Source organism: Zingiber officinale, chromosome 11B, assembly GCF_018446385.1.
Source record: "Zingiber officinale cultivar Zhangliang chromosome 11B, Zo_v1.1, whole genome shotgun sequence".
Taxonomy (NCBI): domain Eukaryota; kingdom Viridiplantae; phylum Streptophyta; class Magnoliopsida; order Zingiberales; family Zingiberaceae; genus Zingiber; species Zingiber officinale.
Window position 1 is genome coordinate 87,605,857 of NC_056007.1, and position 69,689 is coordinate 87,675,545.

Genomic DNA, 69,689 nt, shown 5'->3' on the forward strand with positions numbered 1-69,689 from the left:
TATTTAATTAATTTATGAATTTTATTTAATTGTAGTTATTTTTAAAATGATCAAATATATTTGTTGTCAAAAAGAAGAAGTACCACTTTATTTATTACTAATAATTTTTGAAATAAAATATTATAATTAAATGTATTATAAAATAATTTATTTTTTAATTATTTTGAAAGGGGTAAATATGTAATATTGTTTTATCATTAATTATTGGTTCAGAAAAAAATAGATTTAATTTTTTAAATATGTTCTTGAACTGAAAATCTCAATCATAACCTTTCCAATTGATCCTGTCTGAAATCTGAGTCAAACGAATCGACGGGTGAAGTGGATGGCATGTTGATCGAATCGCGACATTCCGGAGAGGGTGTGATGAGATGACTTCTATGTTGACCAAGTCGTCAAAAGTCCTCTGGTCAACACTACCTACAGCTAGCGACCTGGTCGCCCCGACCCTGGTACCCAAATACTCGAGGAAGATCCAACGAGTATATAAGTAACAGACTAAGACGTATAATAATGAAATGAATGTAGAGTGGGTACGAAGAACGTACCCTGGCCTAGGGCGTGCCCTCGGGTGGATAGGTGAGTTGGTCGGGACACTGTTCGAGTTGTCGCGACCCGGAAGAGCAGATGACTTTGAGCATGATGAAGAGCTGGATCTGAAAGCACCTAGGCGAGCGCGACCTGGATCCAAAAGACGACGTGTAGGTCGGGACCTAGTAGTAGCACGCATACCGGGATAAGATATCAGCACGTAGGTCGGGAGATGATAGCGGCACGCAACCCGAGATGTGACAACGACACGCAAGCCGGGATGTGACAACGACACGCAGGGTGGGTGACAACGGCACGCAGGGCGGGTGACAACGACACACAGGGCGGGTGACAACGGCACGTGAATCGGGATGTGACAACAACACGAAGGCCGAAATATGACAACGACACACGGGCAAGAATATCACAACGACACGCAAGCTATGATAAAACATCGGCTCGAAGGCCGGAACATAGCAATGGTCGGATATGCGCTAGAGGCGGAGACAATGGTTGTAGGGCCGCCAGAGTTGTTGTAGCGACATCGAAGGTTGTTGTAGGGGTGTTGGAGAAGACAGATAGCGGAGACAGGAAGAGGGGCAGCGATGGTGGCACTGTGAGGCCGACGAAAGTCATGGGTAAGCCGGTAGTTGCTGCTGGAGGTGACGGCCGGAAGGGATGAAGCCTGCACGAAGTACCACAGGGGGTCCATGGCAGCAGTGGGTTGTTGACCTGAGGCGACGATGAGGCCTAACCGCTACTGCTCGCAGCGCTGGTGACAACAGTGAGGGTTGCGAGGCAGCGATGGTCGAAGCCGATAAACGTGCTACCGCGAGCGCATTCAACGACATCAACATCACTATGTGTGGGCGTAGGCACCGGCAAGGGTGATGGTGTGCATGAGAAGAGCTGACGAATGACCAACGACGGTGCTGGCCGTGGGAAGACAGGAGGAGGAGAGGGATGGCGTCGACATGTAGAAGGGAGGAGGTGACGACCGACGTCATTGGCGTGGGGGAAAGAAGGAGGTGACAGTGGTGGGAAGGTGGTGATGGCCTCAGAGGTGGTGCTGTGGTGGTGGCGACGCCTCAAACGCCGAAGAAAGAAGAGAGGTGGCGTCCGTGTTGTCGGCGTGGAGAGGGAAGCGACGGCGGCCATGACATCAAGAGGAGAAGGAAGAGGAGAGGTGGTGGTCGGCGTCCTCGTGAAGGTGGCGGCGAGAGAGGGAGAAGAACTCCCCTCTTTGTTCCTGTTTGTGGCGGAAGGCCAAACACGAAGCCCCCCCCCCCTCCCCTTTCACACATGAAAAGTGCCCTAAAAAGGACTGCTACAGAAAAAAAAATCAAAATGCCCTCCTTCTCCCTCCTAATTCCCCCTCTAACCTTAAGCCTTATCCATATCACAAGCCTCCCCTTCAAGTCTAGTCGAAGGAGGCGCAAGTCTGACTGACTAGATCCAGCCAGAGAAAAAGTAAAATCCATCCTAAATGCAGAGTTCGATCCCTGGGCTTGCCGTATAACATCAAACAAATAACAACGAACGACAAGCACCTGGCAGAGCGACGAGTGAGATGCGAACAATGAGCGCCTAGTAGAGCGACGAGTGAGATGCGAATAATGAGTGCCAGGTAGAGCGACGAGTGAGATGACAATCGATGAGCGACAAGTGAGATGCGAAAGATGAGTGTCGGGCAAAGCGACGAGTGAGATGCCGAGTGAGATGCGAACGATGAGCGCTGGGCAAAGCGACGAGTGATATGCGAATGATGAGCGACGAGTGAGATGCGAATGATGAGCGACGAGTGAGATGCGAACGATGAGCACTGGGCAGAGCGACAAAATGAGGTGTGAGCGATGAATGAGGTGAATGTCGACCGGGCCATAGGGAGAATGTTGAGCGAGTCGAAAGACGACAAGCAAAGGGTTCCGAGGGCACGACCAAAAAAATGTCGACCGAGGGACACTAAATCGCAATCAGAAAAAATGTCGACTGAGCGATAGTAAATCATGATCGGACAATAGAGAGAATGATGGACGAGCAAAGCCATGGGCGCGACCGAGAAAAATGCCAACCGAGCGACAACAGATTACAACCGGACAATGGAGAGAATGATGGACGAGCAGAGTCGTGGGCACGATCGAGAAAAATACCAACCAAGCGACCAGGGATAATGCCGATCTGGTGGAATGACAACTAGTGAGTGAAGCCAAGTGCACGATCGATAAAATATCAAACGAAAAATCAGGAGAATGTCGATCGGATAGAGAGATGCTAGGCTAGCTGTGCCGAGTGTGTGACCGAGCGACAACAAACCATGACCGAGCGACCAAAAAGTGTTGACCAGGAAATAAAGAGAATGTTGAACGGGTGGAAAGACGATGGCGAGCAGTGTTAAGCGTGCGACCGAGAAAATATCGACCGAGCGATAGTAACCGGGATCGGGCACTTGAAAAATGTCGACCGGGCAATAGGGAGAATGTCGAGCGAGTGGAAAGAGGATTGGAGAGCGGTGTTAAGCGCTCGATCGAGAAAATGTCGGGTAACCGAATAGGGAGAATGTCGAGCGGGTGGAAAGACGATGGACAAGCGGTGTTAAGCGCGCGACCGAGAAAATATCGACCGAACGACAATAACCAGGATCGGGCAACTGAAAAATATTGACTGGGCAATAGGGAGAATACCGAGCGGGTGGAAAGACAATGGGCGAGCAGTGTTAAGCGCGTGATCGAGATAATGTTAACCGAGCGACAGTAACCGGGATCGGGCACCTGAAAAATATCGACAGGGCAATAGGGAGAATGCCGAGCGGGTCGAGCCAAGAGGTCAATGACGAATAGAAGCGAATCCCATGAGCAGAGCGAGCATAAAGCTTATGAAGTCGATGGCGAACGAGAGCAGAGCCCTTGAGCCGAGTAGTGAGTGAGACGCAAGTGTCAAGCAATGCGATGAGTGAGATAAGTGTCGGCAGAGCAGTGAGTGAGCGGTGAGTGTCGACCGAGCAACAACGATGAGCGAAACATGAATAGTGAGTGCCAGGCAGAGCAGAGAGTGAGCGGTGAGTGCCGACCGAGGAACAACGATGAGCGAAACGCGAATGGTGAGTGTCGGGCAAAGCGGCGAGTAAAACGATCCCTTGACTAGGGAGTAAACTTGACCAACTAGTAGTTGGCCGCAAGAGCCCGACCGAGAAGTCATTGGTCGTGAGAGAAATCTCACTTATAACTCGCACTGGGGCGAGAGTCTGGAAGCGTGAGAGCATTCTCACTTATAACTCGTACTGGGGCGAGAGTCTAGAGGCGTGAGAGGATGCTCACTTATAACTCGCACTGGGGCAAGAGACTGGAATCCAGACTGAGAGGTCATTGGTCGTGAGAGCAAGCTCACTTATAACTCGCGCTGGGCCAAGAGTCTGGAGGCGTGAGAGCATACTCACTTATAACTCGCGCTAGGACGAGAGTCTGGAGGCGTGAGAGCATGCTCACTTATAACTCGCACTGGGGCGAGAATCTGGAGGCGTGAGAGCATGCTCACTTATAACTCGCACTGGGCGAGAATCTGGAGGCGTGAGAGCATGCTCACTTATAACTCGCACTGGGGCGAGAATCTGGAGGCGTGAAAGCATGTTCACTTACAACTCGTACTGGGGCGAGAGTCTGGAGCCCGACCGGGAGGTCGTTGGTCACAAGAGCATGCTCGCTTATAACTCACGCTGGGGCGAGAGTCTGGAGCCCGACAGAGAGGTCATTGGTCGCGAGAGCATGCTCGCTCTGAACTCGCACTGAGGCGAGTGTCTGGAGCTTGACCGGGAGGTCTTTGGCAATACTCCGGCCCAAGACTGGTGGCGATACTCTGGTCTGAGATCGGTGGCGATACTCCAGTCCGAGACCGATGACGATATTCTAGTCCGAAACCAGTGGCGATACTCTGGTCAGAAACTAGTGACAATACTCCGATCCGAGACCGATGGTGATAGCTCAACCCCAAACGGGGGAGATAAGAGAATTGATAGGCTGGTCTGAGACCAGTGAAGACCGCTCGACCCCGAACGGGAGAGATAAGAGATTCGATAGATTGGTCCGAGACCAGTGAAGATCACTCGACCCCGAACGGGGGAGGTTAAGCCCTGGAGTCCATAGAAGCGGAGCCTATAGCAATATGAGGGAGCAGAGCCTTTGTCATACCTGATCGCAAAGTGGTGTCGACCATCCGAGGATCTGTCTCGGTCCACTCAACTCCCAAATACCCGTGGAGCGAGGGGAGAAGATAATAATCTGAGTCATGACCGTCAAAGGGAGAGAATCCCATGGCAATATAAGGGAGCAGAGTCCGTATCAGTAGAAGGAAGCAGAGCACCGTGGGTAAAGGAAGCGGGGTCTATAGACGTAAGAGGATGCAAAATATGTGTAGGATGCAGAGCATATAGTAGTAGTAGAATGCAGCGCCTATAGCAGTAAGAGGATGCAAAGCCCCATGGTAAAGGGTGCAGAGCCTGTAGCAGTAAGAGGATGCAGAGTCCCTTGGTGAAGGGTGCAAAACCTGTAACACACCTGATCGGGAAGCTGGGCCCCTAGTCCCTGATCGGAGAGTAAGGCCCCTAGCCTGTAATCAAAGAGCGAGATCCCTAGATCCTGATCGGGAAGTTGTACTGCGAGTCACTGATCGGGAAGTTGTATCCCTAGTGTCTGATTGGGGAGTTATGCTCCTAATGTCTGATCGGGGAGCTGGGCCCCTAGTGTCCGATCAAAAATCGAAGGCCCTAGTCTTTAATCAAAGAACTAGGATCTTACTCTCTTATCAAGGAGCTATAGTTGACCCTATAACCATAAAAAGGGAGCAGAGCTCGTAACGTACCTGATTGAGAAGTCGTGCCAACCGGCTGAGGGTTTGTCTCAGTCCCTTGACTCCCGAATACCAATAGAGTCAGGAAAAAATATAATGAAAAAACTAATCTGTTGGCCAGTTGAAGCTCCAACTCAATCCCTCGACTCCCGAATACCTGTGGAGTGAGGGTAGTAGATAATATGTTCGTCAGGATCCTTCGGGATTGTGATAATGGAGGAGAACCTCCCGACGTCGTCCATCTTCACGTTCCAGAATAAGTGGAGAAGATTTTCACAAACGACACCAAATTGATCCTGCCCAGAATCTGAGTCAGACGGACCGACGGGTGAGGTGGATGGAATGCTGATCGAATCACGACGTTCCGAAGGGGGGTGTGCTGAGATGCCTTCTATGTTGACCAAGTCGTTAGAAGTCCTCTAGTCAACTCTACATGCAGCCAACGATCGGGTCACCCCAGTCCCTGGTAACCCGATGCTCGAGGCAGATCCAACGAGTATATAAGTAACAGACTAAGACATATAATAATGAAAACTGTAGAGTGGGTATGAAGAACATACCTTGGCCCAGGGGGGTGCCCTCGGGTGGATAGGTGAGCTAGTCGGGACGTTGCTCGAGTTGTCGTGACCCGGAAGAGCAGATGACTTGAGCATGAAGAAGAGCTGGATCTGAAAGCACCTAGGTGAGTGTGACCTGGATCCAAAAGACGACGTGCAAGTCGGGACTTAGCAGCAGCACGCATACCGAGATAAGATATTGACATGCGGGTCGAGAGAATGTGACAACGACACACAGGCCGGGATGTGACAATGGCACATGGGCCGGGATGCGACAATGGCATGCAGGCCATAATGTGACAACAGCACGCGGGCAAAAAGATCACAATGGCACGCAAGCTAAGATAAAACATCGGCTCGAAGGCCGGAATATAGCAATGGTCAGATATGCGCTGGAGGCGGAGACAACGGTTGTAAGGCTGCCGGAGTTGGCTGTAGCGACATCGAAGGTTGCTGTAGGGGTGTCAGAGAAGACAGACTGTGGAGATAGGAAGAGGGGCAGCGACGGTGGCGCTGTAAGGCCGACGGAAGTCATGGGTAAGCCGATAGTTGCTGTTGGAGGTGACGGCCGGAAGGGGCGAAGCCTGTGCGAAGCACCACAGGGGGTCCATGGCAGCAGTTAGTCGTTGGCCTGAGGCGAAGATGAGGTCTGGCCACTACTACTCGCAGCGCCAGTGGCAACAGTGAGGGCTACGAGGCAATGATGGTCGGAGGCAATAAACGTGCTACCGTAGGCGCGTGCAACTACAACAACATCACTGTGTGTGGGCGTCGGCACCGGCAAGGGAGACGATGTGCGTGAGAGGAGCTGACGGATGACCAGCGGCGGTGCTGGCCGCGGGAAGAGAGGAGGAGGAGAGGGATGGCGTCGGCGTGTAGAAGGGAGGAGGTGGCGACCGACGTCGTTGGCGTGGGGGAAAGAAGGTGGTGACTGTGGTCGGCGGCCGTCGCTCGGTGGTGATGGCGAGAGAGACGAAGAAGGTTGGTGGTGGCGGTGCCTCAAACGCTGAAGAAAGAAGAAAGGGTGCGTCAGTGTCGTCAGCGTGGAGAGGGAAGCGACGGCGGCCATGACATCAAGAGGAGAAGGAAGAGGAGAGGTGGTGGCCAGCGTCCTCGCTAAGGTGGCGGCAAGAGAGGGAGAAGAACTCCCCTCTTCGTTCATGTTTGCGGCGGAAGCCCAAACACGAATCCCCCCTCTTTCACGCATGAACAGTGCCATAAAAAGTGTTGCTATAGTAAAATGACCAAAATGCCCTCCTTCTCCCTCCTAATTCCCCCTCTACCCTTAAGCCATATCCATATCACCAATCATTCAAAAAAAAACTTTTTTATTGAGATTTTTTTATTTTACAAACCTTTGATAAATCTTACATTATCAACTCGGTTACTCTATATGTCTCATGTCTTTTTAGGATTCCACTGAGTGGTAATTGTTAGATTATATATATTTATTTGTTTATAGCTTTTAGGGTAATTTAGTCCTTTTTTCCTTTTCTATTTAAGATTTTGGGTTTTTTTTAACTTAACTATGTAAAGATTTATATTTTGTATTTCTGACTATGAATTTTGGATTCAATACTATGGCTAATTTTTTTCTTTTCTTAATTTCTTCATGGTATCAAAACAATTCTCCTTCCCAAATTTAATTTTTTCTATCACCCCTTGTTATTGCTTCCTATTGCCACTGTCGTCTCCTACTACGGCTGTTGATATTGGCGCCAACATCTTTTTCTATCGATTTTGGTGTCGACGCCTTGTGCTATTGATTTTGGCATCGATGTTTTTTTCTGCTGATTTAAGTATCGACGCTTTATATTGCCGATTTCGGCACCAACGCTCTTTTCTACCGATTTCAGTACCGACGCCTTGTGTTGTCGATTTCAATACTGACGTCCTTTTCTACCGATTTCGTCACTGACGCCCTGTGCTGCCGATTTCTATGCCGCCATCTTTTTCTGCCTTAAATTCTTCGTATGACTACGGGTTGTCCTGACACCAGTTTTTACAGATCGTACATATGTGTATCCTTATAGTTTAGTTATTTTGAACATTATTTGTTCTATCATCATGCTTAATCGTACAGATGCTTCATAGAAATATAATCCGCATATGTTAGAGCAGTTTCAACAGTTTCTTGCTTCACATCCCTCTGCCATGTCACCTTCCTCTCATATAGGTTTGTCATCATCTAGTATTTCAGGTATATCTTTATCCTTGTTGATTTTGGATTCTGGTGCCTCCCATCATATGTCATCTAATTTATCATCTTTTGTTTCTTTTTCTCCCAGTTTATCTATATCTATTGTGACTGCTGATGGTACTCCTATGTCATTAGTAGGTGTTGGTTCAATTGTTGCATCTTATTTATCTCTTACTAATGTTTATTATATTTCGAGTCTTACTTTAAATTTTATTTCTATTAGTCAATTTTGTGAATCTAGATACCTAGTCTCTTTTTCATTATCCAATTGTTATATTCAGGACCCGTAATCTCAAAGATTGATTGAGACAAGCTATAAGCAAGGAGGACTCCATGTTTTAGATCAATACAAAGTATTAGAAGTTGTAGCTTCGAGTGTGGATTTATCATCTTTCCATCTAAGTCGTTCATTTTCTGATTTTTATTTGTGACACTATCGTTTAGGTCATGTTTCAACATTTCGTTTATGTTTTTTAGCTTCTACAGGAGTATTAGGACCTTTAAAAAGTTTTGATATTTCTTATTATAGTGGTTGTAAACTGGCCAAATTTTCTACCTTATTATTTTCTAAAAGTCTTTCTTTTTCTTCTATTCCATTTAGTCTTATCCATTCTAATGTGTGGGGACTCTCTTCTATTTCTACAAAAGGGGGGGGGGGGGGTCAAAGTATTATGTTTCGTTTATTGATGATTGTATTCGTTACTCTTGGGTCTATCTTATGAAACACGGGTCTAATTATCTTATAATTTTCAACAACTTTGGAACTCTTGTGAAAACTTAACATACTAGTGTTATAAAGTATTTTCGTTATGATTTGGAGGGTGAATACACTTCAAATCATTTTTCACATTTACTTGATTTTGATAATACTATTCATCAAACCTCGTGCACAGATACTCCTAAATAGAATGGCGTGACTAAAAGGCCCATTTATTTTTATTGTTTGTCAGTGTTCTTAGTGTTTTTTGAAGGGAAGTAATCCTTAATGCTACTCACATGATTAATAGAATTTCAACCTCACACAATTCAGGCTTGTCACCTTTTAAAAAATTATATGGGCATGCTAATGTCTATTCCTCTTTGCGTGTTTTTTGTTGTACTTGTTTCATCTTTCGTCCACATATAGAGCATAATAAGTTAGCCTCTTGGTCTACTCTTTCTGTCTTTCTGGGTTATGGTGTTAGTCAAAAAGGATATTGTTGTTTTATCTCATTAGTAAAAAATTATATGTCTCTCGTCATATTGTGTTTCTTGAGCATATTACATTCTTTTCTATTCTAACTAGTTCACATAATATGACAAAGTCAGATCTGCTTTATATTAATCATTTCAATACCGATACTAAGGAAGATTCACCCACAACTCCTATTGGTAGCTCAACTGAATCTGGTACTTTGGTTCCCGAGATATCCGCTCCACATGTTCCTCTTTCTGCCACTACCAATCATCTCCTAAGGTTGCAGATGATCCTGTTGGTGCAATTTGCACTAATAATCTAACTCAGATTTTGATGAATGATAATTGGATTAAAATTAGAGTATTTTGTGGTCTAATTACTTTACCAAGTATGCAGGAGTTGACAGGTGATGTGGTGATAAAGGGGGGTCTACTAAGTACTGGTCAAACAACGGAGATAGAGGCCAATGTAGAGGTCAAAGTTAAGGAGGTTAACACCAGAGAACCGACAAGCACGCCTTAAAGGGGTCCGAGCGGGTCTCTATTGCAATGACCGATCGGGAATGAGGCTCTCGACCGGCAATGATATGGCTAGAGTGGGTCTCTACTGCAACGGCCAATTGGGAATGAGACGCCCGACCGACCATGATCTAGTCCAATCAGAAGGCCCGTGCAGCCAAGATCATTGGACGCTCATCATGGAGCAGAGGAGCATTAGGACGACGGGGCATTAGCCCGTCAGGCGAACACAAGCTCTCAGGTCGCGTTACCCCATGGAAAAGCGACCCAATCAAGCTGAGTGGGGAGTACTCGGCCCAGCGGCTATCCCGCTCGGCCGACCAAAGGGACCACTGACATATCTCTCAATATCCTTTTGGGAGATAGTGTCGCTGACACCAAGCATGGATAACAGGCAGATCGTACTGTAGAAGCTTCCACTGTCTCATTAGAGGTTTGCACGCCCCGTTAAGGCAAGGTATCAGAGACGCTTTATTGACATGTCCTTTCATAGGACAAGTATGGAAATGTGCAGGCATCTTGGGATGTGTGCCCACACATTTCTACGACTCCATATACCTATGGACGCATGCTCGCATATCACATCAACTCTATTATAAAGGGGGTCCAACCATCAGAGGAGGTACGCGTGCACACCTATTCTACTATTTAGAGCTCTCGTCTACTGTTCATGTTCCGCTTTACTGCTGCCAGTGACTGCCTTGAGCATCGGAGGGCCAATGTCGAGGACCCCTTTCCCGGCCTAGCATTGATGTTTTTGTCCCTGCAGATCAAGCGTAGTCTTCGCATAGTCCATCAAGGAGTCACATCCCTCGCTAGTCATTTTCACCAAGTTTGGACAGGATCAACAGGTCTGAAGGACCTAACAATATGCTAAAATCCAGCTAGGTCCACGAGGCCCGATATCTGGTGCAAAGTCTAGATAGGTCTGCGGGACCCTATATCTAGCAGGAAGTCCAGTTAGGTCCCCGGGACTTAACTGACTGAAGTCCAGTTGGGTCCGCGGGACTTGACAACTGGTGAAAAGACTTGGTAGGTCAAAGACAAGTCAAGAGACTGCAATTGGTAAGTGGAGGTAAGCAACTGGAGAAGAGATCTAGTGAGAACACATTCCCCGTTGAGGAAACTGTAGGCGTCTGTCCAACTTAGGTTCATTTGAAAAACCTAAGTTGAGATCTTGACTAGATCTTGGTCTCAGGGAGATAGAATCTAATTACTACTATTATCTTACTATATTATGCTAAACTTGTTTTGCGGGATAAACATATTTTTTGTTGTTTGGACTAACTCCCTTTTGCAGGAAAAAAAGTTGCTAAAAAAAAGAGAGTCTGGGCACCCAGAGCTAGTCCGGGCTCCCGGACCACCCGCCCTGACCTGGCCAGGCACTCGGGCGGTCCAGGCGTCCGGACCAAAAATTTCATCCCAAAGCTGAGTTGGACCACAATGACTGATTGAACTCACGTCAATGGTCCAAGCGCCTAGAGGGGGTTTGGGCACCTAGAGGGGGGTCCGGGAGCCCGAAAGTGGATAAACTTGACGGATCAAGTTTCGACGAGAGATCGTCATGTCAACAACGGTCTAAGCGCCCAAAGGGGTTCCAGGCGCCTGAAATGAGAATATATAAAAGCCTTCGACCAGCAGCTTCACAACAACTTTTTCTATAACTTTCATTCCTACGCATTGCTCTAGAAAAGCTCCTACGACGCTGTAATGCTCCTCCGATAACCAGCGAACAAGATTTATTTATTTCTCTATTATTGGTAACATTTTCTTATATTTATGTACTTAAATTTTGTAATCATTCGAACTATTAGTGGATTGCCCAACAAAAGCACTTGACGAGTGCAGACCTTGGAATAGGAGTTATCGAAGCCTCCGAACCAAGTAAAAAACTACTTGTGTTAGCGCTTGATTTCTCTTTCTGATCCTTTCTTTCTTGTTTTTATTTTCACTCCGTAACTTGTTTTTAATCGAGATTTGTGATGAAGGCTATTCACCCCGCCCTAACATCTTTCCTATCCAACAGATCATTTTCTCCATCGTCGTCAATCCACTCGTGTTCGTAAATCTACTAAACTACCGGATTTTCCTTACTTTTATTATTCTCGTTCTTTTGCTTCTACTAAACAATCCACTCATATTTTGTTGCATCTTTTCATTGTCTTTCTGAGCATGTATCCTATAGAGAAATTGTTGTAACCCACTTTGACAGAGTGTTATAGCTGAGGAACAAACTACTTTGCATCAGACTTAAACATGGGATTTGGTACCGTTGCCACCAGAAAAATATACTATTGATTCTTGTTGGGTATATAAGATCAAAACTAAATATGATGGATCTATCAAATAATACAAAGGTCATCTCGTTGCTAAAAGTTATTCTCAGGAGTATGACATGAATTATGAGGAAACGTTTGCTCCCGTTACAAAAATGATGACTATTTGTACTCTGGTTGATGTTGCTTCTGTTTGTCGATGGAGAATATCTTAAATGGATGTCAAGAATGCATTTCTAAATAGTAATCTTCATGAAGAAATTTATATGACACCTCCTCTTGGTATTTCACATCAACTTGGTGAAGTTTACAAGCTTCGTAAAGTGCTTTATGGTCTCAAACAAGCATCTTGTACTTAGTTTGAGAAGTTTTCAACAATGATTACTTCGCTTGGTTTTCATCTTAGTAATCATGATTCAACATTGTTTGTCATATGAACGAGTATATGTTGTATGCTTTTATCATTATATGTTGATAGCATGATTATTACTGGTAATAATTATAATGGAATTGCTTTCTTAAAGTTTAAGTTGGTTCATTATTTTGCTATAAAAGGCTTGGGTATACTACACTATTTTCTAGGCATTGAGGTCATTTATTCCCAAAAAGGTTATCTTTTATCCCAATTAAAATATATATATGATTTGTTTGAGCGTACTCATTTTATCGACAATAGAGTCGTTAATACTCCTATTGAGACTAATGTTTAATATTCTCCATTTAATGACTCACCTTTGGCGGATCCTAGTTTGTACAGAATTATTATTTGAAGCTTATTTATCTCACCGTGACTCGTCTAGATATTATATATGTTGTTCATGTGGTTAGTTAATTTGTCGCTGCATCAACTACAGTTCATTGGGCTGATGTTTTTTGTATTCTCAGGTATCTTCGGGACACTCAATTTCAAAGCATTTTATTTCCTTCTACTTCATCTCTGGAGCTGCATGCATACTATGATATTGATTGGGCTGATGATCCTACGAATAACAAATCTACCACTAGCTTCTGCATTTTTCTTGGTGATTCTCTCATTTTTTTTGGAAGAGTAAAAAATAAGATGTTATTTCTAGATCTTCCACAGAAGTTAAGTATATGTCATAACTTCAATTACTTATGAGATAGTTTGGTTACATTGATTGCTTGCGGATATAAGTATCTCTCTTCATCAACCTATTCTATTATATTGTGATAATTAAAGTACTATTCAAATTACACGCAATTCAGTTTTTCATGAGCGGACGAAATATATTGAATTAATTATCACATTACTCGTCATCATCTTCAGATTGACACCATCACAATACGTTTTGTTTCTTCAAATCTACAAATTACTTATATATTTATCAAGACACATTCTACTTCATGTTTTCATTTTTTATCTGACAAACTCTCAATATTTTTAATTGTAGCATCGTGAATTTAAAGGGGATGTTAAATTATATATATTTATTTATTTATAATTTTTAAAATAATCTAATTTTTGTTATTTAGGGTTTAAAATATTTTAACTTACCTATATAAAAATTTATATTTCGTATTTTGCCTATATAGTCTAGATTTAATAATATAGCTTTTTACTTTTCTTACTTTATACAGGGATCACGAGGAAGACGCGTTCAAACTTCAAAGGGCCTGCTTTTCCACTTCCTATTCTCGAAGAAGCAACTGGAATAAAAATTGAATCAGTGATCCCCACTCACAAAATTTATTTAAGTAATCGGCATGGATTAATTAGTCAAAAAAGCGACATGTATTTGGGCGACATCTATCAATTCAGATGAAACCTTAATTCGTAGCATTTAAGTCGATCATTAATTGTGATTTGTCCAACCTGAAAGAGACGCTGTTGGATCCGAGACATGGCGTGGAATTTTGTTAGCTTAGGCCTAGATATTTCTACGAAATTAATGAGAAATTTCTTCATACTCGTGCAACGAGAGAAACCTTGGAAAACAATAACGAGGTGTAGATTAAACACGACGACAAATTGCAGAAACAAACCGAGCGAAATCAAGAACTTGTTCATCAGCTGGGTTCCTAATTGGCGTGACGATGCCTTTGAGTGTGACTGATGCCTTGCCATGCTTCAGCGACTTCTTCTCTGTGCGTATTTACTTCTCATGCACAGTGGTCTGGCTCGAAACAAGCTTGATGGGTTAATTTGCTCAGGGGGTTTGCTTGCCATGGAAGATAATTAAAGTTGTCGATGGGAGAAGATGGCGCATGGCAGGAAGAAGTCGTAGACCTGTCTTTATAAAATGCACGGACCGAGCAAACGGTCCTAGTGGGTCGTGAACGTTGCCATTTGCTTCCCTCTGCAGAGCTCAAAGACCCCATTTTTTTTTATCTCCCTGCTCTCTCTCTCTCTCTCTTCCCTTCTCCCCTGTTTCTTGCCATCGAGCAGTACTGGGTTTTGAGTTGGACCGTCGATGGGGAGAGCGCCGTGCTGCGACAAGGCCAACGTGAAGAGAGGGCCGTGGTCGCCGGATGAGGACGTGGTTCTCCGGAGTTACATGGAGAAGCAAGGCACCGGTGGCAACTGGATTGCTCTGCCGCAGAAAGCAGGTTTTGATCATAATTAATTTCTTCCTCCTGACCTTCGCTTGTTTTCGGAGTTTTCTCTGCTTTGCATTCGTGTCAAAATCCTGTCTTCTACTGAAAAGGACGAGAAATCATGGTTTCTGTCGAACAAAATTTGGTTCTGGTGGGTTTAATTGTCGGAATTTACTCTCAAAAACCTGTTTTTTTTGTTAATTATTTATTTCAGGACTCAATCGCTGCGGGAAGAGCTGCCGTTTGAGATGGCTCAACTATCTCAGGCCTGACATCAAGCACGGCGGGTTCACAGAGGAAGAAGACAACATCATTTGCTCTCTTTACAGAAAACTAGGCAGCAGGTGGATGAACCAAACCATCTCCCAACAGTTTAATTGCCGATCGATCTCTCTACTAATTAATCTATCTTAAATCTTGAAATTAGGTGGTCGATCATCGCCGGCCATCTCCACGGAAGAACAGACAACGACGTGAAGAACTACTGGAACACCAAGCTGAAAAAGAAGCTGATCATGTCAAGTAACAACGAGGCCGTGAAGAATCCGCCGTCTGCAACTCCACCGCCTGCTTTGCCCCACGCTGTCGCCGTCAGACCGGAGTCCAAGAACAACTACACCGCGGGTCCCATCTCCAAGCTGTATTCACCACCATTGCCCTCCGATCACTTCAGCTCCATGATTAACGATCAAGAAGGCTCCGTGTCTTCGTCCACCATCACAGCCGACGACGGCGGCGGCAGGGCCGTCGAGGAAGATATGCTGCTGTCGGAGTTTGACTTGGGATTTCTGAGTGAGCTGCTGGGTGGTTACGGGGACGACGAGAAGCTGGGGGAGATGCCGCCTCCTCTTGTTTGGACGCCTTCAGAGTTCAGATATTCTTAGCAACGGCGTGAGCTCCTGTTGAAGCTCAATTAATTAACAGAGTAGTTCTTGATTATATCAGTGTACATGTCTGGTTTTTTTTTTTCTTAATTAAATTTGAGGTTGTATATGGGAGAACCTCTGTGGTAGAATGATCAATTAATTGAGAAATATAGTCAGTCCCAATATCTCATCTCCATTTTAAAATATCTACATAAAATTCTTTACCACCAACAGTGCAGTAAATTAAGCACAACATGTACAGAGGAGTTGAGTTGAGCCACAAACTGGGCCTTCAAAATCTCATTCGTCCATCCTGTTCCTCATATATATAATCCAATAACTCTTGACTATTTTGTGGATTTATCTATTGGGCAATGAAATGTGCGTGACTTTAAAGTCGATGGTCAGCAAGATCGACTGGTTGGCGAGGGGGTGTCATGAGAGTTGCATGGGTGGTGAAATGGCCTTGTTCTCAATAAATTCAAAGGCGATGGTAGATAAACTCATAAGAGGACAAGAAATGGCCATGGAGGAATCTTCCTTACTCGTATGTTTTCTTTATTGATTCCCTTGTTCCTTCCACACTCTTTTTTTTTTTTCCTTTCAGCAATGTTGACATTGGAACGCACCGATCGTTTATAATTTTTTACAATTTTTTTTTGGATCTGGAGATTATTTTTTGGCCATGGAAATGGCCAAGGATCAGCTTCGAGGAAGTTTCGCCAAGACTAACTAGAAGCCGTTTACTCATATGAATGATAGAGAATATATATATATATATATATATATATAATCTTTTCCCAAATGAGAAATTGAATGGACAATAGATCTCATCCATCTTTGTTTTGGTGGGAATCGCTTATACATCGTTTTAAATTCCAAGTCACCCTTTCTCATTTATGAATTCTAACAAAATAGCAGGCCGCCCGTAGTGATCAAAACTAAAATCCTAGCCGCCCTCGTGAGCATTAAAACTCAACCTTAAATTCCAATATAGAACTCGTGATCATCAATCTTGGGAAACAAATTTGGTTGAGCAATTTAGAATGCCCAATCGGGCTAGATGGGTGAGTTGCACAAGCTGAATAGATGGGTCGAATAGGCTAGACATGTTAGGCGTCGATCAAACAGGTGAGTTGTTTGAATAGTCGAGCCAAATTGATGGTCAAACAAATGGCAACTGAGTAGGTTTTTGCTAGTTGAATTGGACGACGCAAGAAGAAGTATTCTGTAATTCCAAGCTCTCCTTAGATCTGCAACAGATGCTTTAGATCTTGCCAACTCAAAAGTTCAGTTGTCACTTCCATTATAATCTCTACATCCGTACCTAATTAACACACTTCTGGACGGAAAATTGAGCCAGCTTTCAAACAACGTACTGCCGGATAGACTGACAAAAAACACCTTGAACCTTCTTATGATAAGTTTACCTTGCCACTGGAGCATAGGTTGGCGGTGGTTCGACTTCAAAAGCACCAGTCTGGCTTATTTGAGTTATAGAGCCCCTAGAACAAGCACACTCTAATTCCAAAATCTCCATCACAACACGAGTCATAGTTGGCCTCTGATGGTAATCTTGTTGTGTGCATCTATATGCTAGATCAGTAGCCATCCAAATGGAATTTACATCATACCCCATTCCTAAATTTCTATCAACGATGTTCTCTATATTCTCTCGGGAAAGTCTTTGGCATACCCACTGAACTAAAATAATAGGTGTTTGTCATAGTTTGCACCTTAGGAGGTTGGCCTGTGACCGACTCTAGGGTAATCACTCCAAAGCTATAGACATCACTCTTCTCACTGAGTTGGTCGGAAGAAGAACCTGAGAGCATTAGCATAACAGACTTGGCTTCCATCTTGCTACATCTTGCTACAAACAGTAGAAAATTATTGAAGCAATGGAAACAACACTAAGCAAATGGGAATGTACACCAGCAACTGCAGTGATCTGAACAGTCGTCTTATTGGGTTATATCATAATGAAAACAGTTTTGGAAGAAGTGAATTATTTTAGGTCAACCTTTGATAATAACTGAAATTCGCATAAAAGAGAATTATCTGGTGATCAAAAGCAGAGAGTAAGTTCCTTTCAATTCTGCAGTATAGGTATATAAATAGGCCAAAAGAAAATGAAAAGAGGAGCAATAATCTTACTGTGGATCAAGATACCCAGGGGTACCAACCACCGCAGATACATCAGGTATATGAGTATGGTTGTCCAGATTGAAAGGCATTGACAACCCGAAGTCTGCTACTTTGGCCTCTAGAATTTCACTCAGCAGGATATTTGAACTCATCACGTCTCTATGGATGAGTGATGGGTTGCATGCAGTGTGCAAATACTCCAGTCCTGCATATTGTTAAGCTCAAGATATTGGGCAGCTCCAATTGCAGCTCCAATTGCAATGTTAGGACGATGCGCCCAACTGTCATTACTATGAATGTACCTATTTAAGACAATTAGATTAAAATTTTACTTGACTACTGAAATATGGGCCATATTTATGTTATTGTATCCCCAAAGAGTTGGCACCGACATGGCTTAATGATGATAATAAACAATTATTTGATTAAACTAAATATAGATGTATCAATTAACCAAACATACATCAGGCCAATTTTGTGTCACTGTATTCCCAAATAGTTGGTGTAACATGGTTTGATGACGATTATGATGATAAACAATTACTTGAATTGGAATGGATAGCAAAACACCATGACAATTAAGTTTTGCTTGACAAGACACGACTATGTAAAATTAAACAAAACAAAGTGCAACATATTTCTCTCTCCAAAGTAAACCAGAAGAAATGTGTGATTCAAACCTGTAAGATGATCTTGTACGGTTCCTTGTGGCATGTACTCATAGATAAGTGCCAGATTATCCCCCTCCATGCAGTAGCCAAGCAAAGAAACAAGATTCTTATGATGAATCCTTGTCAAGTTTTGAGCCTGTTACAGTATCACAGTAAATGAAAATTAAGGGGAACGACATTAACTCTTGAGGATACAGAAATAGACAATAGCTAGAAATAAGGAAGATCCATAACATATGGACAGAAGTTTAGTTAAATATAAGATCCATATGCAAATTATTAATAGGCCAAAAAGAAATCTAGACTCTGGACCAGCCTTTTTTGTGTTTAATATCCCTCACAGTCCGTACTGTCCATTGGAAATATAGCATAAGCTTCTGACAACTAATAAGAGCAGCACTGCTAATAAGAACTCAACTACTAAAGCATTAACTAGAGTTGGACTGGTTTACCTCAGCACGAAACTGTTTCATGCCTTGTGAAGATGATTGAGATAGTATCTTGACGGCAACTTCAACATTGTTTTAGTATCATTTTCGTTCCTAGGTTGCAGAGTATTGGGGTAGCTGGTTCTATTTGATCCTTTAAATACAAGGGCAAAAAGTTATGCTGCTAGTGATTGCCCATTGTATCCAAATTGAAAAAGAAATGTCATCAATACACAATCATAATTTACCAAACACTTACCTTGTTTTCTTCTCACCATACATACTATGAATGTCCCCACAACGAGAAGTAAAACCACTGAACCATCACAAATAATTGCAATAATAGCAACACTTGAAAGCTTCTTCTTTTCTACTCCACTTGACGTTCCGCCAGGACAAAGATTTGGATTGCCTCCATGATTAAGCATCAATTATGTATTAGTATATTTTTGAACAAAAGTAAGGCACCTAAGTATTGTAACAATACCCAGTATAGAAAAGAGTGCAAAACATAACTCACATATATATATTTATAGTCAAACCTGAGACATTTAGGTTCACCTTCACAAGACATGAACTTTCGTAAATAATGTTTAAATGGGAATCTCATACATGAGGCTCCCATGCCAATTTGAATATTGTCAATCTTCTCAATGCTTAGTTGAGATTTGTTCATTCAAGTCCTTCCAAAAACTTTTCACAAAAGGCTAAACATTAGATGAATCTTACTTTTTTTCCTTCTATTTTAACTTTTCATCTAACTATCTAGGTTATGTGGCAGCAGATTCATGTGCTGATATACGTTTTAATATTGCTGGCATTTAGGTTCACCTTCACAAGACATGAACTTTCGTAAATAATGTTTAAATGGGAATCTCATACATGAGGCTCCCATGCCAATTTGAATATTGTCAATCTTCTCAATGCTTAGTTGAGATTTGTTCATTCAAGTCCTTCCAAAAAATTTTCACAAAAGGCTAAACATTAGATGAATCTTACTTTTTTTCCTTCTATTTTAACTTTTCATCTAACTATCTAGGTTATGTGGCAGCAGATTCATGTGCTGATATACGTTTTAATATTGTTGATAACCCCATTACTACTCAGGTAAGCTGAACACATCAACTAGCAACACGGTGATGTGTGCTACTCAAATTGTTCACGCACTTCCACAGCTCATTTCAGGTAGTAAAACTTTGAAGCCTTAGCAACCACTTTCTTAAACTTAGAATGCTAACAGAAGACTTCTTTAACAGCTAGGAGAAAGCATCATGAATGTCAATCAATACAGAGACACAAATTGGGGATTGTTCCAGTAAGATTGTTGCCTCTCAAATTTCTGCAAGATGTCAAAACACAAGTTATGCATTATTTCACAAATCACAAGTTGTACTATCCTTACAGGATCGGAGAGATGACAATGCTCCTAGAGCATCCGGTATTTCTCTTGTTAGGTTGTTGCAAGACAAGTCATTGAAATGGAAAGTCGATAAACAATTAAAATAACAATGAAAGATAATAAAACCAGTCATAAAAACGTTAAATTCTCCACAGGAAAATATCAAGATAAACCATACAAGGGTATGTGGAACAACTAAAATGAACAACATAAATAACTTCACAAACCATAAAAATAAAAAGACCCTTTGTACCCTTCTACCTCATCAAGATTGTGAAGAATAAGTTAGACCAAACCAATCAAATCAATTAGCTTAAATCATAACTTTCAAAATAATGGATGATCTTCAATATTCTAGTACAACAAATGGGTTCCATGTACCTTAAATTGGATATGAAAAGTATTCCTCAATATTACAACACAAAAACTCAATGCCTAAGCGAGTTTGAATTATAAGATAGAAGTTTTTCTTGCACAACTTCCTAAACAATGTCACAAGAAATCCTTTAAACAGAACAATTATAATCAACATAGTGTATATCAAATTGTTAAATCAACAAATCTAGAAGCTTCTTACTATTTCTAGATGGTTACATTCATCCTCGAAACTTCTACTTCAAATAAAAAATGATATGAAGACTAAGCATTACAATCTGCCAACATGGCAAAAGAAGAGGATATAGAACCGGACAATGCACTTGAAGATAAATTCCTGCAGAAAATAATGATATGCAGTTAATATTTCTGAGACATGCTTTCACATTATTGTATTTAATTAGCCATGTTTAAATTAAAACTCACATGGGTATGATCCTTGATGAATTGGTTCTATAGCTACACATGGGTCACCGATTAATTAGACCCTACATATGCTGGTAGTGCCCCAACGTGACTCGGGGGGTCAATGGGGCCCACCCAACTTGAGTCACTTTAGGGCACTGCCTGTATAGGCAGGATCGAACTAACCTGGGTCACCCGACCAACTTTTCTTCAACTTATATTGTTCCTTGATGGCGTTGATGGACTCCACGGAGTTCCACATGATCAAATACCAAATGCTGAATTACTATAGAAAACAATATAACCATTGTTCAACAAAATAATTAGAAAATAAATTTTAGGGAATCACATAGCCTTTGTTTAACAAAATAATCAGAAAATAAATTTCAAAAAACTAAAGCAATTTACAGCACATGAAATGCCTTGGGATGGAGCATCACAAAAGGTACAAAGTATGACCATTCATATTTTCACTTGTTTGTTAGTTCAACAGTTTTTCTTAGAATTATTTTGGATTTGTATATTATCTTCACCATGAACATTGAGGTTAACTTAGTATAAGGGTTTATATTCTCATGAAGTTAATTCTCAAAAAAGAAAAGAAATTATGTTTAGATGTTTACTGGTCAAATGCTCTAAATTTATCTCTAACTTCGGTACCTGATGAGATTGTGAGATCTTACTTAATAAAGGATAAAAATATCTCTAATAAGAAACTAACTACAAATTTAGTAAGTTAAATTTGTAACTTTGTCATGCAAAGTCAAATATAAATGGCAAAACATAATGTAATTATCCAAAAATATGAGATTGTTGAGAAACTCATCACTTAGGTCACATATATGCTGCAAAACTTTGATTTCCGACTTCAAAATCCATTCAAATAGAAATAAGTGTTAGTTTAATGCCAAATGTTACCAATTAACTGGGATAGATGGTCTTAGATAAACTATGTCCAAAAGTTATAAACCGGTATGAATGCCATAGGACTTACTAAATTAAATACTAAATGTCTTAATCATGTCATCAAACTGCATCGAGATCACATAAACAACCATTTTTCCCATGTAAAATAAGCATACCCCCCTCACTAAGTAGGATAGTGGCCAAAAGAGAGTCATAACAATGTGCAACATGGAACAGGAGCATGGTAGGACTTATCATGCACAAGGAACTAGAAAGTGCATCATCATATTCATACCATCGGTGGTGATCTCTTTCCACGAGTCGGAGACCACAGTTAGCCAAATGCGGTCGTAGGCATCATCTGGGTATCTGTTCCATATCAAAATGAAACAAAGTATTCAATCAATGAAATCTATTCCTGATTTGATGAATCTAGGAACACGTGAGAAAACCTCAACCTCAAATGATCAAATCTCACCTTAGGAATGATGCATCATTAGACAGGATAGAGATAGCTTTTGAAATAAGATCAGAGTGACCATTCCATTATTTTAAAATAAATCAGGAAGTAAATTGACTAACAAAAAAACCAGATTCAAGATCTCCAACTAGCAAATTGTCATAGATGGCGTAATGGCATGATCATGGTCATTTCGAACAAAGATCTACAATCATGTAATGTTCTAAAGCAGAGAAGTAAGAACAGAGACGGTAATAACATCAAACACCTCGCCTGCAACCTAGTTACCAGCTACCGTTTATTGTCCTCTGTTACAGAGGGAGCTTGAGTAGAACTCCAACTAAGAATCCCCTTATCGATAATCGTCAATTTTGACTAAGAATGTTTGAAACTGGTGGCGATGGGGATGACAACAAACAAGACGAGGATGAGAAGGAAGATGATGGCGATGCAGAGCCACTTGCGGCTGCTCCTCTGGTACTCCTTGGCGGACTTGAGCTCCTTGGTGCCGTCCTTCACGTAGTGAGCGGCGCTGGCGACGTGATGCTCAATGTCATCCATCTGCTCTCCCTGCGTCTCCACTATCACCGCCATGTCCAGGAAAACCTGGTGGAGCTCCAGCAGGCTCCGCTCCACCTCCTTCGCGGCGTCGTGCCGGTCCTGGATTTCCTGCACCGCCGCCGCCACGATCCCACGCCCCTGCTCCAGCATCGCCTTCCTCATCATCCCCTCGCTGTCCCCGTCGGAAATAATCCTCTCGATCACCTCCTCCGACGCCGCCTCGCCCGTCAGGGTGAAGTAGCGCCGCTCCACGGTCTCCCGGTACTCCGCCATCATCCTCTGCCGCAGCGCCTGGAACTCCATCATCATCTCCTTGAGCTTCTTCCGAAGCCCGTTGGTGACGGCGGTTCGGGTCCGGTCAACCGGCGTGCCCTCCCGGCAGCCTGACAGACGCCGGTTCGCGGCGTTCGAACGATCCATGGACTCGAGGCGGCCGCGGATGTCGCGGGCCGTCTTGAGAACCTGGACGATGTCGGCGTTGATCCGGTCTCGGAGGCGGCGGAGGGCCTCCGGCTTGTGACTCGACTTGCTCTCCTCGTTGGCGGCCTGGAGACGCGCAAGGAGATCGCGGACGGACGCCATCTCCTCCTTCACAAGCTCCGCCTCCTCAAAGAACTGGAGTAGGTGGCCGTCCGCGCCGGCAGCCGCCATCTCGATGGCCACTTCGACCTCCTCGCCGCCCGATTCGAGGTCCTTTAGGACCTCCTTCTTGAGATCTGCATAGCTGTAGAAGGATTTGGTGATGAGGTTGTTCATCTTTCTTTCTCTCCCTGCCTTTTTGCTACTGAATCTCTTCTTGTTTCTGATGCAATGAGAGAGGGGAGGAACGGAGAGAAGAGTTAAAGGAGAGAAGCGCAACGGTCATGAGACAGACGACCTTCCCAACGACTATACGTTTGAAATGGTCATCTCGCCGAACCGTTGCAAACTTTCGCACCCCCTGACACTCCCCCCTCCCGGCCCCACCCCAAATAAAATGTTTTATTTACGTTTATACTCTTTTATTGGTTTAGTTTTGTTTTTTTATTGATTTTATTTTTTAACTAATTTTTTTATTTTTTATCAATTTTATTTTTTTAATAATTATTTATGATATGTGTTATAATCTTTATTTATTGTTTAGTCTTAAAATTTAAGAATTATTATTTATAAAAAATTAAAAATATAGATGAAAATAATATATATATATATATATTCAAATAAAAAAAACTAATAATAAGTTAGCCTCCTAGGGTAACCGGCATAACCTCATATGCTCATTATATTCTTACAAATACGTTATAATTAGAGATTGAACCGTAAATGTCTAAATGACAATTGAATATCCTACAATGACATCATAGTCTCGGGGACATATAATAATATAAAAAAAATATATGAAAATATATAAAGATAAAAATTTTAATCAATATTTCCCTTATTACTTTGTATGATAAATGAACATGTGTTGTATAATGAATTTCATATGTGTAAAAATTATAAAAAAATTGATGAAACAAATAATAAATAAAATTAAATAAAAAATAGATTTAAATAAGTAATAAATAAAATTGGAAGGAAAAAAAAAAAGTAAAGGAGCTCACATAACTTGTTATATTGAAGAAAGAAAGGTATAAAGGATATTTAAAAGGAAGAGAAAAGAGGTGCTGTTAAGGGAGGGGAGAAGTAATTTGTCGAATTATGTTCGTTCAATATAAAATCATAATCATGTTGATCATGTCTGAGCGCTGAGTCGATGAATATTGGGGGCGTGGCACTCTTCGCTATCTTCGACTGGTGATGTGGATCTTCGATAAACCTGCTGATCTGGCGGTAAGAATGGGGGGCCCACCTTCTGAAGGGTCCCAACCTAAGGACGGATGGAAGGCTGGCCAAGCGGGTAATGGTCCGAGCGGAGCTAGAGATAACCCATCCATGGGCTTGGGTTTCCGACGCCAAGGCAAGAAGATCGAAGGGCCGAGCGGAAGTCCGCTCGGCTGGGACCGAAGGGCCGAGCGGAAGTCCGCTCGGCTGGGACCGAAGGGCCGATCGGGTGGTCCGTTCGGCCAGGATAGGGGCGAGGGTACAAAGGTGGCCGAGCGGCCTATGCGCTCGGCTCGGGTTATGGGATATCAGCAGAAGCATGTCTGATGATTAGGCCGTACACAAGATCACACGATGGAGGATCTTGCCGTCACATCATGGGAAGGTTGATACAGTAGCAGTATGGCCTCATAGACGTCTTCCTGACAGATCCATATCTGGGCATGACCCTTCTGACAGACCCATACCTGGGCATGGTCAAAGGCGGGTGGTTGCTTTGACTGGCGCGCCCAGGCTTCTTCGAGAGGTCTATATAAGGTCTCCATTTCTTCACTCGAGGTAGACAAATCTTCATCTTGAGGCCACCTATTCGTTATTCCTCGCCTGACTTGAGCGTCGGAGGGCCGTCGCCGGGACACCCCTCCCGGCTCGGTTTTCCTGCAGGTTCGCCGGAGCGCTCAAGGATCCAGCAGGGAGCGTCACGTGCCCAGTGTCCGTTGACTCCTGGTTCGGACAGGATCAAATTGGCGCCGTCTGTGGGAACGCTCCTGCATCCGAACGGGAACAATGGATGAGGCTGGACGACAACACACGAGAACGCTCTCCATAAAGAAGCCCGACGCTCTAATCAAGGCAAGAGCAGCTAAGCTCATGAAGCAACAGAAAGAGAATGTGCAAGCCGAGCGGCTGAGCAGCAAGCGGCATCAGCCTCCAAGGGCTGAGCGGAAGCATCGACAGCCACAGCCCCATTTCCCTCAAAAGCAGATACTTCGTCTCCCGAATTCAACTTATAGCAAACCCCTCTTCTGGAACTTCAAAAGCGGGAGTTTGATGTCAAGCGATGAATTGACCACATAGGAGGAAGATGGATAGACGGGTCGGCAAGCGGATGAGGAGGGAATGGGACTTGGATCAACCAGTAAGCGCACATTATCTCCCGCCTTTCCAGGGCAGGGTGAAAGGTGCGCCAATATAATATATGCTGTATATTTTCTGTTTGGCTGTATATTCGAAATGTAGGAAGCAAAATGTTAAAGAACGCAATTGGCATTATCGGCCGAGCGGCCTATCTTCATGGTGTATAATATTCGAGCCGAGCGCTCGAGGAACGAAGGCCCCGCGCCGTTCGGCCGGAGGTAAATTGGTCGAGCCAAGCGCTCGAGGAACGAAGGCCCCGCGCCGTTCGACCGGAGGTAAATTGGTCGAGCCAAGCGCTCGAAGAACGAAGGCCCCGCGCCGTTCGACCGGAGGTAAATTGGTCGAGCCAAGCGCTCGAGGAACGAAGGCCCCGCGCCGTTCGGCCGGAGGTAAATTGGTCGAGCCAAGCGCTCGAAGAACGAAGGCCCCGCGCCGTTCGGCCGAAGGTAAATTGGTCGAGCCAAGCGCTCGAGGAACGAAGGCCCCGAGCCACTCGGCCGGAGGTAAATGGGTCGGGCCAAGCGCTCTAAAATTGAAGGCCCCGTACCATTCGGACGGAGGTATATTATCCTAGCCCAGATGCTCGACGAAGCAGACCCTGAGCCATTCGGCCAAGAGTACGTTATCCGAGCTGGTTGAAAGGAACCAAAAGTGATAAAAAGGAGGGCAAAAAGCTTCGCCGAACGGAAGCGTCAAAATTAGCCAGAGTCGTCTAGCCCAGACGTTAAACCGTAGAGCCGCACCGACCGGCTATAAAAACCGAGCGGAAAACCGACGAGCACCGTCGTTAAAAATCGAGAGTCGCGCCGATCGGCTATAAACATCCGTGCCGACGAGCACCGTCGTTAAAAATCGAGAGCCGCGCCGATCGGCTATAAACATCCGCGCCGACGAGCACCGTCGTTAAAAATCGAGAGCCGCGCCGATCGGCTATAAACGTCCGCGCCGACGAGTACCGTCGTTAAAAATCGAGAGCCGCGCCGATTGGCTATAAACGTCCGCGCCGACGAGCACCGTCGTTAAAAATCGAGAGTCGCGCCGATCGGCTATAAACATCCGCGCCTACGAGCACCGTCGTTAAAAATCGAGAGCCGCGCCGATCGGCTATAAACATCCGCGCCTACGAGCACCGTCGTTAAAAATCGAGAGCCGCGCCGATCGGCTATAAACATCCGTGCCGACGAGCACCGTCGTTAAAAATCGAGAGCCGCGCCGATCGGCTATAAACATCCGCGCCGACGAGCACCGTTGTTAAAAATCGAGAGCCGCACCGACGAGCACCGTCGTTAAAAATCGAGAGCCGCGCCGACGAGCACCGTCGTTAAAAATCGAGAGCCGCGCCGATCGGCTATAAATATACCGAGCGGAAGAACGAATATCAGAGTAAGAAACCGCGGAAACTACAAATATTAAAACATTCAGGCCCGATTGGGGGTTGGTCCTTCGATGCTCGGCATTTGTTGACTTCACGTAGGCAGGATACTATGCAGCTTGAAGAGGACGACCACCGAAGGCAAGTGATCCGGCGGTAAGAATGGGGGACCCACTTCCTGAAGGGTCTCAGCTTGAGGACCGATGAAGGGCTGACTAAGCGGTTAATGGCCGCGCCGAGCAGCCAAGTAGGTCCGAGCGGAGCTAGAGATAACCCATCCATGGGCTTGGGTTTCCGACGCCAAGGCAGGATGATCGAAGGGCCGAGCGGGAGTCCGCTCGGCTGGGGCCAAAGGGCCGAGCGGGTTGTCCGTTCGGCCCAGATAAGGGCGAGGGTACAAAGGTGGCCGAGCGGCCTATGCGCTCGGCTCGGAATATGGGACATCAGCATAAGCATGTCTGATGATTAGGCCGTACACAAGATCGCACGATGGAGGATCTTGCCGTCACATCATGGAAAGGTTGATACAGTAGCAGTATGGCCTCATGGACGTCCTTCTGACAGACCCATACCTGGGCATGGTCAAAGGCAGGTGGTTGCTTTGACTGGCGCGCCCAGGCTTCTTCGAGGGGTCTATATAAGGCCTCCATTCCTTCACCGGAGGTATGAAAAAGTCTTCATCTTGAGGCCACCCTTTTTGTTATTCCTCGCCTGACTTGAGCGTCGGAGGGCCGTAGCCGGGACACCCCTCCCGGCTCGGTTTTGCTGCAGGTTCGCCGGAGCACTCAAGGATCCAGCAGGGAGCGCCACGTGCCCAGTGTCCGTTGACTCCTGGTTCGGACAGGATCACCTGCAAAGAAGCTGAGCCGGGAAGGGTTTCCCGGCGACGACCCTTCGACTCTCAGGTCAGGTAACGAAGAGAAAAGAAAGAAACAAAGTAACACTACTGTGGCTACAGTACTCAAGATTGCATATCTCCGTCGAAGCTTGGGGTCCTTATATAGGCTCCCGGGGAGGCGCGGGCACGTTTCTCGATGCGTGAACGCTTCCCCAAACATATCTCAAACGAGTGTGTCAGAAAAGCATGTCTGACATCATTCCACCATTGTCCGAGCATATCCCTGACGTGACGCTAGAAACTTCCACCGTACGATACTCTGTCCGGTCCGACCGCCAAGCATGCTGGTTGTCGGCTACAGGCGTCTCGAGGATGATGTTACCAGCTGTCTCATTCGTCCGTTTGCGTCTCTTGTCTGTTCTCGAGCCTGGCGTCTCTGCCGCTCGGCGCTTCCAGTGCCCGGGCATGCTCGGCCTCAGTTGTGCCTTATAACCCCCACCTCAACCGAGCGGCCCTACCGCTCGGCACGAGAGTTCCTTGGCCTTAAACATCGAAAACCCGACCCTTAGTCGGGCTATATTCCGTCCGGCTGGGAGACCCCCAGGTTGGCCGGCCATTCACCTGGTATTCCACTCGGACGGCTCTTAAAGTTGATATTCAACTTTTAACTTCCACGTGTTATTGACCCCTACTCATACAGTTCCCCTATATCCTTACAACCGAATCACATGTCATCGACCGATTTTACTAATATCCATCCATACAGAAATAACATCAACATAAACGCATCATCACTAAACAACTAACAGTGTGGAACAAACAGTATGTGAAGATGTACCATAAAATTTCGTATTCCAGAAGGTTGGATTAATCTTTATCAAATAACAATAGTATTTTATTATTAGTATTTTAATAATAAAAATAAAAAACAGTTGTATATATACAGGCACCCTTTTGATAATTTATGCTTACCAAAATAAAACTACAATAAGTAGACAGAATAGTTCTATACTATTCTAAACATTTGCTGCAGACCCATGATGTGCTGCTGATGCCTGAGACTACGGCATGGAACTCTTCAGAACTCGACAGCAAGAAGAGCTCACATCAGCTCAGGTGATCAGTAACACAAACCTAATATAGTCGAATGCTTTTCTCGACTCCAGAACCGACACTATTAATATTTATTTCATATATCTTCTAGTTAATTAACAAACTCTTCTTTTGTGGATCCAACATTAAGCAAATCTTATACAAAGATGCAAGGCTGACGACCTAGGGTTTACCTTGTCATGTGTCTATGACCTGTGTACCTACATAAACCTCCCTCCATATCCATAGGACCGGCGGGGGCAGCTAAAATAACGGATCGGAAGTAACTGCATGCACTGATGCACATCTATATCCATATCACATGCTGTCTCCGTTTGCAAATGCCAACATGGAAAGGACCTGAACCCAGCCAATTCCAGTTGTGTTGGGTCCAATGACAGCATCACACCAATTCCAGCGCTTCGAAAGTCCGGCTGGCACGTAGCTTTGCACCGAGCATACATATGGAACAATTGGATTATGCATGATGAGCCGGCCTAAGGAGCTTTACAACCTGCTAATTAGTAGATAATCATCATTAAGGGCACAGCTAATTTGACGGGTGTATAAAGGTTAACGAGGTGGAAGCGTGGATTTCTAGCAGATACCGTCGGCGTTATAGATTTAACTTAAGTTTGGCCATTGGGAGGGTGATGGATCCTTGCCCATTCGTCCGGCTCGTAGTTGAGTCTCTTGCGTTGAAGTTACCGCCGGTGGCGAAGATCGCCGTCCCGGGCGCTCACCCCTCCTCGACCCCTTGCTCTTGCTCCATCCATCTCCAGGACTTCCCCGCACAAACCGCTCCTCTCCCCCTGTCCCTTGGCCCCACGTCGTCGGGCGCTAACATGATAGATGTCGCCGCCGCCACTTCCGCTGCGTCGACGTCTCGAGTGGTCATCAGCCTCGATCCGGCCGCGTTACAGAGGATGTCGAAGCGGCCAGCGATCCTGACCGTGGTGGTCTACGCGGGCCGGAGCGGGAAGTACGCCTGCGCGCTTGCCTCGGGCCGGAGGCTGCTCGGCCAGGTGAGGGTGGCGGTGGACCTGGAGGCGACGGCGGGGCGAGCGGCGGTGGTGCAGAGCGGATGGGTCAGCATGGGGAGCGGGCAAGGCGCTGCGCGGCTCCACTTGGTGGTGCGGACCGAGCCGGACCCAAGGTTCGTGTTCCAGTTCGGCGGCGAGCCGGAGTGCAGCCCGGTGGTGTATCAAATCCAGGGAGCAGGCGGTAGCGGCGGCAGTGGGATCATTCGCCAGCCAGTGTTCAGTTGCAGGTTCTCCGCCGCCCGACGGCAGAGTGGCAGACCGATCGATCCCGCAGGTGCAAACGTCACGTACGTGACAAATCAGTTGGGTTAATTGGCTTTGCTTTCTGTGTTCCGGTGATCGAAATTTTCTTGAACTGCCTAGAAAAATACCCCTTAGATTTGCTTGATGAGAACTAATTAATTTTGTAACGGGATTAATTATGTGTTGCATGCTACGAATTCATCGACGAGGACTAATTAATACAATTTTCCACAGACTACTGCGAACGAAGTTCGGTGTTCGAAGATGCTTCTTTGGTTCGTTCGCTGGTGAAGGAGAAACCGAGATGCGCGAGCAGCGCAAGGGGTGGACCGTCACCATCCACGACCTCTCGGGTTCTCCGGTGGCGGCTGCCTCGGTGGTCACGCCTTTCGTCCCATCTCCCGGCTCGGACCGCGTGTCCCGTTCCAATCCGGGCGCGTGGCTTATCCTGCGCGCCGTCGGCCCCTCCACCGCGAACTGGAAGCCGTGGGGCCGTCTCGAGGCCTGGCGCGAGCGTGGGTCCCACGACGCCGTGGGCTACCGATTCGAGCTCGTGCCAGACGCCGGAACCAGCAACGCCTGCACCCCCGCCACCGAGTCGTCCTCGAGTATCGGCGTCCGGCGGGGCGGAGTGTTCCGCATCGATGTCGGAGTCGGCGGCTGTGGGTTCGTGATGGCGTCGACGGCGGAGGGGCAGGGGAAGGTAAGCCGTCCGACGGTCCAGGTGGGGGTGCAGCACGTCTCGTGCATGGCTGACGTGGCGTTGTTCGTCGCGCTGGCGGTGGCAGTTGATCTCAGCATGGACGCGTGTCAACCGTTCAGTCAGAAGCTGCGCAGGGAGCTTTGCCAACTACAGCCGTAGGCAGGTCGCTTTATGAGTTTCTCAAATTTTAGGAATTTTTTAATCCTCAAAAATGGAATTTTGTGAGGGAGAGAAAGGATGAGTAAGGAGGAGATTTATATAGGGGGTTTATACTATAAATTCTTTATTATTAATCTCAGTTTTTATAATACGAGTGAGGTTTATAATTTTTTTATAAATAGGTCTCAAAATCTTGAGATCTATTTACATTTTTTTTTAAAAGAGAGTTTATGTGCTTGAGGGCGGATAGTACAGGCCCGCTCCCTATTTAATATTTTTTAAAAAAATTTATGTTTTGTTTATTTATATTTTTTAAACATTTGTTTATTTTTATCAAATTATTATTTTTACATAAATAAATATATATAATTTAAAATACTAATATAATTATAAATATTAAATTAAAATATTAATTAATATTATATGTAGTAAATAAAATTATAAATAAAAATAATTAAAAAATAAATAAATAAGAAAGTAAATTGACAATGAGGTAAAAAGAAATTATTTATGACAGTGGAGAGATTTTTGAAAAGAGTGAGGATTTTAATTTTTATTGTGACGGAACATAAATCTCTATAAAAGATTACTAATGGCTTAGTGTGATTGAAATTTGATTTATGATTACTATTTATGTTTTAAATGATGATAGTTTTTTAGAAAAGAATAATATAACCTTCTTAAAAAAATAAAGCCTTCTGAAAATAAGTTAAGTAACTTAAGTACTATAATTAATTTAAATTTATAAAAATTAATCCATGTCATTTATTTATATATTTTAAGTCATATTGATTTTAAATTTTATTCTTATTAATGATGTTTTAAATCATTTTTTCTTGGCCATATCAATATATCATATCATGACAGTGAATTAAGCTATTTAAAGCTAATTATTGATAAAATTTGAAATGATAAATTGAGATTAAGAAAATTTTCATGGCCGCAGTTTCTAAAATATGAATTTATAAAAAAAAAAAATTCCACTAATTGTGGAAAACAGTTGGAAATTGAAATCCTCTGGATGCGGTTGCGCTAGCTGTCGAGTTCAAATATCTTGCTCAAGGACCGCCAATCGTTCGTCGAAGTTGATAATTTTGTTTTTCTCTTTTTGTTTGTTTGAATGTCGCAATGTTTCGTTGATCGGAACCATAGAATCGATGAACAGTAGAATTATTCTAATTCGTAATAATAAGTACGTTTTGATTCTTGACTTGCTCCATACACTACGCACTTTGCTTGCATCTTTAGTCCTATCCTCCAATTTTTTGGCATTGCAGAATCGAAACTCATCTTGTCCAGTACTTCTTCTTCTTCTTCCTTCTTCTTCTTCTTCTTCTTTTGTTTTTTGTGTTATTCCATTCGTGAGGAAGGTTGGGTTTTGTGGATTTGGTGTTTAAATTCAGACAGAAAAAATTGAGGCTTTGATCCATTAAAAAAGTCCTTCAAGGGAGATGAGGAAGGTGCTGGTAGGGACAGCGGTGATCTGCGCGGCGGCGGCGGCCGTGGCCGTGACGGCGATCGTGGTACAGCATCATAGGCGGATCAACCGACGATGGGCTCGCGCCGCCGCGGTGTTGAAGGAGCTCGAGGAGCAATGCGCCACGCCCACCGAAAAGCTCAAGGAGGTGGCCGATGCGATGACGAAGGAGATGCACGCCGGGCTCGAGTCCGAGGACGGGAGCACGCTCAAGATGCTCATTAGCTTCGTGGATAAACTCCCCACCGGGTACGCCCTTGTGATTGATTGATTCATCGCAGATATCTCCAACTTGATTGCCACCTTGACAGGGATGAGAGGGGGTTGTTCTACGCCTTGGACCTTGGAGGCACCAACTTCCGCGTACTGCGCGTACAATTAGGGGGCAAGGAAGGGCGTGTTGTGAAGCAAGAGAGTGAGGAGGTATCTATCCCTCAAGAACTGATGATTGGTAGTTCAGATGTAAGTCTAGTAGTGTTTGTTCTGTTCTTTCTTCCTCAAAGATCATGTTTGGGTTCCAATCCGACTCGACTGCTTGATCTTGTCTTTATTATGTTTACAGGAACTTTTTGATTTCATTGCTTCAGCTTTAGCACAGTTTGTTGCTTCTGAAGGTGTGGATTTTCACCTTCCTGAAGGAAAGCAGAGAGAACTTGGCTTTACCTTTTCATTTCCAGTCAAACAAACCTCAATTGCTTCCGGCACTCTCATTAAGTGGACAAAGCGCTTCAATATAAAGAGCACGGTCTGTTTGCCTTTCTCTTTAATATAATTATGAAAATATGATGAATTAGTTGTGTTAATCTCAATTGTTGATGTGTTGACAAGGAATAGTTGTTTGGGAAAAAAAAGTTAAAATTCATTCCATTGTTTGAGAAGATGAATACTTATGAACCATGTAGAAGGGAAAGATTAAGGTTAAGGTTAATTTTCTTCCTGGGTAGTGCCTTCTATCTTATTTATTATTCGTAGAAGATAAATTGTCTGAGGAGAAAATGAATCTAGTCAATAGTTGTGTAGCACCTTATCTAGGAAACATCTTATGACAAGTCTAGGTATTTTGTTTAGCATGATATAGCAGTCACATGATACGATGCTTCATCTACTTGAATTCAAGTGCATGGATCATAGCGTTAGATTGCAAACGAAGCAAAGGCTAAGAAAACTCAATACTTGCTATGATACCCATTTTGATTATTTATTTGGTCATTATTGCATTTTGACTTGGTTCTGTTTGTGAAGGCAGGTTGGTGAGGATGTGGTGGGTGAACTGACTAGGGCCATGAAGAGACAGGGCCTTGATATGCAAGTTACAGCTTTGGTTAGCTCCATTCTATTTTTGCTATTAATTTCATTGAGATTCATTTTTTCATGATATATCATATAGATGGAAATCAAGTACACAGTTAACTTTTTGATGCAGGTTAATGATACAGTTGGAGCACTTGCTGGTGGCATCTATGATGATAATGATGTTGTTGCGGCTATCATACTAGGCACTGGCACAAATGCAGCGTATGTGGAGCGTGCTGATGCAATTAAGAAATGGCAAGGTCCACTTCCTAACTCGGGAAAAATGGTAAGGACTCTTTGATGGAGTATAACTTTAATGGGAGCTGATTCTGAAATGCTCGTTTTTTACTAGCATTGAAATTGTCATGGATCATATCATGGTGCATTGACAAACCTTTTTACCAGTTGGATGTTTACTTAAGGCAATTTACTTGTATTGTAGGTCATTAACATGGAGTGGGGAAACTTTCGCTCCTCCCATCTCCCAACAACAGATTATGATCAAGCACTTGATGCTGAAAGTTTGAACCCTGGCGAACAGGTCATTACTGGAACACTTCTCTCTAGCTATTTAACTTCTCTCTTCCTGTTTTATGTGATTTGTTAATTTTGAGATTTGTCTAGTCATTTACAGATCTACGAGAAGCTGATTTCAGGAATGTATTTGGGTGAAATAGTCCGAAGAGTTCTATTGAGATTGGCTGTAGAAGCTGCCTTATTTGGGGAGGAAGTTCCTCCACAACTTAAAGTTCCTTTTGTTCTGCGGTATGTTATTATTCATGGCCCTTTTTAGGATAATAGCATACCGTAATTACCTTTATGCTTTTAATTTGTCCAAAGCATAATCTCTTGTGGTTTTGTGATTTTGTAGGACGCCTGTCATGTCAGCAATGCATCATGATACTTCAGCTGATCTCAAAGTTGTTGGGGCCAAACTGCAGGAGTTCTTGGGGGTCTTGACGCATTCCTGTTCTACCAGCCCAATTAAATTTCTTTCGATTTAGCATTCACGGATTAGTTGTTCCTAATTGCTGCAACACCTTTCTGTCATTCCAGATCTCCAGCTCCTCCTTGAAAGCAAGGAAAGTGGTTGTCCAAGTCTGCGATATCGTGGCTAAGCGCGGAGCTCGTCTTGCCGCTGCAGGCATGGTTGGTATTCTGAAGAAGCTCGGACACAGCAATGGCAAAACGAAGAAAAGGATGGCGTTCGCAATGGACGGCGGGCTATACGAACACTACACGGTCTTCAGAGAAAGCTTGCTCGCCGCACTGAAAGAAGTTCTCGGAGAAGAGGCCTCAGCTTCTGTGTCGGTCACCATGGCCAATGACGGATCGGGCATTGGAGCTTCTCTTCTTGCAGCATCTCATTCTCGTTACCTTGAAAATTAAAAATGAATCTGCAATACAAATCATATTAAGATTATTAAATTATAAAGAAAATAAGATTGATTGGATAACACGTGACATTTCTTTCAATGGTCGATGACCAACGCACAACAAGTCTCGTCCACCAACAGAAACAACAAGGATTGAATTGTAATTTAATTTTCAAAATTCACAGGTCAAACCGACAGCCGAACCCAATGAATTTAAACTTAAAATTCATTCACGTTTTTGTATTTTTTTTTCTATCGGTAAATTAGAGAAATTGTCGTTGTGCCATCCTCCACACTGCAATTATTTATCGGTTACTTAAGAAGCGGTGGTTGTGCCATGCACGTCATCAAACAGGCGGAGAGTCCAAAGTCACGTGCGCTCCGACCATGATGTTTTTTAGCGAATTGAGTTATTGTCGTTAAAGTCGAGGGGAGGGGGCATTAAGTAAACAATTAAATGCAATTTTGGAAAAGCAAAAAATAAGACAACGACGAGACCGAGACGGTAAAAAAAACAGTCAATATTATAATATAACAAGATCATGGGGCGCAAACGCACTGGCCGCCGCACGCAGAGACGAGGAGGATTCCTCGTGCCGACGCAATCCCTGCTGGCTGGTTCTGATTCACTCACCCAATCGACCTACCTTCCCCGATCGCTAGTGCTACCGCACGCGACCGAAATCCAAAAGCGACAGAGAGTCGGTCCACGATATGCTCACTCTCGCGGTCGTTTTTTAATAGCGCACGAAGCATATGCGTCGCGTAGATCCCACGTCGGAGGCTTCGAGGAGACTCGCTGATCCGCCGGCACATCTTACAGTAATTAAAAGCAGCGGCATCGGGGGTTCTCCCCTCCCCTTCACTCCCCCCTACAATTGATCTCACCGCCTCGACGCGAAGGGCTTGGGCGATCGATCCCCCCACCCGGCCACCTCCTCCCTCCTCCTCCTCTCCTCGTCGATATGCTTTCGTTGGATCGAACGTGCGTTCTGGTAATCAATCTCGTCCCATGGAGATTTCTTGTTTTCTTCATTTTTTCCCCTCGACATTCTGCCTTGTTTCGTGCTCGTGATGTTTTTGTTTACGCGTTGCCCTCTTCGGCGCTTGCTGAATAAAGGTTTTCTTGACGTTGACAGTGTGAGAATGGTTTTAAATGCTTTTGTCTTCTCAGCGATGCGACGAGTTGCTAGGCCCACTTCGGGCGTCGAGACGGCGAGTGGCTCTGCCTGCTCCGGCGACGGTGCGGTGTCAGACGAGGAGCGGAGGGGAGATGAACGGGAGGGGGATCTCAGTGGACAATACGATCAAGGAGATTGAGCCGAAGTTTGTTGAATCTTCCGATGACGTGACACGCGATGATGTCGACATGGATGAACAGTTCATGATGCCGTGGACAGTCTCCGTCGCTAGGTTTTTTTCTTGGATATGATCCCGTGGTTTTTTCAACATTTTTTTTTCTTTTTGCTTGATCGTGTTGGAATGTTGACATTTTTGTGAGGTTCGAGCATCAGTCGATGATATCGGAAACGGTCGTTAAAACCTTTTCATGCTGCTTTGTTAAAAGCGGTCTACAAGCTCCAACTGCTTTTTGTGTTTGGAATTTACTTTTTTTTTTTCGTTTTTTTCGCCTTAACTTGTTTTTGTTTTATCTGATCATGTATCGGTGTTTTTTTTTTTTACGATGCGTCCAATAACGTCATTACCGCATTTTATGTTTCCATCTCTTTTTTCTCGTCTGTATAAATTGCCTGCTGGGAGATTGCTAGTGTATTACTGTATTCTATATGTCTTGCTTATATTAATATGTTTGTTGCCGAGTTTGGCAGTTTCGTTATAAAGTATTCGTCGGCCACGTTGGTTAAGAGAAAATTTTTGCAACCCAGCTGTTATCGATCTAGAAGAAAGTAGGGCTGTTAAAAATATTGAATTCTCTCTCCCGATAAATTGATAGACGGGCAATTTTTGTGTATCTTGAACGTTAAAGATAGGACAGTATCGATGTTTAACAATAACTTTTAAGACCTAGAAAGTGTAAAAATTTCACAGAACCTGATCCATTCCTTCTGAATTTGACTTGAACTGCCTAGAGCTTAACTAATATATTTAATAACATGATAAGAGGTAAGATGGTTGCATTATATATATGTCATAGTTTTTTTACATGACATCAGTAGCAGGATGATCTGTTGATTTATTCACAACTCTCTACATGACTGAGTTTTTGTAAATGAGTGAAATCAATAGCCCTGTATTCTTCTTCCAAGCATATGTGCCATTTGACTAACTTAATCCTTTTTGAGCGATGGCATCTGTTGTATCTTCATTGCCTGTTTCACTTCACCTTGTTTACATTCGTATGCATAATATCTCTTCTGGCATTTTAGACATGCATGAATAGTGGTCATGCTGACATATAAAATGGAAATCTTCAATTTTATTCCTTTTTTTTATTAAACCAGATGTATAAATGCAGGCAAAGACAAATCTGTATTCATATTTATTAGATTTGATTATGGCTATTCCCTTTAGGGGATAAGCAGGCCATTTTGATGTCAAGGTTTGTCTCCATTCATTGTTAAGAAAGTTGTCTTCCCACTATGAATGGTGTGGGATGTTGTTCCATCCATAGTTGAGAGTATGCCCTCCTTTTATTGTTGGGAGCAGGTGCTTGGCTGCCACCTTGACTGAGTTGCCAACAGTTGATGTGCTTTTATTACTTTGTTATATTATTTTATGAACAGGGATTAATTTTAATTGTTGAGAGTCTATTGTCCAATGAGTATGACTATCCATATATTTTACCTTTCCTTTTTGACATAGATTTTTTTTTCCCACTTTCAAGTCCAACAGCTTTTTACGAAGAATTTCTTCATAATTATACATTTGTATATATCCTAACAGCTTTTTACGAAGAATTTCTTCATAATTATACATTTGTATATATCTTCCTAAAGTTTCTCAGTTGTTAGCTTATGTGTACTGGGTACTTTGATGAGGATATACGCAATCAGCTTTATAATAATTCTCTCTTATTTTTCTTTAATCGTTCATAGTGGTTACACATTGTTGCGGAATCCACAGCACAACAAAGGTCTCGCATTCAATGAGAAAGAGAGAGATGCCCACTATTTGCGAGGTCTCCTACCTCCAGTGTGTATTTCTCAAGAGCTTCAGGTTTGTATATTTTTAGAATGTAAGCTATCTGAGAAGCAACACAATTATGTTTCTTTTTGTGGATCTGGAATTTGCATCTTTTCCCACAGGAAAAAAAGATCATGCACAATCTTCGCCAGTACCAGGTACCATTGCAACGGTATATGGCGATAATGGATATGCAGGTACCTAAGATAAATGACATTTTATCTACATTCTTAATTGCTGCCAATATTTTCCAACCTCATTTGGTATACCTATGATTCAATCTCCAGGAGCTTAATGAGAAGCTCTTTTACAAACTCCTCATTGACCATGTGGAAGAATTGCTTCCTGTTGTTTATACGCCTACTGTCGGCGAGGCATGCCAGAAGTATGGTTCTATATTTAGGCATCCTCGGGGCCTCTATATCAGTTTGAATGAGAAGTAAGTTATTTTGTCACTTGGCATCCTTTCTAATCCAATTTCTAAAAATCATGATATAAAATTGGGTTTTCAGAGGAAGGATTCTCGAGATATTGAGAAACTGGCCTGAAAGGGATATTCAAGTTATTGTGGTCACAGATGGTGAACGTATCTTGGGTCTCGGGGATCTTGGTTGCCAGGTAATATTATACCTGGAATTCAATAATCATTCCTGACATATAAACCATTGTGTTGGGTTTATTTCACATGGATTTTTAAATTGTTAAATGGCAATATTCTAGGGCATGGGAATTCCGGTGGGCAAGCTTGCTCTATATACTGCTCTTGGCGGAGTCCGTCCATCTGCTGTAAGTGTTTTTTTTTAGTTTTTTATTTCTGTATGATCCTTATTATACAATTTCTTTGTGTCTCTGCTAGTTTCTGTGGCACGTTCTAATTTACTGGTTCCTAAAACGAATTGATAATTGACAGTGTTTGCCTGTTACTATTGACGTGGGGACCAATAATGAACAGCTACTTAATGATGAATTTTATATTGGCTTGAGGCAAAGAAGGGCTACTGGTCAAGTACTGTCTGGAAGCATATACTTATTTTCTCCTGTTTTATGTAAGTTATGTTAGACCTATTTTCTTGTTTCTTTTAGGCATATGCAGAGTTACTAGAGGAGTTCATGGATGCTGTGAAACTTAGATATGGAGAAAAAGTACTAATTCAGGTTGATGACTGGTTGCAGATTTGTTGTTTTCTCCTATTCTATGTTATTTCAATCTCAATTTTGTCTTATATTTTCCTTTTTCAGTTTGAAGATTTTGCCAACCATAATGCATTTGAACTTCTTGCCAAATATCGTAAAACACATCTTGTCTTTAATGATGATATACAGGTAATTGATTTTAGTTACTATTTTACACTTAGGAACTTCCTTTTTCAGTTCTAATTGTTTAACTTGATTCACTCACATTATGCTATCTCCACATGTTTATGAACCATTCAATATGCTTATTCTCATTTCAGGGCACAGCTTCTGTTGTGCTCGCTGGTCTTTTTGGCGCTTTGAAAATAGTTGGCGGAACATTGGCAGAGCACAGTTTCTTATTCCTTGGTGCTGGGGAGGTATCCTTATTCTCATTTGGTTCATTTTGGTCTATTGAATGTGTTTGACTTTGATTTTGTTAACTTTCATATTTGTCTTTTTATCGTTGTGCCTCATACTGTCAGTATGAATTCCAAATTTGATTTATGCCCTGTCCTTGGATCCCTTATTACAATTTCAGCAGTGCAAATAATTATATGACAAATAGATATGAGAATCAATGCCAATTAGGATTTTATTTGTTAGAATGATAGTGGGCTTCTACTTTTTGAAAGAGAGGGAAAAAAGTAACTTTTCAGTTTTGTGGTATAGATTGAAATGTAGCGCTTGCCATATTTGAGGTGAAATTTTCTGCCTTTGCTATTTAGATTTTTAATACACATGCCGCCTAAGTAACTTTAATTATGCACTATGCCGAGCATATGTTTCAAGAATGTATTAGCTGAACGTATCTCAGTTGTATTTCTTCTGCTTATGCTATTAATACTTTCAATCTTTTCCTCATTCTGATTGTGTTTTATATCAATTATTAGAGCCTTCATCATATCAACTTTGCAGGCTGGTACTGGTATTGCAGAACTCATAGCTCTTGAGATGTCTAAACAGGTTTTTAACTTAGTCTTTTTATTATGTTTGTGTGAATGATTTTGGGGCTGTTATGTTGATTTTACATACTGGCTCATTGGTTATGGCTGTTCTGTTGATTTAACGTACTAGCTCATTGGTTATACATTCTTATGGCTGTTGTAGACAAAAGCACCAGTGGAAGAGACTCGCAAGAGGATATGGATGGTGGATTCTAAGGTTAGGAAGAGAATCTTGGACTTTGTTTGTACTTGTTTCAAGTATACAACTTGTTTGGTCTACTTCGTTGATCATTGTTTCTATTATGGCAATGCTTTTCACACTTTGCAGGGTTTAATTGTGAACTCACGTAAGGATTCCCTTCAACACTTTAAGCAACCATGGGCGCATGACCATGAGCCTGTCAATAATCTTTTAGCTGCTATAAAGGTTTGAGCCTATCTATAATATTATACATTTTCCCCTTACTACTGTGGATCTTAAGTTATCAATTTTTATGACTAGAGTGGTCTCTTCAACTTGGGTTGATTTTTTCTTAAAGTGGTTTCTCTAGTTCTGTGTTTTCATTTATTTCTCCAGGATATTTTGTTAATTTTACTATCTGAAACTCGTGGAAGCTCAAACAGATTTTCTACTTCCTTGTAAATTTGCTAAGAGTAGTTTTCAAATATTCCTTCATTTTTTTTTCTTTCAATTTCGTAGGCTATCAAACCCACTATTTTAATTGGGTCATCTGGAGTGGGGAAAACTTTCACGAAGGAGGTAGTTGAGGCGATGGCCACTTTTAATGAGGTTAATTTCCACTCCCATACCTCTACTAGATCCTTAAGTGTATTCTGTTATCATTTGCAATTCATACGTGTTTGAATATCAGATAAGATGATTTATTTCCATTACAGAAACCCATAATTTTGGCACTATCCAACCCTACCTTGCAATCCGAATGTAGCGCAGAAGAAGCATATGCATGGAGTAAGGTAATCTTCATTTTGCTTCTCAGGGCTACAGTCGCATAGTGCTTATTCATGATTTACTATGGTGGTTACTTCTACTCACTAAAACTATGCTTTCCTTTACAGGGTCGAGCAATATTTGCGAGTGGGAGTCCATTTGAACCGGTTGAATATGATGGGAGAGTTCTTGTGCCAGGACAGGTTTTAATTTGTTCTCAACTTCAACAATCTATATTGATAAATGCATACGGACTTTTAATATTAGAAGCTGGCATTTGCCACTTTACATTCTTTCAGTCAAATAATGCCTATATCTTCCCGGGATTTGGCCTTGGGTTGGTGATCTCTGGAGCAACCCGTGTACATGATGACATGCTGCTTGCAGCCTGTAAGTGCACGAGTTGAATTGATCATTGTCATATTTCTCTTTTTGTGTTTGCATATTTGTTGTAGGATGTTACATAAACCAATAGGAAACTTGGTTTGCTTGTGAATTTTTTATTCAGCTGCATTTTCATATTTTTCTACAAAACCTTGGAAAGTAGTATAATTGTGGTAACTTCTATCGGACAGCGGAAGCTTTAGCCCAACAGGTGACACAGGAGAACTTGGACAAAGGAATGGTCTACCCACCATTCTCAAACATAAGGAAGATATCTGCCCATATTGCTGCGAATGTCGCAGCCAAAGCATACGAACTTGGTGAGTTTCTTCTCAGCTTAAAAATCTTCCAAAACTGTGCTGAACTAGCTATTACCCTTTGAAGGATTGGCAAGTCAATACCCACGGCCGAAGGACCTGGTGAAATATGCGGAGAACTTCATGTACAAGCCTGTTTACCACAAATATAGATGATCGGACAAGAGCAGCCCCTGGTGCATAGTAGTAGCGCAGTAGATGGCGGCTGCATAGTTCTTCTGGTTGTCTTGTTTTATCAAATATATGCTCTAATTATTTGGCCCTCTTTATAATGTCAGCTTGGAGTTAAGACTACGCGTTTTTTTCCTTTTTCTTTTTCCCTTTTTTTTCACATCAGAATTTACTTTTGACGATGGGTCCTAGTGTTTTCTGTTGTTTGTTGTATGTGTTGGTGCCTTTGTGTGTCAAATGAGATGTACTACTTGTTACTAAGTTGTTTTTAATGAAAATATTTATGGTTCTTTTTCTGATCCACTATTCAATTAAACTGTTGAATTCATTCTTGAAGATCAAACATGTTTCATGCTCGCAGATCAATCTTAGATGAGAAGAGATGCATGCACGTACTAGAAAAATCATACCTCTGACAGTAGGAAGCAAAGGTCCACGCTGGTGAACTCCTCGTCGTCATGCGAGTGAGCGTCCACTCCGGCGACCGGTGAGGGGTGGCGGTGCTGGGGACTCTGAAGGAGGAAGCAAGGGTCTATGGGAGGAGGAACGGCATGGAAAGGGAAAGCAAAAGACGGATAAAGAATTCGAAAAAGTTTTTAGTTGGGAGAGAGCGATGATGGCATGTCTTTCCTAATGAATCGATCTAGTCTGAGGATGTCCTTGTGATCTCTCCTTTTTTTTCGGTTCATTGTGTTTCTATTTTAATATTTACAATTTATTTGGCACAATAAATATCAGCGGGGATAGCTCAGTTGGGAGAGCGTCAGACTGAAGATCTGAAGGTCGCGTGTTCGATCCACGCTCACCGCATTTTTTTCGTTACATTGTGTTTCTATTTTGATATTTAAACATTATTTGACACAATAAATATCAGCGGGGAATAAGATAGCTCAGTTGGGAGAGAAGGTCGCGTGTTCGATCCACGCTCACCGCAATTTTTTCGGTTCATTGTGTGTATATTTTAATATTTAAATTTTATTTGGCAACACAAATATAGGCGGGGATAGCTCAGTTGGGAGAGCGTCAGACTGAAGATCTGAAGGTCGCGTGTTCGATCCACGCTCACCGCAAGTTTTTTCCTTTGACCTTACGAAATTTAAACAAATAATCACCGGCCTTTTACCAGGAATTCAATTTGCCCGCCTAAATTATTAAACCTTGAATTCGTTCCAGCGCAGTCACCTGTTAAGTTTACAAAATTTAAATCCACCCCAATGCAACTAAATGACCCATTAAACTTACAAAATTTAAAACTACCCCTTAAGTTTACGAATTTTAAACCCATAAGGAAACATTTAGCTTTTTACAAATTGGGTTATAAAGCTTAATCAACTTTTGTATTTGTTTAAGATTATTTGATATGTGATTTATGTAAGTGGAATTTAAAATTTACTAAAAGGATTATTTAAGTTTGTATTTATTTTTTTAGCTTAATTCATATAAAGTTATTAAACTCTAAATTGGAGCTTGTTTGATACTTTTATATTTTTAAATTTATTTGATTTCTAACCGAGATTAATAGTATAAGTTTGTTTTATTTATAAATTTAATAGGAGCTATATTGATCAACCTGATTCATTAGTTGAGTGTTGTTATATCGGGGTTATGATGTCACGTTAGGATATCTAAGTTATAATTTATGTATCCGTGGTTTGATCTCTAGTTATGGTATATGATTCTGCCCGATAGTTGAGATGATGGAAGCTGGAGACATAGCGCTCCAGTTGACCGTGTGTCGACTCCTCGAGACCCTACAACCACAGTCACGTCAATGCCGAGCCAGGGAAGTGGTCATCGGCGATGACCCTTCAACGCTTAAGTCAATCACCGGCGATGACCCTTCGACGCTTAAGTCAATCACCGACGATGTGTGGAAGCAAAGCAAAGTATCTGCACATAGATCAGTCACTCGGAGAGATTTTATCAGGATATTATCTACGTATATCTCCATGTTACAGTTGATCTGCCGTCGGAACATTTTATTCATCAACCTTTGATAAGTGACCCCAACATTCTTGAGTCTGAACGGCATCACATTATAGTAGTACGTACCGTCAGGCGTAATAAAACTGACCTTTTCTTGGTCTTCGCGGGCGAGCAGCACTTGATGATAACCTTGGTAGGTATCCAGCATGCAGATCAGCTCGCATCCTGCGATGGAATCCACCATCTGGTCGATCCGAGGCAACGGGTAGAAGTCCTTCGGGCATGCTTTGTTCAGGTCACGGAAGTCAATGCAGACTCGCCACTTGTTGCTCGGTTTAGAGATAAGGACAACGTTGGCAAGCCAGTTAGGAAATTGAACTTCCCTCACGTGTCCGACTTGCAACAGCTTTTCTACCTACGCCCTGATGATATGGTTTTGTTCGACGTTGAAGTTCCTTTTTCACTGCTTTACCGGAAGAGCGTCCAGTCCGACATGTAGCTCATGCTGAGCTATGCTTGGAGAGATGTCGGGCAGCTCTTGTGTTGACCATGCAAACACATCATGGTTTTGTTGGAGACAGACGATCAACTCCGCCTTCTGCTCGCTCCTAGATGTTGAACCCCGTGGTAGTTTTGATGTGATCAACCAAGTTGGTTAGGTCCTGCGTTGTGTTTGATCCCTGTGTCTGAGTGTGCAGGAGCTTAGGAGTACAGGAAGTCCAGCGGAAGACGCAGCTAGCGAGAAGGACGACACGGGAAAGGAGCCGACGGGCTCGGTGCGTCCAAAGGATGAGAGAGCTGTGGAAGAGTACTCTGGTGGCCGAGAAGAACGTGCGCAGCGTTCGAGGGACGAGAAGCCGGACGGAAGCCTGCTCGAGGAGAAGGCCAGGAATTGGGTTCGGGTGAGCCCTATTTCGGTTGGCCGCAATCACCCAAAAGAACGGAACTTCAGAAGCCAAAGCGAAGAAGAAAAGGAGTCAAAAGAGGCTGATATTACTGTAGCATAAATTACTATAGCAGGAACCTTGAAGGCGCCTTAAACATGTTGAAGGCGCCTTGAAAGGCTTGTTTAAGGCGCCTTGAGCCAGGTCAGTTTGATCATTTGCACTGCGGATAAAGTTTTATCCGCTGACCGAGCTGGAGGCACCTTGAACCTTGTTGGAGGCGCCTTGGACTCTCGGGATAAGATTTCCAGGACCTATATAAAGGCCCCTGGAGCTAGGAAAGTCACAACAACTCAAGCAATCATTTTGTAGTCATTCCTAGCAATAGTTCTAAGCTTCCAAAGTGTAAAAGACTTCTCCGCCTTCAGAGAAGGAGAATTTTTCTACTGAGCTCTTCATCGCCCTGGATTAACAACCGTCTTGGTTGTAACCAGGATAACTCCCAGTCTTCTCTGTCTTTCTATATTTTCGTATTGCTTTATTAATTTAATTTTACTATTGCACTAATTGAGTTGAAAGATCCGAGGAGGGTAGTTTTTTTTTTGTTTTCAGCAATTCACCCCCCCCTCTTGCCGGCCTCCGCTACACCTACAATTGGTATCAGAGCCAGATCGCCTCAGAAGGACTAACCACCAACTGAAGCACAACAATCAAGACGATGACCGGAGCGAATATTGATCCCTCGAAATTCGACGGAAACTTCGCAACGTGGAAACACCGGATGGAGGTATATCTTAACACAGATTTAAATATTGTATTAATAATGAAATTTGGTTATGAATCACCAAAGACAACGAATGGAGAAGAACTCGAGATGCACCTCTGGACCAATAACCAACGTGACGAGTCTATGGCAAACGCTCGGGCTGAATTTCATCTTCTAAGTGTATTACCAGATGAAGATCTCGTTAAAGTTGGTGACTACCGAAGTGCAAAAGAACTTTGGGAAAAGTTCTTAAGACTCCACGAAGAACAAATTGAAGTTGAATCCGACTCCTCGATGGACACTGACCCGACGTCAGAAGAGTCTGAAACCGAGGTAAGTGTCGAGACAGAACCAGTAACCAAACTCCAACTTGAAGACCTAGAATGCTCATCACAAATGAGCATCAATGAAGGGGGAGAAATATCAGAAGACGAAAATAACTTAACAGGGGAAGAATCAACCGGCGACAAGGTAAATCAGGTATGGTCTCCACCTCTTGGCAAATTAATTGATTCAATTGAAATATTGTCGAAAGATTTTCGTAAATTACAAATTATTTCGTCGAAAGAATATTTTGAATTAAAAACTGAAAAACTATTAAAGAATATTGAGTTAAAAGACACAATTTGTCAATTAAGAGATTTTGACAAACTAACAATAGAAAATGTACAATTTTCTGCATGCTCAATATCTTTTGCTACAATTATAAAAAAGTTGTGAATTGAGAAATTATGAGAAGTTAAAATGAAAATTTAAAAATCAGAATATTTGATCTAAGTTGAAATATTAGACTTAGCGCTTTCAGAGAAGAAAATTAAACAATAAATTTTTTTATGAAGGATTTGTCAAGGAAGTGGTTGTTGCTCCAATAACCAAGAAGGTCTAGTGCCTCGCCACGACCTAAAAGTTAAAATATTGAAAGAAAATGTTTAATTAACTTTATGAAAAAACATTAAAAATAAAAATTAAATAATGCTTTGAAAGTTTATCAAACATTTTTTTATTTAGAAATATTTTTTGGGAACATTCAAAAAATTTAGTTTACTTAGATTTTTTTTTTAATTAATTGACTTAGAATTTTTTTTTGAAAATTCAATTTAACTTAGAAATTTTTAACTTAGCAAAAAATTCATTTTTGCTCAGAATTTTTTTTCTACCTTCATAAATTGCTTAATATTCTCTTATTGATACCCCATTTTTTTTGTGATCAAAGGGGGAGAGAAAGGTACAAGTTTAGGAGGAGTTAGGAAAATTAAGAATTAAAAAGTTTTTTTTAACATTTTTTACTAAAGTGTGTTGCAATTTTATTTATTGCAAATTTGTGTTTAATTATGTTAGTTTAGTAATTTCCTTTAAAATTACTATTTATGTCTATTTTAACCCTAACTTGAACTTGGGTTGATGCACATCAAAAAGGGGGAGATTGTTGAACCCCGTGGTAGTTTTGATGTGATCAACCAAGTTGGTTAGGTCCTGCGTTGTGCTTGATCCCTGTGTCTGAGTGTGCAGGAGCTTAGGAGCACAGGAAGTCGAGCGGAAGATGCAGCTAGCGAGAAGGACGACACGGGAAAGGAGTTGACGGGCTCGGTGCGTCCGAAGGACGAGAGAGCTGCAGAAGAGTACTCCGGTGGCCGAGAAGAATGTGCGCGACGTTCGAGGGACGAGAAGCCGGACGAAAGCCTGATCGAGGAGAAGGCCAGGAATTGGGTTCGGGTGAGCCCTATTTCGGTTGGCCGCAATCACCCAAAAGAACGGAGCTTCAGAAGCCAAAGCGAAGAAGAAAAGGAGTCAAAAGAGGCTGACATTACTGTAGCATAAATTACTGTAGCAGGAACCTTGAAGGTGCCTTAAACATATTGAAGGCGCCTTAAACATATCCAAGGCGCCTTAAACATATTCAAGGCGCCTTCTACATTGAAGGCGCCTTGAAAGGCTTGTTTAAGGCGCCTTGAGCCAGGTCAGTTTGACCGTTTACGCTGAGGATAAAGTTTTATCCGCTGACCGAGCTGGAGGCGCCTTGGACTCTCGGGATAAGATTTCCAGGACCTATATAAAGGCCCCTGGAGCTAGGAAAGCCACAACAACTCAAGCAATCATTGTGTAGTCATTCCTAGCAATAGTTCTAAGCTTCCAAAGTGTAAAAGACTTTTTCACCTTCAGAGAAGGAGAATTTTTCTACTGAGCTCTTCATCGCCCTGGATTAACAACCATCTTAGTTGTAACCAGGATAACTCCCGATCTTCTCTGTCTTTCTATATTTTCGTATTGCTTTATTAATTTAATTTTACTATTGCACTAATTGAGTTGAAAGATTTGAGGAGGGTAATTTTTTTTTTTCCAGCAATTCACCCCCCCTCTTGCCGGCCTCCGCTGCACCTACACTAGATCCGTAGGTATGAAAGTAGTTGTCTCCGCTCTGCAATAATGGATTTGGACTTCCTCTTTCTTTTCATAGACTAGGGCAGGAGGTTTTTCAGTAAGAGTGTTTGCCTCTTGCCGTGGAGTCTTCCAGGCGAACCTAGCTTCGGTTTTAACCATCTCAATGTAGCAGCGCCGAGCGGCTAGTTGATCGTCCTTGACCTCTTCTACCCGGTCGTCTACTGGGAACTTGATCTTTTGACAATAAGTAGAGACTACCGCCCGGAACTCATTGAGAGCTGGTCGGCCCTGGATGACGTTGTAGACCGTGGGGGTGTCTACTACGATGAAATTTGTGGTTCGGGTGAGCGGTTCTTCCCCGAGTGAAATGGCCAATCTTATTTGGCCGATCGGCATACTTCATTGCCTGTGAACCCGTACAGCGGGGTTGTCATAGGCAGCAGCTCGGCCCGATCGATTTGTAGCTGATCGAACGCCTTCTTGAAAATGATGTTCACCAAGCTCCCTATGTCAACAAAAATACGGTGAATGGTATAATTATCGATCACCGCGCGGATGATCAAGGCGTCGTCGTGAGGGATCTCAACTCCCTCCAAGTCTCGGGATTCGAAGATGATCTTTGACCTACTCGCCTTCTCCTGGCTGCATCCCATCGCATGTATCTCTAGTCGTCATGCATACGACTTTCGGGCTCTATTGGAATCGTCTTTGGTCGATCCGTCGACTATGATATTTATTTTTCCTCGGGCGCATTGCTTCGATTCTCTTCCTCCCAAGCGGAGGGTCTGCTTCGGTCGTCCCGGCCCTGGGCGGGCCCAACATGCTCTCTTCACTGGTGCTGTCGCTAGGGCGATCTTCCCGTGTCTCATTGTCCAACGAATTGATGTCTATGTTGTCGATCGGGAGAGAGGGATCGACGACGGTAGTTTCGCTGAGCCTGTCAACTGACGATGGGCATCAATCCTTGGCAATCACGTGTGTTGTGTGAAGCGGACTAGTGGAAAAAGCAAAACATAGGTGTCCATACCTTGCCCTTTGATGCTTTCGGCCGGCCAGAAGCGACATATTGCACAGCATGCATCCTTGTCTCATGTGGCCGCCCTCCTTCGGCTCTTGGCCCCTTAGGCAACTGGTGATTGCTCATCGGTCGGTGTTCGGTCAGTACCGAGTGTTCAACTAGCATCTCTTTCCTTCTAGCTGCTTGGGCTTCCTCCACGTTGATGTACTCATTGGCCTTTTTGAGCATGTGATCATAATCTCTAAGCGGCTTCCTTATGAGCGATCGGAAGAAGTCTCCCTCAACGAGCCCTTGAGTGAACGTATTCATCATGGTCTCGGATGAGACCGAAGGAATATCCATGGTCACCTGATTGAAGCGCTGAATATAGGTTCGTAGAGCTTCTCTCGACCCTTGCTTTAAGGAAAATAGGTTGACACTTGTCTTTTGATAACATTTGCTGCTTGCGAAATAGTGTAAGAAGGTTGTTCGGAAATCTTTGAAGCTTCGTATAGATCCATCCGGCAACCTTATGAACTAGCATTGCGTCGAACTGGAAAGTGTGGTGAGAAAGACTCGACATTTCACTCCGTCCGTGTACTGGTGGAGTGTGGCTTAGTTATCAAACTTATCCAAATGATCATCCTGATCGGTCGAACCATTGTAGGACCCAATTGCCAGCGGGGTATAGTGCTTAGGGAGAGGATCTCGCAATATGTCCTCGGAGAACTGGCGGTTGATTCGCTCGGGAGAAGTGTTGCCCCGAGGCGCCTTGCCCTTTCGTGTGTCCCGAACGGGCGCTTCATCCGAAGAAGATCCTCGCTCTTGGTTGACTTGGGCTATCTCCGAGGGTGTCTGGAACAGTGCCCGATGAAAAGGTATGGGCCCGGGTGGTGCCTCTCCATGTGTGTCAATCGGCAACCTATTCTTCCCCCAGATAGAGAGTTGTTCCGGGCGGTTCTCCTGTGCCGCTCGACCTCCTGCTGCGGACGTTGCTTGCTACGCTTGTCGATCGGCTAGCGCCTTCTGCTGCTACAGCTCGACTATTCTCTGCGCTCGGGCTTGCACGAGCAGATCGAGCTCCTCTTGGGTGAGCATCACTGTGTGAAGTCGTCCAGCATCTTCCATCCTCCCGGCTCGGATGCAGGTTGCTTTCCCACAAACGACGTCAAATTTGATCCTGTCCGATAGTCGAGGTGATGGAAGCTGGGGACGTGGCGCTCCAGTTGACCGCGTGTCGACTCCTCGAGACCCTGCAACCACAGCTGCGTCAGTGCCGAGCCAGGGAAAGGGTCCCCGACGATGACCCCCCGACTCTCAAGTCAGTCACCGGCGATGTGTGGAAGCAGAGCAAAGTAGCAAATAGTAGCAGCAATAGTAGATTATCGCATACCTCCGCTAAAGCTTGGACCTCCTTTATATTGGGCTCCTATAGCGCGCATACACGCTTTCTAAGGCATACACGCTTCTTGAAGCTTTTCCTGAAAAGATGTATCAGTAAAGTGTCTCTGACATAATACCTTAACGAGCCGAACATATCTCCGAAGTGACAGTGGAAGCTTCTGTCGTACGATCTTCTAGCTATCTGAATCAGCCACCGACCATGCCGCCTGTCAGTGGTACATGTTCCCGAAAAGATAATATCCAACTAACAGTGTCTTTTACTAGGCCGAGCGGGATAATCGCTCGGCTCGAATGAGTGTGTTCTCTAGCCGAGCGGGGAGGCCGCTCGACCTGCGCTTCCGCTGTCCTAAGAAAACCGCTCGACTGCACTTCTATTTCTTCATAGCTATCGTAAATCCGCTCTGTTCTTGTAGCTCCATATAAGGTCAAGCGGGGAAGTCGCTCGGTGTGCTTTTGTAGATACATGACAGTCTTTCTAAGCGTCGGAAACTTGGAACTTCGCTTAGCTGTTATGATTTCAGATCGGGTCTTCTTTATCCCGATCGAGCGAGCATGCTACTCGATCGTCCAGTGGTCTGGGGACATTTGACCGTCTTGACTGGCTCCCACCATGACACTGACCTCTACCCTGGCAACGGGGTGGGGACCTCACCCCTATCACCGCATCAATATATTTGTAGGAGTTTTTTCTCCGTGTGCGCTTCCCGATTTATCCTGGTAACCGGTGGAAAAGTTTCAAGAGGTCGGTCATCTTAGGAATAGTTAATGAGGTTAACTGGGATTATTTTTTATTATTATTAGTTGAATATTATTTATAAATATTATTAAAACTAATTTATAATTTTTATTTATAAATATTAACGAGTTAAATATATATATATTCTAATTTATTTATTTAATTGATGAATGAACATAAATAAATGTTTACTGAGATGAATATAGCTCACAAATATTTAATTTAATTATAACCCTATTTGTAAAATGCGAACGCTAATGGTATTGGTATCATCCCTTTTTCTTTTCATTATCAAAAGAAGTCAATTTGTACCCCTTAAAGTTACAAAATTTAAATTCATTTCCTTTCACTTTACAATCCATTTTTTTTTACAGTTTACACCTTTTTTTCTTTAAATTTAAAATCTCATATATATATATATATATATATATATGTGACTGCAATCATTTTATTTTTCAGTTTAAATCCTTGAATTTTTAAATTTATTATTACATCATTTTTTCCTTTTCATTAGATTATCTTAATTATCAGTAAACTATTTAAACGGATGAGTTTTTAGGGATAAAAGATGAATCCTGATTTATCTTTTTATATTGTCAAAATAAAGACATCTGGCATACTTAAACAAAAATCACATTAATTAGAACTAGACGAAAAAACATACTATAATAAACATCAATCTCACTTGAAAAATCAATTACAAATATTTTGAAATTAATACACTATCAAGATTTTATGTAACATAATGAGAACATCAATTCATCTCTTAATTGTGCATGAAAGATATATTTTGTGAGTCCCGCATGTGTTGAAGATTTTATGTGACATCAATTCATATCAAGATTTTTTTTTTTTTTTTTTTGTTGTGAGTCTCCCATGTCTTGGCCATTTGCACTAATGGCTAGTAGTCATCCATGATTTACCTCCTCCATGTTGGCCTAGAGACGAATTGGCGGGGGCACTAGGGACGAGCAAATCACCTTTTTGCCACATGAAAGATATATTTTGTAGAGATTTTTTTTAAATAAGACTTACAACTAAACGACATCAACAATCAATTTCCTCTAACCAACATCATAAGATTTGATTGATTTTAGCATAGTCAAAAATCTACTGTATATGTTTGGCGCAACCAGCTTGATCGAAGAACACTAAGAGTATAGTCAAATTACAAGTACCAGATAGAGATTGAAGTATATGGTCGTTGATCCTGTTCGAAAGTCGAAGAGATGGATGTTGGGGACGTGGCACTCCTACTGACCTTCGATGGACTTTGCGCCTGGCTGTAACACAAGCAGCGTCAGTGCCGAGCCAGGGAAGAGGTTCCTTGTGATGAGCCTCCGACGCTCAAGTCAGTCTCCGGCGAAGTAAGAAAAAAAAGCAACGAGAACTGTAGCGCAACATTAGAAATCGTGTGTAAAGTATACCTCCGCCGATATTTGGACCCCCTTTATTTAGAGCTCCGGAAGCGAGCCGACACGCTTCTCAAGGCGAGCACGCATCTCAGAGCTTTCCCTGACAAGACGTGTCAGTAAAGTGTCCCTGACACGATATCTTAACGGGTCGAACATATCTCTGAAGTGACAGTGCAAGCTTCCACCGTACGATCTTCTGCCTGATCATGCCGCCTGTCAGCGGCACTAGCTCCCAAAACGATGTCGAAAGATATCCTGTTATGTCTCTTGCTTGGCCGAGCAAAATGGCCGCTCGGCCGAAATCCTGCTATCCCTGTGTTGCCTACTGTCACACCGAGCGGGATAGCCTCTTGGCTAAAAGTCCACTGTCCCAGTGTCGTCCGTTGTCGGGCCAAGCGGGATGGCCGCTCGACATGAAGCCCACTGTCCTCATGCTCGATTGCTGGGCCGAGTGGGATAACCACTCGGCGAGTAGATCACTGTCTGTGCGCTCAGCTGATGTCGAATCTCCTGTTAGGCCAAGCGGAGGAGCCGCTTGACTCAGCTTCTACACATCCCTTGGGCGTCGGTTTGATTACTCACTATGCCAAAGACGGTGGGTCGGTGCTTAATCCCCCGTCGGCGTATACCTCGCCCGATCGGCCAACACCATCCACTCGTTGATCGTCTTGACATTGACCTCCACCGTGATAGCAGGGTGGGGCCCCTTCTAATAGTCGCATCACAAGCCTTCCCTTCAAGTCTAGTCGAAGGAGATTGTAGTCCGCCTGACTCGACGTGTGAGCCGACTCCTTCCGATCGGCCTTCGACCCTGCGTGGCCTCTACACGGGATGTGACACTTCTCATTGATTGGAGTGTTGAAGCTTGTCGTTCAGGCATAAGCATGCTCCCTCGATCCGACCGGACGGATGAAGGTTTGCACTTGTAGAAATTTTTCCTTGCGCCGTCTCAGGCGAGCGCAAGCTAGGCAAACGTCACCCCGATTTCTTGGTAATCATGCAAATCCCCGCTCATTAAAGCTGAACCCGTTCCCAGGCCTCCATTAATTGCCAACCTGTAATAGGACGCCACATGTCATGCCCGCGGCCGCCACACGCCTGTCGTGACATACATGATGTGACGTTTGACGGTTTGAATTCAACGATGAAATCTTGGCCTAGGTTTCTGCGACCTAAATCGGACGGCTCCGGTCGGCCGAGTTCGGACGTTATGAGCTCGTTGCGCTGCTTCCTTTGCACACTTTGTGTGCGAGTTCTTGGCGTTCGAGTTCCTGCTCCCTTCGACCTCCGGTAATCCTCAGTGCTTCTTCTCCGATGATCCTGGTTTCCTCGGTAATGCTACTCCCATAAGCTTTTCTCTCCATCGCATTTGTCTTTGCCCCTTTTTCAGCTTTTCTCTTTGTTCCGGTGTCATTCCAGTGACCTCTTTCTATCTTTTCGATCGCATTTCTTTCTTTTTGCATCTGTTTTTGCAATGACCGACTCCTTACAACTGTCGGCCTCTATCCCTGAACTCTGGTACACATCCATGGAATCTAGGTTCGATGGAGGCGATGCTGAAAGCCGGGGAGATGCCTTCGAATTCCCGTCCGATCATGAGATAGTTTTGTCTTCTCCTTCCGATCGGCCGAATTCTCCGCCGACCGGCTACATTTGTTTATTCAGGGATCACTTCACCGTCGGTCTGCGGTTCCCTATTCATCCCTTCATTTCTGTAGTTTGTAAATACTTTCGCATTTCGCTTCCACAACTCGTGTCGAACTCCTTCCACCGCTGTGCGGCATCGTTGTGTTATTTCGTCTGCACGACATCTCTCTTATTCCTCAGATCTTCCATTATTTTTCTTATTCTAAGCAGTCCAAGCCGGGGACTTTCCTTTTTCAATCACGGGTCGGGTTAGTATTTTTTGACAAGATGTCGACCTCCAATAAACATTGGAGATAATTTTTTTTTATTCGTCTTCCCGAGCGGTCAGACTTCCCAACTCACTGCAGCTCGAAGTGGTGTCGCAGCCTCCTCTAAAAAACTACAAGAGCCGACCAGACTACCTACATGCTGCCTCCATGTTGGTCGGTCAGAAGTACAACATCGACAAGTTACTGCTTGAGGGTGTCCTGCACATATTTGGTCTTAGCCCGATTCGCACCCGGCTTCCGACCAGTCTAGGTATGCTACTACTTTACTCTTATCCTTTAATGCTAACTGATTTCTCTTCCTATTTTGCAGCTGAAATCATGAAGCAAGTGTGTATGGCCGGCAAGGCGAAGCTTAATGACACCGCGATCGGGGCAATGGCTACTGAAGAACTATCGAGTCGAGGCTTGTAGTCGGTCGACTCCGACGAAGATTCGCTGGGCCTGAGCGAGGAAGCGTCCATGGTGGTAGGCGAAGGCGAGGCTAGCCATGCGGGAAGCGGGGGAGCCGCCCCGGGCTCACAGCCTCCAGCCAAGCAATACCCCTTGATTCCTGTCGAGGAACCATCGGGCTCAGCTTCCTTTGACGTGTCACTGAACCGGCGCAAGAGACGACGGACCGAGCCTTCATCGCGTTCTGCTACTTCGGCGGCGCAGTCGGCCGAGCAGGCTGAAACTACGACCCCCGCATTGGTTCAACAGAAGGTGGCCTCCGTGTCGTCTGATTGGACACCGTCTATTGCCAAGCTACCGCAAGAGACTCTAGTCGCTCCGCCGATAGGTCCTAGTGTTCTCTGTTGTTTGTTGTCTGTGTAGGTACCTTTGTGTGTCAAATGAGATGTACTACATGTTAGTAAGTTGTTTTTAATGAATATATTTATGGTTCTTTTTCTTAACTGAATTCATTCTTGAACAACAAACATGTTTAATGCTTACAGATACAATCATAATGTAATTAGATCGGAAGAGATGCATGCACCGATGCACGTACTAGAAAAATCATACCTCTGACGGCGGAAGCAAAGGTCCACGCTGGTGAACTCGTCGTCATCCGGCGAGTGAGCGTCCACTCTGGCGACTGGCGAGGGATGGTGGGTGCTGGGGACTCTGAAGGAGGAAGCAAGGGTCTATGGGAGGAGGGAAAGCAAAAGACGGATAAAGAATTCGAAAAAGTTTTTAGTTGGGAGAGAGCGATGATGGCATGTCTTTCCTAATGAATCGATCTAGTCTGAGGATGTCCTTGTGCTTTCCCTTTTTTTTCGGTTCATTGTGTTTCTATTTTAATATTTATATTTATTTGGCATAATAAACATCAGCGGGGATAGCTCAGTTGGGAGAGCGTCAGACTGAAGATCTGAAGGTCGCGTGTTCGATCCACGCTCACCGCAATTTTTTCGGTTCATTGTGTTTCTATTTTAATATTTAAATTTTATTTGGCATCATAAATATAAGCGGGGTCTGGTGTTCGATCCACGCTCACCGCAATTTTTTCGGTTCATTGTGTTTCTATGTTAATATTGAAATTTTATTTGGCATCGTAAATATAAGCAGGGATAGCTCAGTTGGGAGAGCGTCATACCGAAGATCTGAAGGTCGCGTGTTCGATCCACGCTCACCGCAATTTTTTACCTTACGAAATTTAAACAAATAATCACCGGCCTTTTACCAGGAATTCAATTTCCCCGCTTAAATTATTAAACCTTGAATTCGTTCCACCGCATTCACCCGTTAAGTTTACAAATTTAAATCCACCCCAATGCAACTAAATGACCCATTAAACTTATAAAATTTAAAACTACCCCTTAAGTTTACGAATTTTAAACCCATAAGGTAACATTTAGCTTTTTACAAATTGGGTTATAAAGCTTAATCAACTTTTGTATTTGTTTAAGATTATTTGATAAGTGATTTATGTAAGTGGAATTTAAAATTTACTAAAAAGATTATTTAAGTTTGTATTTATTTTTTTAACTTAATTCATTTAAAAGTTCTTAAACCCTAAATTGGAGATTGTTTGATACTTTTATATAAATTTATTTAATTTGTGAATGACATTAATAGTATAAGCTTATTTATTTGTTTTATTTATAAATTTAATAAGAGCTATATTGATCAACATAATTCATTAGTTGAATATTGTTATCTCCGAGGTTATAATATCGTAGTAAGATATTTAGATTGTCATTCAGGTATCCGTGGTTTGATCTCCAGTTATAATGTATTTATAGGAGCTTTTCTTTCGCATGCGTTTCCCGATTTACTCTGATAGTCGGAGAAAAAATTCCGAGAGGTCGATCACCTTAGGGATAGTTAATGAGATTAACTAGGATTATTATTATTTTTATTATAAATATTATTCATAAATATTATTAAAATAATTTATAATTTTTATTTATGAATATTAACAAGTTAAACATATATATTCTAATTTATTGATGAATGAACTTAAATAAATGTTTGCTAAGATAATACTAGCTCACAAATATTTAATTTAATTATAACCCTATTTGTAAAATGCCAACGCTAATCGTATTGGTATCATCCCTTTTCTTTTCATTATCAAAATAAGTCTACCCCTTAAAGTTACCTAATTTAAATTCATTTCCTTTCACTTTACAAATCATTTTTTACAGTTTACACCTTTTTTCTTTAAATTTAAAATATCAGATATATATATATACCATTTCGCTCGCCTGCGGTTTTCTCCCTGCGGTTTGGTGTGCCAAGGGTGATCCGCCAGCGTCTCGTGAAGATCAGCTGCAACCGCGGGGAGAAGCGGAGAGATCGCGGCTCGATAGTGATTTTTCCTTTTATATTTTTTTTTGCTTACGTGGCGCGTCCAGCTCATCATAGCCGCACCAAACCGCAGGGAGAAAACCGCAGGCGAGCGAAATCGTATATATATATATATATATATATATATATATATATATATATATATACAGAAATGATATGCTGCGGACAAAGCCGTGCGGACCGCTGCGGACTTGCCTTCCTGATCGGTCACCAGTCCGATCAGGGAACCTCCTGATCGGTCTGTAGACCGATCAAAAAATGATCGGTTCCCTGATCGGTCACCAGACCGATCAGGGAACCTCCTGATCGGTCTAGGTTCCCTGATCGGTCTGGTGACCGATCAGGAAGGCATGTCCGCAGCGATCCGCTCGACTTTGTCCGTAGCATATCATTTATGATATATATATATATATGACTGCAATCATTTTATTTTTCATTTTAAATCCTTGAATTTTAAAATTTATTACTACACCATTTTTTTTCTTTTTTATTACGATCAGGGAACCTCTTGATCGGTCTGTAGACCGATCAGAAAATGATCGGTTCCCTGATCGGTCACCAGACCGATCAGGGAACCTCCTGATCGGTCTAGGTTCCCTGATCGGTCTGGTGATCGATCAGGAAGGCATGTCCGCAGCGATCCGCTCGGTTTTGTCCACAGCATATCATTTCTGATATATATGACTGCAATCATTTTATTTTTCAATTTAAATCCTTGAATTTTAAAATTTATCACTACACCATTTTTTTTCCTTTTCATTAGATTATCTTAATTACCAACAAACTATTTCAACGGATGAATTTTTAGGGATAAAAGTTAATCAGGATAATCCTGATTTATCTTTTTATATTGTCAATATAAAGACATCTAGCATACTTAAACTAAAACACAAATGAAACCACATTAACTAGAACTAGACGAAAAAACATACTATAATAAACATCAATCTCACTTGAAAATCAATTACAAATATTTTGAAATTAATTAATACACTATCAAGATTTATGTAACATAGTGAGAACATCAATTCATCTCTTAATTGTACATGAAAGATATATTTGTAGGGATTTTTTTTTTAAAATAAGATTTGCAACTAAGCAATACTAGACTTTGATAATCAATTTCCTCTAACCAATATTATAAGATTTGATTGATTTTAGGTAAGTCAAAAATCTACAATATATGTTTGGCACAACCAACCTGATCGAAGAACACTAAGAGTACAGTCAAATTACAAGTACTAGATAGAGATTGAAGTATATGGTTGTGATTAATTAAGATCCAACATGTGCCGAAGGTAGTTGATTTCCCTGAGCTCTTCCTCGCAATATCCCTCATGGCCGTCGCCAAGGAGAGCTTGGGGTTGAGTCTGACGGTCCTGTTGAACTTGCTGCACAGCGACATGCAGGAGCGGATCCACCCCCCCTCCCCTTTCACCGGTGAAGATGGAGGATATCATCCCTTGTTCCATGTAAAAGTTGATTGCGCTCAGCTCAGATCGTGATCGTCCCTCCATGTTTAAATTCCTGGATATGCCACTACTCCATGGCTTGTTCCTTGGAACCTGCAGGTTTAGCAGCTCCTCGCTGCATCTGCTCCTCGACGGCCTCGGAGCAGAGGTCGCAGATCCACTTGCCGTCGAATATCTCCTTGATCCGGCGGATGTAGGCGGGCGTGCAATCCTCCGACAACCCGCAGCACTCGCACCTCACGCTCTCGGTCGCTGCTCCTTCAGGATCGTCGATTACTTCAACTGTAGTACCATTCGTGGTCTTGTCGTCGATCTTATTCCAGCTGTACTCGTCGTCGGGTGAGACCCGTTGTTGAAGTGCTTGTTGGTTCTTAATCGATCATTAAATAAAAAGATATATAATTAATTTATATGCAGAGTGCAGTGAAGAAAAAAAATTATATATAGATGCTTGAAGATCGATGCTCAATAGCCAATGCCCACTAGAGAGAATGAGGTAACCATTATTAATTAGTTACATAATCGTATCGTTTAGATTATTTACAGAGGATCGATCGAGGAGAACGAGGAAATCAGGGTGCATGGATATCTGATAGTTACCATGCAGAGCAAGCTGGCTGATGCTTGGCCTCCTGCAGCAGTAAATTCGGAGAAGGAAGCCATGACACACTGTAGCCCCTTGTTTAAAACTTGCATCATCCCCTTAATTTATGGATGTTGTTCCAGTTAAATGCCGTGGATAGTTAAATTATCAGTTAACGAATAAGTTGACACAGGCGATCTCTAGAGATTATCGACCAGGAGGATGAGGGACCTGAAAGGCACTCCAAAATAGTGTTAGACTGACACTGAGGAGTTCTAGCAGATCACTTTGATGCTTAAGTTAGGATTTACTTGAGGTAATATATGGGAGAAAAAAAATGATTAATCAGGTTGGGTAACTCGAGCTTGGGGTGACCAGCCCAGTCTCACGGAAGTTTTCCACCGACCACCAGGGTAAATCGGAAAGTGCTCATAGCAGGTAGTCCAGGAGTCCAACATCCTTTAGTTGCGTGCCCCATTTGGAGGAAAAATTCCTGCAAATTCGTCATAACTGAGGCTCCAACCACGAGTGTTTTGGTGACAACCTGGATACTCTACTGCTGCACCATAGCCCCAGGGACAGTAATATACGGGAGAAAGAAGATGGAGAAGGAGGAAATCTATAGTCCAAAATCCTTTGCCTTTACCATCTCAAGGGTTTATATATTTGTCAGAAGAACATCTTTGCAGTGCTACTCACTCTTTTATCATCTTCGTATGAGCTAGTGGGGGTAAATAGATCTGACAATCGTTAGTTGCCTCCTATTCATCAAATGTCATGTGTTTGAAGAAGGGCATCTAGGGTATCAAATCTGATAATCCCTTAACCACCTCTCCATTCATCCTGTACAATGTGTTCTGGAATATTCATCATCGTGCTCCCAGGGCGTAGCATAGACGATAAGCACATGTCATCTTTGCTGCAATGACCAGGGATCGATTCTCAAGAATTGTTGATCTGGAGTTTATCTCACCATGCGTCTATAACTTGTATACCTGGGGTTTATCCGTGGAGCTGACACTAAGGGGGATCGCTAAGGTAGCGGATCTACTTTGAAATATTCATCATCGTTGTCTGCATCTTCTGAGAAAATCAACCTCATTAACGAGGGGTTAGTGTGAGTTTGATTCGAGGGCAGATAGAAAATGACGTCAATGTGGAGTGACGACCTTGAGGATAGATGAAGTCGACGACTAAGGTATAGACACGGGTGATACTAGGATTTGAGATTGAGACCCAGGTGATGTCGAGATTTAAGATTGAGACTGATATCCGAGTGATGTCAGGATCGAAGACTGATGGTGAAGATGTCAGTAGTTGCATGCAGCTGAGACACGAGTGAGGTCAGGATCTGAGATTGAGATCCGGGTTATGTCGAGATTTGAGAGTGAGGCTGAGGCCCAAGTACTGCTACCTAGATTTAAGACTGATACTACGATTCGAGTGATGCCAGAATTTGAGACAAATGTTGAGGGTGTCAACAACCACGGTCCGAGATTGAGATCGAGACTAGGGTGATGTCACAATTTAAGACTGAGACGGAAGCGATGTTAACGATTGAGACCTAGACTGAGATGACATCAAGTTCCGGAGCCGATATGGAAACGATGTCGGCAACTATAATGGAAACTAAGATGAAGTAATTGGTGGCTTAAATGAGGAGGGTATCAAGATATGAGACTAAGACAAAGGAGATATTGACAGCTGAGACCAAGATATGATAGCTGATTTATTCTATCATATCCTAGTCTCATTTGGGTTGGATCTAATTTCCTTTGGTTCATATTCGCTTCAATTAGATTTTAACTGACATTTGCGGATGGCATTCAACCCCCCATGTGACATGTGAAGATCGCAAGATTCTGCCATATCAGATGTCAAAAGGCAACACAAAGTTGTTTAGTTAATGTTTTTTGATAGGGGGGAAGAGCCTATAGCCTCCCAATTTATTAGGATGTCATGCTAAGCAAAAGCTTAAATTAAGTAGCACAGTGTGCATGCTTTGCTTAGGCTTAGCTTGCTCTTTCCATCCTACGTGATCATAAAAGCTAACCAAAGATAAAACCAAAAAAAATGATGGATCGATGTAACAAACAAATAGCAATTGGTTGCCTCGTGCTCACACTGTCCGAGGACGCGAGGGTTGAAACTTGAGATAAAGGGTGAGGGTTGCAGCTACTGATCGAAGCAAGCCCAAGCCTTAAGCCTAGCTTGGAGACCTTTATACAGATAAATATTGATTTGTCATGTAAAAGGCGATCGAGTAGCAATGTTATAGCACTCGTGACCACCTCACGAGCTGCCATGCACAACTCTCAAAATGTTGATTTGGATTGAAGTATTTAAATTTGTTAAATACCAGTTGCATGAACTGGCTATGGAGAAATGGCGGGACGTGCATTTTGAGTGCCTTACCGTCACTTGGATTCGGCTGGAAAATATCAGAAAATATACGGTGGATGTAGGTCGCTCAGTATTGTCATGGCCACAGTTTTTCGAAGAAAAAAAATCAAATAAATATATAAATAAATAATCTATTAAAACTGAGAAACTCTTGCAGATTGATTGGGTTGGAATATGAATGGATAAAAGAAAGATATAAGATTTTCTTCGATTTCTTTCTCTGTGCATCCGCTCAAATAATTAAAAGAGAAACTGTCACGGTGGTCTCTTCTATTTTCGATTCTTCTCTTCGAACTTGACAGTAAAAGCATCACCAATACAGTTTTTTTAACAGATTTGTAAAGTTGAAAAAACTCAATAAAAAATTCTAATAAGTGGAGACATAAGTTTTAAGATTTTTTGTTTAAGAGCAGGTTTGAAAAATCAAATCTGCTTTTTTCTCTTGGGGATAGAGCTACTAATCATTGAAAAATAATAATACATGTTGACTTTTTTTTAAATAATTAAAAAATATTTTTTAAAAAAATCTATTTTAGCCGTTGTTGTTCCAATTTATAATGTTAATATTAATGAACTTTAACAACTATCTGTTGTTATATTTACATTAGTATATTTATTTTATTTAATTTTTATAATTTTTGCTATTTATAGGTGATGAACTTCTTATTTTTTTCCATTCAAATTACAACTATCTATCTCTTTTTATTGCTCATCCAAACTTCTCTGCTCATCCAAACTTCTCATCTAAACTTCTCATTTGATCCCATCATTCTAATTTTTATCTGAAATGGATGAAAATTTTAGTGGATCTTTTAGCATGTTTTTGAATTCACAAAATCTTGAAGAAAATGCAATGCTTCAAAATAACCGCCATAATTCTCAATTTTCTCAACTTTCCTCATCTCCACAGTTCGCATCAAAATTTCAAAATCTTCCTTATTCTCCACAATATCCATAAAATTTTTCATATCCTACACAATATCCTCCAAATTTTCAAAATATTCAATATCTTCAACAATACCCTCCTTATATGCATCTTCCTCAACCGCCATCGGCCATGGTCTTGGATGAATCAAGAAGAGCGAGTATAGGCCCATTCGGAGTCCAGAAAGAACTCGCAACACCACCTTCTCCCCTTGAGTCTCAGTTTCCACCACATTCGACACAAGTCAAGGTGGAAAAAATTGATTTTAATGTTGATGAAGAGATGGGCAGCAAACGAACATTTTGGACAGTAGAAGAAGAGCAACATCTTGCAAAATCATATATCAATATTAGCACTGACTCGGCAATCGGGAATTCTTAAAAGGATAAAGCTTTTTGGAAGCGTATCGGAGATTACTACAACAAGACTTGGCCTAATGGAACTAAGAAGAGGGATTTCATGGCGCTAAAGTCACATTTCTATGGGTATTATTCGTCGGCAAACGAATTTGGTTCAATGTACAATAATTTTTGGGAGAATCGTCAAAGCGGTGAGAGTAACGAAGATATACTTGTAAAAACACATATGAAGTGGAAGGACATGCATAAGAACATGCCTTTTAAATATGAACATGTGTGGAGAATTTTGAAAGAGCAAGTGAAATGGGCTTCACAATCAGAGGGTCATCGTGTAGGAAAAAAAGCAAGGACATTTGAATCAGGGACACACACATCCTCGTCCAACCCAAATGCTAGTGCTGATGCGGATGACTGTGAAGCGCGCAAGCGTCCAATTGGGCAAAAGGCGGCAAAGAAGAAGGATAAAATCAATCATGCAGTGGTAGAAATAATGGAACAAAGCATTGGCAACATGAGCAACATGTGGAAGGAATTCAAAGGTATTCAACAAGACAAAGTTAGGAAGATAGATGAATTCCATAACAACGAGAAAGTTGCAGAATCTGAAGCATTTCGATGTGATTATGAAATCATGATGAGGGATACTTCAAGAATGATAAAGTAACAAGAGGATATACATAAAAAGGCATGTGAAATAATATCCAAAAGATGGGGAATACCTTATTAGATGGTTTTTCATTTTTTAGCTCTGTTTTTTAAGATCGAAGTCTTAGATGTAGTTTAGTTTATCTTATTGTTGTTTGTAATTTCTGTCTTGGATGGTTATCATTATAGCACTTCAAAATATCCTATTGGAAAGAGGAGATGGTAATGGACGATTTCTATTCTAAAGCATGTGATGTGTCATGCTCACTTCTCAAGTTCTTAAAAGTGTGCTTATCTATGGCAATATAGCTTGAGGAGATGGAAAAATGAATTTGTCAATGGGAGACATATATCCATTTACTAGTGTGATTTTGTCTTTTTTTTGTACATGATATATCTCATTGTGGATTTTTTTTCCCTATGAAATCACACTCCAACCTCTAATTCTAATGCTTAAACTTGCTTTATCAAACTTCAATTGACTTAAGCACCAAAAGTCGAGCCACCACTCTTGGGTTCACTTCTCACTTCAGCCACATGCTAAACTCCACTGCTTGAGCCAGATTGATCAGTAAGGTTAATTGAATCAAATCATTATATGGATTAGACAAACCATCAAAGACAGGTGTAAGATTGAGACCATCAATCAACTGTATCACTTCTTGAACCAATGTTTGTGCATTAAATAATTTTGGTAATGGTAAAGGTTGGGACTGATGAGGCAAACGATTCATGAAAGAAATTAAATTTTATATTAGAAAGTAGCCGTTAGATCTAACTAGCCGTTAGAAGCTAATCTATATATACGAGTAATATAGGTAGAATTTTTCAAGCTATCAACAAAGTTCTAATCATCCATTATACAATTCTCCCAATGTCAAACGACGGCAATCTAACTAGAAGTAATAGGATCCGTCAATTCTTGCGTGATGAATTGACGGATGATGCTGATGAAAGATTCATGCTAATGCTTATGCAACAACACCAAATGTTGATGGAAGTAGGTATGAGTTATTTAGCGGGCAGAACACATACGAGAACATATTTGGATCGGGAGCGTGAAGTCGGACATGCTCGTCTTTTCAATGATTACTTCTTTGATCAACCAGTTTATACCGATGAAATGTTTCGGTGAAGATTTCGAATGCGAAGAGAGTTATTTTTGGGCATTGTCGAAAAATTACAAAATCATTCAGAGTATTTTCAATGGAGAATTGATGCAACAGGAAGGATGGGCTTGTCACCACTTCAAAAATGCACGGCAGCTATCCGTCAATTGGCATATGGAGCCCCTGTCGACCAATCCGATGAATATCTACGGCTTGCTGAAACCACTGCTATTGACTGTTTGATCAACTTCTGCAAATGTGTTTATGAAGTATTTGGGGACCAATACTTGAGAAGACCAACTGCAGCTGACACCCAACATTTACTTGAAATGCATGAGCGAAGACATGGTTTCCTTGGCATGTTGGGTAGCCTTGATTGTATGCATTGGGAAAGGAAAAATTGTCCCGTTGCTTGGAGAGACCAATTTACTCGAGGCGATCATGGACACCCAACAATTGTGCTTGAAGCAGTCGCATCCGCTGACTTATGGATATGGCATGCTTTTTTTGGAGCTGCATGATCACGTAATGATATAAATGTGCTTTACGAATCACCTCTATTCAACAAAGTTTTGGAAGGAGGTTCACCAGAGGTTTATTTTACAATAAATGACACGACATATACTAAAGGATATTATCTAACAGATGGGATTTACCCAACTTGGGCTACCTTTGTCAAGAGTTTTCCATGCCCCGAGGATCCAAAGAGAAAAAAGTTCAAGGAAAGACAAGAGGCTGCAAGAAAAGATGTCGAGCGAGCATTTGGAGTTCTCCAAGCTCGTTGGGCAATAGTCAGAGGTCCAGTACGATATTGGTCGAGAGATATATTGAGGGATATTATGCATACGTGCATTATTTTGCACAATATGATTATTGAAGACGAGGGAGATGCAGTATCTAATTGGATGGGAGATGAAGAAAATCATCCGACGCGGGTAAAACAAGGCTCCACACTCGAATTCCAAGAATACCTCCGGAGAAATTGCGAGTTGCGTGACAGTGAAACACATCATCAACTTCGAGCTGACTTGGTTGAACATATATGGGCACTTGACGAAAATAATCAATGAAAGATAATGAAAGATGAAGTTAGTTTTGTGAAGCATTTAATTATAATATTTTATTTCATAAATGGTTAAATGTGTAGTCCGTTCTTTTGAAAATAAATATATTTGATAAGTTAAAAAAATAGTAATCACTATAATTAAATTAAAATTCATAAATTAAATATTAAATAAAGATATTAAATTAAATTAAAAAACATAAATTTATTAATTTATTAATTAAAATTTATAAATAAATTAAAGATTATAATTAATTAAAATATTAAGTAAAAATCATATAAAGATATTAAATAAAAATAATAATAAATAAAGATATGTGATTTGTAATGTAGGACCCACAAAAAAGTTGTATGGAGGTTTTTTGATTGTAGAGAGAATGATAGGTTTTTTCAATTTTGATGTGGCATTGATATGATATATTGAAAATTGTAAAAAAGCTTATGGAGAGGTTTAACTATTGGAGATGCCCTAAGTCCGACTAAATTATATGTTGATCTCACTTAAATTTTTGTCACAAACTACATTTATTGATGGTGTCAAAGTTCCGAGGGGTGTAACGTTTAAAGTGTCAAAGAACATGATGATTGAACCTCGAAAGACGTGGCAGTCAAACTTTCGAGGGTCATGGTAGTTGAAGTCCCAAGGTGATTAACTTGAGCGGTTTGGCATGATTCTTAGAGGCTAAGTCGAACATTTGTAAAAAATCTCTCAGAGAGCCCTAGATTAGTTCTCCTGAAAGACTTCAAGCGGACGTTTCCCATGGTCCGAGACTTCGTAACCAAGAAGATGGATTAAATCGGTAAAGGTTAACTCAGCTACATAGATGCTTAGCGCCCCGTGTATATCCGATCTAACTCGATTGGGACGGAGGTCTGATTGGATATCATTAAGACTGCTACAGAAATATCGTTAGGGTCCATCAAGGCTTGGAAGCCCTGGAAAACCTGTCATAATGAAATAATAATCCACAACCCGTTAATCCACTAATTCTTTTAACGCTATGTGTAATCGTTGTTAGGGAATTTTTAGAAAAGTTATGTGTAACCCGTACAGTGGAGGTTTCCATCCTCCAGGCATAGACTTAGTTGGTACAATTGAGGAAAAATGACATATTGTTAATATGGTAGGTCTCCCCATTTGACTTGAGTTTCTTGGAATTCTTCCTTAGCTTATCTATTGACGTTATAAGTAGTCAACATCTAAAGGCAAAGTCGTAGCTAGGGTTCGATCGTTAGGGAGAGGTACGAGTGATATTCATAGCGACGTGGATCAAATATAAGGTTGAATGGAAAAGATCGAAATTAGTAGTGTCTTAAATTTCTTTCCTTCACTGCTAAAAAAGAATACGGTGAATCTATCAAAGCTTCCTCAACAAAGATAGTATTTTTCAAAAAATATTATCTTATCTAGCAAAGAGAAGAAAAAAATATAAACCAAACATTATTTTTTAAAAAATACATGTTTTTTCAAAAAATAAAAAATAGGTAAATTAGTTTACTTTCTATGTTTCTTCAAGCTTTTTTAGACAATATTAAATATTGTGAAAAGGAGAAACAGGGACTGACTACAAGAATTACTCATCCAACATTAGGGGTGTCAAAAATGAACCCGACCCGACGACCCAACCCGAGTCGACCCGAAAAAAATCGGGTTCGGGTTGGGCATTTTCGGGTTCGGGTCGGGTTCGGGTTGGAGGGTTGGAGAGTAAAAAAATTTCGGGTTGGGTCGGGTTGGGTTCGGGTTGACCCGGGTTGACCCGGGTTGGCTTAAATATAGGGTTTTGTGGGTTTTTTTAGAGTTAAATCAAATTTTATTTTAAAAATTTAGATGTTTTTATGTATATTAATATCATGTTTGTATGATAATGATGGAATATTGAGATAAAAGTGAAGAATTATAGGGAAAATAGCCCAAAAAAGTCGTTTTGAATCGGATTTTCGGGTTATATGGGTCGGGTTCGGGTTGATCGGGTTGGTCGGGTTCGGGTTCGGGTTGAGGTGTTTTGGGTTGAACTCGGGTTCGGGTCGGGTTCGGGTTGGGTTAAAAAAAAAAAAAAAAAAACTCAACCCGACCCAACCCGACCCGACCCACCCGAATTGACACCCCTATCCAACATGGATGAAACTTGACCTTTTATGATCTCATAGTGCTCAAAAGTTTGCGGTCATTAGAATTTACTTATTGAAAAGTCGGCACAAACATTCGGTTAAAATTGAACTATCTAAATCAAATTTGATAAAATCAAACTCCTTGATTTTTTTTTATCGATCGAACCGATCAATTATTATTATTATAATTGAACAAATCCAACCAATACAAATCGATTAATTCAATCGGTACTGAACTAATTTAATTGAAATAATTGATATTTTTTTTAAAAAAAAACTAACCTTTTGAATTAATTCGGTTTCATTAGTTATTCGATTGAATTGAAAATTTACTTAGCTCAACTTAGATCTGCAGCTTACCCTAATCACAACTAGCAACTTCCTTTCCAAGCCCGGCCATAGCACTAATAATTCGATTCCATTAGTTATTTGGATTGAATCAAAATTTTACTCACCCCTATTTAAACCTCAACTTAGATCTGCAGCTTACTTTAATCACAGCTAGCAACTTCCTTTCCAAACTCGATCGTAACACTAATAATTCGGTTCCATTAGTTATTTGGATTGAATCAAAATTTTACTCACCTCTATTTAAAACTCAACTTAGATCTGCAGCTTGCCTTAATCACAACTAACAACTTCCTTTTCAAGTTCGCGCAATCTAATCTAGTAGCACTAATAACTTCTATCAGAGTTGCCTTCATTGTCTTTTGTAAGAAGCCACTCACTCATAACAGAGCAAAAGAAATAATAAATAATAAGAAGATAAGATTTAAATTTCAAATAGGATAAATATTTTAGAGATTGATTTATGAATGTGCATAATATACTATTAATTTATCTATTAATCACCTTCATAAATCTTAGTCATCTTAGCCTTAGCTCACTAAGACCACCATCCATTTTCTCAATTGTGACTGAACCTGATGGGTCCCGTATGCACTCATAGTTGTGACTAACTCAACACAAAAAATTAATGTTAGAAATATGTAGAGCTTTGAATTAATATTGGATGAAAATCTATGCATTTACAGGCGCACACACAAAATGATAAGAAAATTAAATAGGCAAGAAAAAATTTAGTTAAGTAGATATGATCATCGGAAAATCTAGTTATTTATATTAAAACAAAATTGTATTCATACTTTTTAAAAGTTAACTTAAATGAGTAAAAGAAGAAGAAGTTATTTCTGGCACACGGATGCTATATTGATAAAATATATATTTAAATTTTATAATAGGATGAATTTTTAAGGATTGACTTTCTAATTGTGTATAAAATTGCACTCTGAATTTACCCAATACATAAAT

The 69,689-nt window shown here is 42.1% G+C and overlaps 7 protein-coding genes and 3 non-coding genes across 12 annotated transcripts; 9 read left to right on the forward strand and 1 right to left on the reverse strand.

Annotated features, from left to right (window-relative positions):
* The first annotated feature begins 14,088 nt into the window (after positions 1 to 14,088).
* Positions 14,089 to 15,881, forward strand: LOC122035381 (transcription factor RAX2-like). Its single transcript, XM_042594792.1, has 3 exons — positions 14,089 to 14,666; positions 14,869 to 14,998; positions 15,082 to 15,881. The coding sequence occupies exons 1-3, from the start codon at positions 14,531 to 14,533 to the stop codon at positions 15,536 to 15,538; spliced, it is 723 nt and encodes a 240-aa protein (XP_042450726.1). The 5' UTR covers positions 14,089 to 14,530; the 3' UTR covers positions 15,539 to 15,881.
* A 6,565-nt stretch (positions 15,882 to 22,446) lies between these two features.
* LOC122035389 (syntaxin-related protein KNOLLE-like) lies at positions 22,447 to 23,712 on the reverse strand. The gene has a single exon (XM_042594797.1). The coding sequence runs from the start codon at positions 23,627 to 23,629 to the stop codon at positions 22,688 to 22,690; it is 942 nt and encodes a 313-aa protein (XP_042450731.1). The 5' UTR covers positions 23,630 to 23,712; the 3' UTR covers positions 22,447 to 22,687.
* A 6,018-nt stretch (positions 23,713 to 29,730) lies between these two features.
* On the forward strand, positions 29,731 to 31,396 carry LOC122033411. 3 transcript variants are annotated; one of them, XM_042592426.1, is made up of 2 exons: positions 29,731 to 30,432; positions 30,611 to 31,396. In XM_042592426.1, exons 1-2 carry the CDS (start codon positions 29,769 to 29,771, stop codon positions 31,261 to 31,263), a joined length of 1,317 nt encoding a protein of 438 aa, XP_042448360.1. In that variant the 5' UTR covers positions 29,731 to 29,768; the 3' UTR covers positions 31,264 to 31,396. The 3 variants fall into 3 exon arrangements, with proteins under 3 accessions (XP_042448360.1, XP_042448358.1, XP_042448359.1); XM_042592424.1 differs by having other exon boundaries at positions 29,731 to 30,445; positions 30,636 to 31,394; XM_042592425.1 differs by having other exon boundaries at positions 30,636 to 31,222.
* Positions 31,397 to 32,387: 991 nt separating this feature from the next.
* LOC122033410 (hexokinase-2-like) lies at positions 32,388 to 35,492 on the forward strand. The gene is made up of 9 exons (XM_042592423.1): positions 32,388 to 32,989; positions 33,052 to 33,202; positions 33,303 to 33,485; positions 33,987 to 34,061; positions 34,164 to 34,319; positions 34,476 to 34,574; positions 34,668 to 34,798; positions 34,905 to 34,986; positions 35,090 to 35,492. Exons 1-9 carry the CDS (start codon positions 32,715 to 32,717, stop codon positions 35,420 to 35,422), a joined length of 1,485 nt encoding a protein of 494 aa, XP_042448357.1. The 5' UTR covers positions 32,388 to 32,714; the 3' UTR covers positions 35,423 to 35,492.
* A 751-nt stretch (positions 35,493 to 36,243) lies between these two features.
* LOC122033409 (NADP-dependent malic enzyme-like) lies at positions 36,244 to 42,795 on the forward strand. Its single transcript, XM_042592422.1, has 20 exons — positions 36,244 to 36,404; positions 36,584 to 36,822; positions 38,466 to 38,586; positions 38,676 to 38,750; positions 38,841 to 38,992; positions 39,066 to 39,171; positions 39,274 to 39,339; positions 39,464 to 39,559; positions 39,637 to 39,708; positions 39,793 to 39,876; positions 40,008 to 40,106; positions 40,645 to 40,692; positions 40,837 to 40,890; positions 41,002 to 41,100; positions 41,374 to 41,463; positions 41,571 to 41,648; positions 41,751 to 41,825; positions 41,922 to 42,012; positions 42,198 to 42,326; positions 42,391 to 42,795. The coding sequence occupies exons 1-20, from the start codon at positions 36,375 to 36,377 to the stop codon at positions 42,477 to 42,479; spliced, it is 1,893 nt and encodes a 630-aa protein (XP_042448356.1). The 5' UTR covers positions 36,244 to 36,374; the 3' UTR covers positions 42,480 to 42,795.
* Positions 42,796 to 43,231: 436 nt separating this feature from the next.
* On the forward strand, positions 43,232 to 43,304 carry TRNAF-GAA. Its single transcript has one exon. It is a non-coding gene; the product is annotated as a tRNA-Phe (tRNA).
* Positions 43,305 to 43,491: 187 nt separating this feature from the next.
* On the forward strand, positions 43,492 to 43,564 carry TRNAF-GAA. The gene has a single exon. It is a non-coding gene; the product is annotated as a tRNA-Phe (tRNA).
* A 12,665-nt stretch (positions 43,565 to 56,229) lies between these two features.
* Positions 56,230 to 56,302, forward strand: TRNAF-GAA. Its single transcript has one exon. It is a non-coding gene; the product is annotated as a tRNA-Phe (tRNA).
* Positions 56,303 to 63,225: 6,923 nt separating this feature from the next.
* LOC122034160 (glutathione S-transferase T3-like) lies at positions 63,226 to 64,116 on the forward strand. The gene is made up of 2 exons (XM_042593284.1): positions 63,226 to 63,402; positions 63,478 to 64,116. The coding sequence occupies exons 1-2, from the start codon at positions 63,226 to 63,228 to the stop codon at positions 64,114 to 64,116; spliced, it is 816 nt and encodes a 271-aa protein (XP_042449218.1).
* Positions 64,117 to 64,971: 855 nt separating this feature from the next.
* LOC122034161 lies at positions 64,972 to 66,276 on the forward strand. The gene is made up of 3 exons (XM_042593285.1): positions 64,972 to 65,101; positions 65,324 to 65,584; positions 65,852 to 66,276. The coding sequence occupies exons 1-3, from the start codon at positions 64,972 to 64,974 to the stop codon at positions 66,274 to 66,276; spliced, it is 816 nt and encodes a 271-aa protein (XP_042449219.1).
* The last annotated feature ends 3,413 nt before the right edge of the window (positions 66,277 to 69,689 follow it).

Excerpts from the sequence above, each read along its gene's own strand:
- LOC122034160 (XM_042593284.1), top strand. The coding sequence starts at position 63,226 with ATGGTCTTGGATGAATCAAGAAGAGCGAGTATAGGCCCATTCGGAGTC. Across the intron at positions 63,403-63,477 it reads GCAAACGAACATTTTGGACA|GATAAAGCTTTTTGGAAGCG; the intron begins GTAGAAGAAGAG and ends AATTCTTAAAAG.
- LOC122034161 (XM_042593285.1), top strand. The coding sequence starts at position 64,972 with ATGTCAAACGACGGCAATCTAACTAGAAGTAATAGGATCCGTCAATTC. Across the intron at positions 65,102-65,323 it reads CCAAATGTTGATGGAAGTAG|GAAGGATGGGCTTGTCACCA; the intron begins GTATGAGTTATT and ends TTGATGCAACAG. Across the intron at positions 65,585-65,851 it reads CATGTTGGGTAGCCTTGATT|ATGGGATTTACCCAACTTGG; the intron begins GTATGCATTGGG and ends ATTATCTAACAG.
- LOC122033410 (XM_042592423.1), top strand. The coding sequence starts at position 32,715 with ATGAGGAAGGTGCTGGTAGGGACAGCGGTGATCTGCGCGGCGGCGGCG. Across the intron at positions 34,062-34,163 it reads ATATGCAAGTTACAGCTTTG|GTTAATGATACAGTTGGAGC; the intron begins GTTAGCTCCATT and ends TTTTTGATGCAG. Across the intron at positions 34,320-34,475 it reads TTCCTAACTCGGGAAAAATG|GTCATTAACATGGAGTGGGG; the intron begins GTAAGGACTCTT and ends CTTGTATTGTAG.
- LOC122035381 (XM_042594792.1), top strand. The coding sequence starts at position 14,531 with ATGGGGAGAGCGCCGTGCTGCGACAAGGCCAACGTGAAGAGAGGGCCG. Across the intron at positions 14,667-14,868 it reads TGCTCTGCCGCAGAAAGCAG|GACTCAATCGCTGCGGGAAG; the intron begins GTTTTGATCATA and ends TATTTATTTCAG. Across the intron at positions 14,999-15,081 it reads TACAGAAAACTAGGCAGCAG|GTGGTCGATCATCGCCGGCC; the intron begins GTGGATGAACCA and ends TCTTGAAATTAG.
- LOC122033409 (XM_042592422.1), top strand. The coding sequence starts at position 36,375 with ATGCTTTCGTTGGATCGAACGTGCGTTCTG. Across the intron at positions 36,405-36,583 it reads TGGATCGAACGTGCGTTCTG|CGATGCGACGAGTTGCTAGG; the intron begins GTAATCAATCTC and ends TTGTCTTCTCAG. Across the intron at positions 41,464-41,570 it reads CGATGGCCACTTTTAATGAG|AAACCCATAATTTTGGCACT; the intron begins GTTAATTTCCAC and ends TTTCCATTACAG.
- LOC122033411 (XM_042592426.1), top strand. The coding sequence starts at position 29,769 with ATGGATCCTTGCCCATTCGTCCGGCTCGTAGTTGAGTCTCTTGCGTTG. Across the intron at positions 30,433-30,610 it reads CAGACCGATCGATCCCGCAG|GACTAATTAATACAATTTTC; the intron begins GTGCAAACGTCA and ends TTCATCGACGAG.
- LOC122035389 (XM_042594797.1), bottom strand. The coding sequence starts at position 23,629 with ATGAACAACCTCATCACCAAATCCTTCTACAGCTATGCAGATCTCAAG.